Source organism: Ctenocephalides felis, unplaced genomic scaffold, assembly GCF_003426905.1.
Source record: "Ctenocephalides felis isolate EL2017-DRISC unplaced genomic scaffold, ASM342690v1 CF-g0.4_SCAFFOLD_03572, whole genome shotgun sequence".
NCBI lineage: Eukaryota > Metazoa > Arthropoda > Insecta > Siphonaptera > Pulicidae > Ctenocephalides > Ctenocephalides felis.
Genome location: NW_020539726.1, coordinates 27,315,890 through 27,387,978, shown reverse-complemented (window position 1 = coordinate 27,387,978; position 72,089 = coordinate 27,315,890). Strand labels below are relative to the sequence as shown.

Below are 72,089 nucleotides of genomic sequence, written 5' to 3'. Positions count from 1 at the left end.
GAGGTTAATCATGGATTAGGTCATAATTACACACTGCACGGAAAATAGAAAACGATGTAATCACGACGGACCGGCTACAAAAATCAGTTTATATTCATTCAATGCATCGATAATGTTTAATTGCATTATAATTATATACAGATGCTGAGAGATTTACATGTAATCGGGTGCAAAGTTCAAACTATATGTCCATGGGCATATTTTAATTCCACACGGGAAGGATCGGTTCCCAAAGTAGGAGACACAACATAATCTTTAGAACGCTCTAAACCGGAGTAAAAATTTACGTGAATCAATTTTTTTTCCAACAAGCTGTAATGAATTATCTAAGATGTATTTCTATAAATTAAACTTTATCATTAAATTTTGGTATTCACTTATTTATTCATTCATGCATGTATCATGCAGTCTTCATTGTCAAGGGTACTAGTATCGAATCCGGGTACTGTATACGATGATAAAGTAATGAATTGTAAAATTAATGTTTTGAGCCATTAAATTAGAATATTTATCATATGTGAAGACCAAAGACTCATAAGTGAAAACTTGATTGTTTTCATTGTATTGAATAATTGGATTATTATATTGAACATATATGAAAATGATAAAACTAAAAAACTAGTTGGTATTGGTATTTTAACGTCAAAAAAACTACTCATTTTCTCAAACTTAGATAAATTTTTAAAATTATTTTACTTGTCGTAAGGCCGTATTATTTCAGTAAGTTCTATAAGACCATGATATATATTGTGAAAAAAAGTTCCATAAAAATTGGGCTATATTTTTTTCAACAGTTAATTACAAGGAAACGGTTCGGTATATTTTCACCTAAAACTAATCAGTATCATTCCCAATTAATATCTTTCGAACAGTTTTCGATTTTTTAAAATCGATTCGGTAGTATGAGCTTTAAATGTAGACAAAAAGTTTAACACTTTTTTTAAAAATTACAAAGAAACGGCTTGACCGATCGTTGCTCAAAACTGAGAAACGATAATCCTCATCGAAATACATCGAATGGCTTTTAAATTTCTGAAATCGGTTCAGACGTTTTTGAGCAAACGTCGATGAAAGGTCTAATTTTGACAAATGCCAAAAAACGATACCAATTTTTGCGAACTTTGACGAATTTTTAAAGCTAAAAGAGTTGTCGTAGGGCAGTAATATTTTAGAATGATATAGAAGACTATGGTATCTACCGTCTTTATTTATGAGCTTTTTTTAAGACCACGAGAATTTTGTTAATTTGAATAAAATTCTCTAAAATGTATCATATTAGTTTTCTATTGAAGGGGAATCTAGATAAATTCACAGTGAACATTTATAAAAGTAAAAATAAAATAATATTTTCAATTAAATTATAAAAAACTATGAAAAATTTTGGCTTTACTGTAATAGTAGTATTGTAAACTTTAACTATTTTAAATCAATGAGATACAATACTACTATATAATAATTGTCAAATTGATTATATAAAAATTTATATTGTTAAACTGTTTAGGTCATCATAAAATTATATTCTCTATTTTTTAAAGAATTCTATTATGTCATTAAGATCACAGAAAATCATTGAGCATAAATAGTAATTATTAGTAAGGATTTCTTATATAGTAGACTACTTTGCCACTAATAACAAATATTATAAAAACAAATTTATTCACTTACATTTTTCCTTCTTTCACAGCATCCAAAAACCTGAATTCGCGACCTGAAAAAATAATCATAGTATTAGAAAAAGGTAAAAGATAATGAATACAATAAATTTCATAATAAAAGAAATATAAATATGTATTTTATGAAAAAGGTAAGTTATAATCACATACTAAATAAATCTGCCAAATTAAGTATTATATTCATTATAACTTCAATTTTTTGGAAACTATTACACATATTTCTCAATTTCTAAAAATATGAATATTACCCAACAAAATCCTTTAATTCCTTAATTTTCAGAAATAACTTGCATGTAAGTTTTTCTGTGTTAGAAAATTAAATAAGACGTAGCTAAACTATTAGTATATAGAAATTAGTAGTTTTGGCAAACAAAAAATCAGAAAAAAGAATAGTAATTTTATCTTGAATGTTGGTTCAATTTATATAAAACTTTTATAAATCGACCCTTATCCGACAATAAGGGACGAAACAGGTAAAAACTGATTATTATGGAGCGGGATTTAGTTATGTTTGAACCGCCAACAAGTACAGATTAAAAATATCAACACCCAATAATGTAAATTACAATTTAAAATAAAATCAATAAATCTTAAAAAGTGTTTGTTTTTGCATATCAAGAAGAGAACCAATAATTAATATCTCAGTGGCAGCTATATACGATACCTACACCGAAATCAATAATAAAATAATGAAAAAATGTGTCTGTGAAAACAAACTTCAAGTAGTGAATTCAAAATTAAGTGTTAATATATCAAAATTGTGGTGATAAAATTGGCGCGTTCCTAAATAATAAACAAAATAATAACTAATTATTCTACAAATATCAATCAATAACTAATAAATGTGATAAATAAAGACCAAAACTATGATAAAATAGTACTCTAGTATAAAATACAACAATAATAAAACAAATCATCAAATAAAACGAAAATAATGTGTTAAAACCGAGTAATTAAGTGCATTACCAAACTTTTATTAATATTATCTTTGAGAAATTAAACCAAAACTTGAAAAGTGATTCATCTACGCTAGTGGTAATTTTCTAAGAAGAAAAAATATGTGTGTGAAAACAAACTTCGAGTAGTGAATTCAAAATTAAGTGTTAATATATCAAAATTGTGGTGATAAAATTGGCGCGTTCCTAAATAATAAACAAAATAATAACTAGTTATTCTACAAATATCACTCAATAACTAATAACTGTAATAAATAAAAACCAAAACAATGATAAAATAGTACTCTAGTATAAAATAGAACAATAATAAAACAAATCATCAAATAAACGAAAATAATGTGTTAAAACCGAGTAGGTGCATTACTAAACTTTTATCAATATTATCTATGAGAAATTAAACCAAATCTTGAAAAGTGATTCATCTACGCTATTTTGAGACGCCGGACGAGCAGTGGTAATTTTCCAAAAAGGCATTTTTTGTGTATATTCAAGCCTAGCGGATAACCTGGACAAGGATTTATACCTAAGCAAGGACAAAGGACTATTAAATCACATTATGGAGAATACAATCGCTCATGATAATAAAAATAAATTAGATTTAAATTTAACTCTAGCTATAATTCCGAATTTTGAAGAAAATGAAACCAATGTACGTGCATTTATTGATGCATGTGACTCGTTACATGTAAATTTGTTACCGGAGGAAGCACATAAATTATTTTTAATAGTAAAAAGTAAGTTACCAAGTAAAGTATTAGCCAAAGTAATCCGTAATAAAATTGCAAATTATTCAGTATTAAAAACACATTTATGTAAAGAATATTATGACCAAACATCTTTTTCCACTTTATATTCCGAACTTGTCAATATTAAACAATTTCCAAATGAATCTGTTAAATCTTTTGGCGATAGAATTTTAGATATAGTTGATAAAATGCTTAACAAAGTCTACGATTCTCAAGGGCAAGAAATAGCGGAAAGATTACGAACTGTATATATGAAGACGGCTCTTAAGAGTTTTGTCGATGGTATCAAAATTCCATTAAAAAATTTAATTAAATCATGTAGATTCAATGACTTAAATGATGCTATCAATTTTGCAGTGACTGAAGATTTAACTTCATCACATATTAATGTAAATTGTGAATTATGTAAAAAAACAGGGCACACCGCTAATAATTGTTTTTTTAGAACAAAATATGATCCAAGTAAGTGTAGTTATTGTAAGAAAATAGGACATACAGTTAATGAATGTAGGCATCCCAATCGTAAAAGTTTTATTCAAACATCGAATAGACCAGTATCCTCAGCTTCAAAAATAAAAAAAGAATTTTGTTCATATTATCAAATAGTCACAAAATAAAATAAATGAAATAATCATAGAATAAGTGCATCAATAGTAATAATCATATAATTAGTGTAAATAGTAATGCTAGTTTACATTTCATAAATTGTTATTTAATAAAAAATTTTGATATGTAAATCTTTGATAAGTAACCATTATATCATTGTAAATGTTATGGTATTTTAATATTTTAATAAGTATGTAGATATATTTTATATATATATATATATATATATATATATATATATATATATATTAACGTATAGTAGAAAAACTACTTCTAGTAATTTAGTCGTTTGTAAATGATGACTTATTTAAAAGTTGGAATAACATGTTCAATAAAATTATTTTAATTTATATTTTTTTCTATAATTTTTATTATTTTTAGTATTTATTTTTTTCAGAATACAATTATTATGATTGAACTAAAATTTCAACTTGAGAATCGACGTACAAGTGCATTAATAGACGTTGCATTCTTAATCATTTTCGAACAAATAAAATGGCAAAGCAATTTAAATTTATTGTGCAGCTTGTAATTACAGGTGTTTCTCAATATCTCATATCTGATCTAATAAAACTATTAATTTATAATATGACAAATAATATAATAACGTTAGATATTGATAAATTGACCAACCTTATTGAAATATTGTTTGTCAACTAGTTATCATAAATTACTAGGTCATTTCCAATTATGACAATTTTTTTTAATTACTATAACATTCAACAATTAATAATATAGTTCTAAAAAGATGAATAATTTAATCCTAATAACGTTCACATATACTTATAGTATTTTTGGTTCGACAAATCCATTGACATATGAACCATACTTCATTTTATTACACGAGGGATTTACAAATAAGGATATTTAATCAATAAAATTTGTTAGAATAATTTATGAGATCCTTTAAAATTCTTGTTATATATGGCGAATGATATTACATGAATTTACAGCTGTATTAAATCCTTTTCCATCGATTTACTGTTAGTTGTAGAAATTGCTTGACGATAACATTAAATTAAAAGATTAAGTGATCGTAAACGTTTGTGAAGCATTTTGCTGTAGAAAGACAAACTTTCAAATTTTTCGAAAAGATTAAAAAAAATTTTAAGCTTATTTTTTTTTAATAATATTAAATTCAGTATTAATTAACAATATAATACGTTTGTGCATATAATAAAGATCATTTCTATTAGCAAAAAATCGATTTTTCAAAAAACTTTTGTATCTGTATCGACTGAATAAGTTTACAGATAAAAATAAGTTACATAAATTGAAATTGACTAGAAAAAGCTTAAAATCGGCCAGAGAAAGGTAGGTAGGTAAACAAATGGACAGATAGGCAGGTAAACAGGTAGATACGTAGGAGAAAAATCTATAAAAAAATCACATGCAATCAGTTTGAAAATTACACAGGTAGACATATAGTATGGTAGGCAGCTATATAGGTAGACAGGTAAACAGATAATTATATAGTAAAATAATGAAGTAGCTAAGGAGCGAGTAGGCAGATAAACTGGTAAACAATACACAAGTGAACAGACAGACTAGTAAAGAAGTTGACAGGTTGGCAAGTAGACAGGTGTAAAGGTTGGCAGGTAAACAGGTAACAAAGGAAATAATCAGCCAGTAAAAGGTAGGCAAATATACATGTAGAAAATTAGGTAGAAAAATAGAAAGGAATAAAAATTCACAGGTAAGCAGTTTGTAAGTGGCACAGGTAGGCACGTAGGCAGCAAGTTAGGTATACAGGTAAACAAGTAATTGGTAAATAGGTTTATTAAAACTATAAATAAAATATATGTGAAAAATATAAGCCCAAATTTTTTTTATTTTCTAAAATATATAAAATTATATAAAATTATAAAATTTAAAAAAAAATACTAAATTTAAAATGAACAATACAAATATAAAAAAATACATTAGCAAAAATCAGAAAATAGAATTCTGAGTTTAAAATTATATCATTTTATATATATTAAAGTTAATTAGCTGTGCCATAAGTTGTTGGGAGTAGGTAAAATTTTACTGATTTTATATTGAAGCTATTATAGAAGGCAACCCTGGGGTTTCCTTTCTCATTGTAATATAATCATGTTTAATTTGGTTTCTATTTTGAATTCGTAGAGCTTTTCAAAAAACTATTCATTTAAAATTATATTTAGATCTATCTATCTATTGTCACATGGAAACGTATATCATTACCGCTTGATATCAAGTTGACGAAAAAGGAAATTGAATCCAGAATATTAGAATTGAGCCACATATAATCTATAAACAAATGTACGAGAATAAAACAAAATTATAAACACGAAATAATATGAAATCAAAAATTAAAATTTTCAAAATACATTGATCCATAATTGATATGAAATTAATTATAATTTTTTTTACAAAATATTTTTTTAGGTATACTACTAAGTCAGATATAGTCAAATTCCATTATTCCAATATATATGTAAATTCCTTTCGAATAGGATATCGGTTTCAAAATCAACAAGTATTTCAACACAAAAATTTTTTAGAGCACTTACCAAAATAATCAATCATATAGAGAATTGTTTTTTAATTTATTCAACAACTAAAGTGCGGGAATGTAATAGCCAATAATTAATCTAAAATGAGATCCAGTTGATAAGATCGACACTACTAATCATTTTTTTCAACATCGTCGATTTTATGCTCCTAATTGTCTAGATCAGAGATAATCAACCTATTTATCGATCACCCACGATAGATAGAGAAATGAAAGAAAAATATCACTTTTAGTAATACACAATTAAAATAATGAAATCATTATGGTATTTTTATAAGAATGCTTCTTTATGGACCCATTATGCTTTGAAATAAATTGATACTATGACAAGGCTATGTTATGCTGCTTTTATCATATAAAATGGTACTAAAAACTATCCAAATGCTATGTGGTTGCTATGCAGTCTGGCGTTTTAGTTATAAAACTTAACCTGAAAGTCGCAGTTTCAGTACAATTTTATATGAAAAACACAGCCTAACCTAGACTTGCCATAACATTGGTGTATTTTGTGGCAGAATTAGCCAATTATCTAGCTAACTATCTTTTCAACATTTCTAATTAGGTATATAATTTGATAATACAAGTTACCAAATAAAAGAATAATTATTTCATTATTACTTTACTACAAATTTTTACGAATGACACAAGTATTATAAATCCGTTTCAATTATTATGAAATTGCTCAATAATAAATTCATATGTAAAAACAGAATACCGCAAATTTTAAATTAATATCATTTCTGGATTTAATTACTTCTGAAGATCATATTATAAATATCGATGGTAATTAGTCAACATTTGCAATACTCTTATGAGAATCTGCTTATAATACGACACATATCGTAATAATCGTATGACCACCCATGCTGTCTTTTAGACAGGGAGCTGAGGAATAAAATACATTGAATTTGTAAAATTATTTATCCGTTATTTATTTAAAACCTTTACACAAATTTATTATTGCTATAAAAAGCTTAAAACTTAAATTTGGAATCAAAAGTATTAATAGCAAATATAACATTTTTAGCATTGTAATATTTAAATATTTACCATTTCATTCTTACCATTAGAGTAATTAACTTAGTAATCGCAATAAAAAAAAAACGAAAATAAAAATTTTGATTTATCTTTACGTTTCAAAGTTTTCTGAACATTTTGGCATACTATAGAAGAAATGGATGTATATATGTGTATGTATGTGTGTATGATTTTATGAACACGGATCAACCAATTTGAATAATTCAAAAAACATTCGATTTGTATTGATAAGGAGACGTGCTGATTAGTTTTTGGCGAAGGCAGGTCTAGTAGTTTAGAAGATACGCGGCAAAAAGTGTCAAAAATGGTAATTTAGTTTTTGAGATTTGAATAATTCGAAAAACTTCAACCTTTTTATTAGCGATTGCTTCGAAAAAAATCACAAAGTTTCCAAAAAATATTTTAAAATATAAAAAAATATATAAAACTGCAAAAAAGTTAATTTTTTTGAAGTAAAACTTTCTTAGGCGCAACTACGGTGTAAATCCGTACAAATGCAACGGAAGTGCGTTACGGCAGAGTCGAGTGACAATGATTCGTCATTTGCTCTCGATGATATCATTTCTATACGAGTCAATTGTGATTAGTCGTCGCGTAAGTGAGTAGAGATCTGTCGTTGTATGCGTACCGGCATCAACGTTGTATGCGTTCTGATATCAACAAGGCAATCGGCATAGATAAACATTTTAAAGTTACATGGTAATACAAATATTGATTTAATGACAAATGTCTGAATCAGAAGAATATTTTACCCTGTTCCTTAAAAATATTAAAACAAATTAAACATTTGCGCCGTGTGCTAAACGTAAGTTCATTGATTAGAAATTATTTCCATATGATTCGTAGTTTCTATAAATCTTTAAAGTTATCTAAATGGAAAATATATTCTTTAGGCAAGACAGATATTGCAGCTGTTCAAAGAATGAGGTTATTTTACAGCAAAAAAGTAAAAAAATACAAGCGATCAATGAATGTATGTTATTTTATTCACATGAAGTTTTTCAAACACAATTATATGATGAGTGAAGTTGCGAAAACATTATTTGTTTAGGCGTTGTTTAACATAATCCACTGTGTGAACAAATATTATAGAATTTATTAATCAGCAATTACTTCATTTCTCTAATGAAGGTTTGTTTCTAAATGCTTATTACAATAACAAACCGATCATGTCATATTTGAAGTTTTTTTTAGTTTTAGTTTTTAAAGATTTTTTTATTTCATTTATATTAGATTATACATACATATTTCTATACAATTTAATAAACATGTATAACTATCCTAAGATATAAATACATAAACTTATATTTAATGCTAACTAATAAAAATTAACTTAACCTATAAATAATTTTTTAATCATGGTAAAAATAATCACTAAAAACCATATTTGAAGTATGACTTTAATTACATTATTGTTTTTAAATATAATACATATTTTTAATGCTATTATAAATATATAATTTATAATTTATCATTATATAAATGTGTACAATGGTAGACACTAATAAATGTGTGTATCACGAGTGTTACCATAACCATATTACTAATAAACATTATTCAAAATTGTTATATGATGTATTTATTTTTACTTAAATGCCTTATACAGTAGCAAATAAGTTTTACTTCAATCGCGTGTGAATCTTGCGCGCACTCTTTTTTCTATTTTCTTTTCACTACTAGATCATCTTTATACCGTTTAGAAGCTCCTTGCTTAATTTTGTAGCGTTCCATATAATATAGCACCTCATTTTGCTTTTGAGTACAAATGTTCACATTGTTGTATGCAATGTTCATTGCAATTAATATAATATTAATGTATCATTATTTTCCTTTTTTTCCACTAGCGCTCCGTCTTTTCCAACCTGTGACCCGACCGATGCTAACAAGCGGACTTAGTCTCTCATCCAATATGGAATGACCGACCGCAAGTAATTCCAATTTATTAATAACTTTCAGCCACAGCGTTATTAATATGCAAATGCTCTTTCTTATCGAAATCCAAATCGATCCATAAACGAAAGTATAAAAACAAAATGTTACGAAAACTGAATCAAGCAGATCGTTTAACAGGTGGATAAAAGTTGGTTAAAAAATAAATGAATGAGCAGTGATTTGATAAATGTATAAATAAAAATTCTATAAAATTTTTATAGAAATTATTTTTAATTTATATATACTAACAGGTGTATATTATATTCAAAAACAACTTAACGTAACAATTGAATTTCAAACTATTTACATCAGTTAGAATCAATGCTATTCTAGGTATTTACGATTTTTTACAAACAAAGAAAAATTGTCCAATTTATTTTAAGACAAATTTTACAAATTATATGGTCATATATAGGTTTAGGGTCTATGGGTTAATATCATATTTAGATGACAAATCAAATATTGAAAAAAAAAACAAATATTCAATTGCTTCTTAAATAAAAAATTCTCTCATTTACCCGGATATATATTTAATAAAATGAAGTACCGTACAATCTGTAGTATTTAATTTTTTTGCGTTGTTATTGATATAAAAATTAATTGCATTATGTTAAAAAAATTCCACGTGTTTTTAAAACATATTTTTACATAAAAAAATAATAAAATTATTTAAAATCGTCAACAAGTGGAAACTATTTATAGATATAAATGCAAAATCCAATAATTTGCATTCCTAAGTACCTATTACCCTAATAAATTATCGGAAAATTAAAATTCGCTGTAAATTAAATGAATATATATATATATATATATATATATATATATATAATAAATTAGAAAAATTCGATTTCTGTGAGGGTCATCCTCACAAAAGTTCTAAATAAATAAATGACAAGTTAATCCTCAATAATTGTAGTGGTACTCTATTTTTATTATTTTTAATCTGAAAACTATATTTCCAAATACTTAACCCATGAAAAAAAACATAGTTGGTAATTTTAATTTCAATTTTTAAAATACTATAAAGAAGCCAAAATTATCCAATTTAGACAAATGAGAAATTATCTGTTTTCATCATATTAGTATTCAGAAAGTAAGCTTTGAACATATTAGTTCGTTGTACGGTAAAACTAGTATAATTTTTATTTTACTAATTTTTATTTACAAAAAATATGTACAAAAAACAAGTAATATTTTCATATATTATTTATAGTAAAATTATATTAATTATGACAAATAGTTTATAGTACGAATGCGAGTCATTTGTATCAAATTATTGTTCACTTTTTAACAAACACTTTTATCTCAACATTTGTAAAGTTTGAACTATCGTTGCACTACATCACAATTTAAGTTTTTGCAAAATTTGCTAAATTATCAGGTTTTTTAATTTTTGAGAAATCAGATATATACTGTCTTTTACTCTATCCACTTGTGCCAAAACTGCTCCATAAGTTTCAAATTTGGATTCTTTGTTAATTGCATAGTTCAAAACAGCATTTCCCAGATTTAGACTACTTTTGGCTAAAGGTTGAAGAATTCGTGCAGTTTCAGTCAACAAATTGAGGGACTTATCTAACACTGAAAATACATTTTTCATATATTTTAATTTTGTGGACTCAAGTTAGAAAGAATATTCAATGATCATTAAAAGATCATATAAAAAAATACTTTAATTTAATGTTTGTAAAGTTTGAACTTTTATTGCTGTCTACGGCAATTTAATATATTTAGCTGATAAGCAACATATCACATTACAAAATTAAGAATTTTGGAGAAAATTATATTTTTGGTAGAATTTTTTTAAACTCATACGTACATTTAATTACTCATAAAATAGCATGAATTATATAATAATATATGTACATAAAACATTCTCTGATATATTTTAAGATGTATACAAGATACTTTTGGAACGAATCAATTTTTGTAAAACTTGGAATCACAAATTTGTTGATTTTAATTCAACCCTCTGCTTAGACTTTTAAAAAGGGAATGTTTTAACTAGAGATTAAACGCAAGTTTACGACAAATATATATTTTAAACTCTTTTAGGTATTAATTATCACATCTGCATAAAGAACAAAACAACATGTCATATAATTATATAATCTTTCAAAAAAAATTTTTTTCGAAAACTTAGATCAAATCATTGCTTAACTTTTAAATAATTGTAAGATTTAGAAATTGATGACTTAGATTAGCACAATTGAATATTATTTATTTAGCCTTTATAAGAACATTTTACGTAGTAAGGTATTTTAATAGAAATTATTTTGAAAACATGATTACATTTTATTAATATAATAGCCAATCAAAAATATATCACTGCTAATTACTTTAAACAATCCAGACAAATAAGCTTTAGGAAACTCAGACACAAATATAAAAAATATTTTTAATATCAAAAATATATTCGACCATATTTTAAAAAAATATGTTCAAAATATATACAATGAATAAAATACAAAAAAATATATTTATAGTAATTTACTAAAATTTTAGCTCCTTCACAGGACACTGCTCTACGAGCCAACAAGCCGCCCAAATGTATATTATATATATTAAGGTTTTACTTCAAATCAATAACAATATATTTATAACTCAATAATTACACTTCTAAGGACCAAAAATTTACAATCACAAATTGATATACATTAAAGCAATGGTCGACACACTGGATGTCGTCCATGGATGACACTCCGTACAAATAGGTCATCAAACTGCAAGGGTTAATATAATATATGACCGAAAATCAATAATATTTATTTACCATGAAAAGCGGTAGTTTTTGATGCCAGTATTTTTGTTACCATACTCCTAAAACCAATTTTACCTTGGACATTTAATTTTGTAAATTTCAACATTTTTCAAACCTATGTATAATATAATAATTAAAATTTAGAAGTTCTTTTACCACGTTTCACTTGTTTCGATTTCGATGTCGATCTGAGTTTTTTAGCCACCAAATCCGAAGAATCACTTTTATCAAATGCAGCATCTCCTATATTTTCATCATCAAAAATAAGATATGGTGTCGGAGGAACATAAGAATACACATTCGGGTTAGGAACATCATTTTTAATAATCTCTCTAACTTCATAACTCGGTGCAACATTTGATTCATCTTTATCCTTCCTAGGACTTTTCCTGTTTTCAGCTAAAAAGGCACCAGTGGCACTCTGATGTCCTTGCTTCCTTGGAACTCCTTTAGGAACCACTTTTCTGACGCCCTTTTGTGCATTTTTACGTGTAATTTGTTTAGCTTCTGTTGAAACCAAGGCAAAGATAGCCAGTACCAACACTAATATTATAAATTTCATATTTCTGGCTATTGGTTTATCTTTATCTGGTCACACAAATTTATGTACTAATAACCGACACCTTCTATTGTAGGACTTATATATGTAAAATTATGATTTGGTAGTAAATACCTAGAAAGCTTGTTTACGAATTTTACGAAGTATCTACGTCAAAAATCGATAACACAATTTTTCTATGAATTTTTATCATTGGAATTAATTATATGACGTTTTAATGTAAAAAACAGTGCAGTACTTTATCAGGAAAACAAATTTAATCAGTAAATTTAAAATGAACTTTAATAGTTTAATTTTGGAACATTGATTCTAGCCATGTAATGCATTTTTGGGTTTGTTTTTTTTACTAAGTACATATATCTATAGCTTATATAGAAGAATTTAAACGATACTATTGTTCCTAAAATAATACTAAATATTAATTTATTTATGTAATTAATAATAATTATTTTTGGCTTCTTTTCAGAATTTTACATCACGGTTTTTTAATTTAAAAATAAAGGTGTCTGGATTGATTTGCGAACAAAATGTGTATATTTGTAATCTTTTTACACAGTTATCGTTAATTTTTTGGGGTAATGGATGTATAAAATAATTATTTGTACAGCATAGATTAACTATAAATACGATATTTTAGTTAGTTGTAGAAAGTCCTTTATAAAGTACTAATATTTTTACCAAATAAAATTGTAAGAATTATTGCTTTTGGTGGATAATTAGAATTTTTTTTATTCATTTGTTGATTGTGCAATGTAAACTAATGTTTGTTTAGATTTTAATGGTACAGTTCATTCAAATATATTGAAATTCATTTATCAAATTCAAACTTTCATTTACATTTTAAAAGTAATTTTTAATAACAAAGACTCACTAAGAATCAAAACCAATTTTTAACTAACGATTTTTTTGGCACCAAAATTGAACACATAAAATATTTTTCTCTAGTACCTACTAAATGTTTTGTTTTTTAATTTTCATTTAAATTATCAGTTTTATTATCTTTGAACGTCAAATATTTATGATACTTGTTCAAAATATTTATCACAGAATAAGAATGCTTCTAAAATTATTTATTGTTCTGAGAAATATTAGAATGCAAAAATAGTTTTGAATTCCAATAATACTTTGATTTTTCATTTTGTTAAGAGATGTTTCAATTCGACTTATCAGTAAAAAGTCTAAAATTCATTATTGAAATTTTTATTATAAATGTAAAATATACTATATATTTATATTATATAAATAATTATAGTTTTTGGCTAAATTTCTGAATTAATTAGGTTCTGTTATAATTTTTATTAATTTTGCATAATTAATAAAATTACTGAGTACCAAATAGAAAAACAATTCAACACAGAAAAATTGTACTTATATAAATTATATCTTTAATTGATTTGGTCACAAATATTATCATTGCTATGAAATATTAAGAATATTTGAATGATTTATATATTTTAAATAGTATTTTGTGAATTTATTGATTAATATCTTTTTGCAAATCACGATGTTTGATACGATTTTTGCAAAAAAATTAAACGTTACTCCATTTTGTCAAAACAAATAATATGATTTTCAAATTGTTCAAATCGGACGCTTCGTTCTCTCAAAAACTGAATTATCATTTTTAGCTCATTTTGCCTCTAATCAGCACGTCTCCTTATCAATACAAATCAAATGTTTATTAAATTATTCAAATCGGTTGATCTATGTTACCGAAATCGTCGTCGAAAATTTGCATCCGTGTACTTACACACACATACATACATTTTTCTAAGGTATGCTAAAATGTTCAGAAACCTCTAAAACGTAATGATATATAAGATTTTCATTTTAGATTTTTTTGCGATTATAAAAAATATTTGCATGTATCAAATAAATTTGTGCATACCTGTAAGTTCTTTATATTGTTATACATCAAATAAATAATTTAAACTCCATTATTGACTACTGAAATAGTATAATTGAAACAACTTCCTTAACTGTAAAGTCGGTTCTTAGAAGGTAATCGACGTTGAATTATGCAAAAGGAATAACGTTAGTCGTTCGATTAATTTTATTACGATTGATCTATAAATCTCCTAAATATTGGAATTATATACCGGTGCAATTGAAGTGGATGTAATTGCACAAAAACTGGTCTGAAATAATAAGTAGAACGGTAATTGAACAATGCAATCCGAGTGGATCTTATTAGACAAAATTTCATTCGTCCAAATGATATTATTGGGTATCAATAGTGAACTTATGGAGATCAATTTGAGAAATAGACAGAGGGCTAATGGCATATGTGGAAAATAGAGTTTTGTATGCAATTTGCAGCAAAATTCTAACAATTGATTTTGAATATTTTTACTGCATTTCATATTCAAAAATTTTAGAAAAATTTAAAAAAATGGATTTAAATGTTTAACTTCCCGTAGGATAAGTTATAGCAATCGCAAAAAAATCGATGAAAAATTTTGAATGAAATGAAAATTTTTATATATCTTTACGTTTCAGATATTGAACATTTTTGCATATCTTAAAAAAATGCTTGTGTGTGCGTGTGTGTATTTGTGTATATGTGTGTGTGTGTGCGGATACAAATTCTTTTCGGCAATTTCATGAACATGAGTCAACAGATTTAAATAAATAAAAAAAACATTCGATTTGTATTGATGGGTAGACGTGCTCATTGGATTTTGCCAAAAGCAGGTCTAGTCGTTTCAAAAATACAATTAAAAATGCCAAAAATAGTAGTAACAATAGCCCGATTTGAATGATTCATAGAATATTTTGTTTATATCGAAATGAAAAACTGGATAAATTGTTATAAATCCGATTATCAATTTATTCTCTATTATTTATAAAAATATGCAACTTTGTAATACTTAATAGCTATGATGATCGAAAAACATGTAGAGTTCCTCTAAACTTCCAAAAGTGTCAGATATATATTTCTGAAAAAGATATATCTTCGGCATGATAGAATAAAGCTAATAATAATATTTCTTAATATCTATAAAAATGCAGAAAATTATTATGTTAAACAACGCCTAAATAAATATTGTTTTCACAATTTCACTTTTCATGTAATTGTGTTTGAAGAGCTTCATGTAATTAAAATTAACATACATTCATTGACTGCTTGTTTTTTTTACTATTTCGCTGGCGATACAGTCTCATTCTATGAGCAGCTGTAATAACTGTCTTGCCTATAAAAATAATTTTCAAATTTTAATAACCTCAAAAATATATAGTAACCACGAGTGATACAAATTACTTCAATAAACTTACGTTTCTTACACGTCAGATTTTATGTAAATGATATCATCGAGAGCAACGCTTTTTTCGTTGCATTTGTACGGATTTACATCCTAGTCGCGTCTAAAGAAGTTTAACTTCGAATATTCAAAATTTTCCAAAAATTTCAAAATATATTGAAAAAAAAAATTAAAAAATTCTCAAAAATCTAATCGTTTCAAAGTTTTCATATTTTGAAACTTTTTTGAAAATTTAAATTTTCGGTACGGAAAGTTCCAGCAATTAGCCTCAAGACACAATGCCACACACAATTTATCTATCAGCGCTATGTCTATTATTTTCTTCAACACAACGAACGCAAAATATTCCAATTACAATGTCTATGTTTCTGTAGATCTCGTTTATAGAAATAGATTAGTCTTCTTCACGATCCATCGGAAAACTAGGTGAACGTAATTCACCATTATTGAAAATTATTACAACAGTTACACGACTAACAAGGATAAAATAAAAATACAGTGACTTAGTTATAAGTTGAAGAAAAAAAATAAAATTATTAAATCTAACTAATATTTGATAAACTCATATTAACGAGCATTTGGATATGCAATATACTTTGTTGTCAGATTGCATAGTAGAGCGAAATAATTGTAGTAGCAGTAGTGTAGTAATTAACTAATAGTAGTAAAAAATATTGTAAAAAAATTGAAGATGAAAGAAATTTAAAAAATATTTAAATTTAAGGCTTATATAATGTAGAATGAAATATGTATAAATGATATGTAACTTATGGCAGGAACCCCTGTCTGACTGAAATAAGAAAATATTATGTCAATAAACGAAAAAGAAATTTCGTCATCTCGAAACAATAATGTGGAATAACATATAGGAATTTCATATCAAAATGCACGAATTTGAAAAATATTGATATGTACAAATTTACATCCTAATAGAATTAGTAGAGGCAAAGCATGGATCTTTGCCTTTTTATTTTTTCCAACTGATCTCTGGAAATCTCTAATACTATACAATGCACAATAAAGGTAAATTTATTCTGTCAAAATAATTTATATTACTCTTAACTGTACTAGAAGTTAGATTCACATCAAAAAGCACAGATCAATAAATTTAAATGATCGTGATCTTCTCGTTCCTTTCTCATTGACTTAGTTCTATATTATGAAGTCAAGGTCGATGTTTATATTTTAATAAAAATAAAATATAATGTAATTGAAAATAAATATAAAAGTACATTTAGATGCCAACTTTTGGATGAAATAGAAATTTATTGGTAAAGCTATGTTACGAATCTATTTTCATATGAGTTAGTAGTGAAGAACAATCAAAAAGCTATGTATTTGCTGTGCGATCAGACGTTTTCCATGAAAAACCTATCTTCACATATGTGTTATCAATAAGACTTCAGATAGTGGCAGTTATGATAAAATTGTTAGTTAGTGCGTTTTGTAGGTTAGATTTTATGTGTAAAACGCCTGATCGCACAGCAAATACATAGCTTTTTGACAGTTTGTTAATACATCTCATACCGAGAGAGACCCGTAATATAGCATTACCATATTTTATCCGAAAATTGAACCCTTAGTCTTAAATATGCCGTTTTCGAAAAATTGTCAATATCACAAATTATGTGATTTTAAAACCAGAAATTATAGTGGTTATTTACTTGCAAGTATGGCAAAAAATTACTTCTGATTATCTAATAAACTTGTAATAAAATTTCAAGAAAAATATCAACTACCAACAATTTAAAAAAATTATATGCAACTAGCAAACCGGGCGAACTCCGTTTCACCACCAGATGGTTTCATTTTATGTAACATTTTGTTTGGTGATTAAAGATAAAGAAAAAAATTGCCTGCTGTTGAAATTGAATAAAAATTCGCACAATACAGGTGATTGATTTGATTGAAATGTTAAGAAACGAATAACTTTTTTTTTACTTTTTTTGTACAATTTCACAGTGAACACAATGTCTGTTTGTCACATGAAATTAAGCAGAGAACAATTAGTAGCTATCAAACAAAAAATATTGGTTTGTAGTACATGCTAAGTATCTTAGATGACGCTGTATGTAAAAAAAGTGTTTTTCGCTTTTCTGTTGAAATCTTTCTTGAATTTTTTTTCCTATAAACCTCACGGAGTCTAAGACCTTTCCAACGAATGCAAAATCGTCGAAATCGGTTTGTGCGTTCTGGAGTTATATCGTCAGAAAGAAAAACCCGAGTTATTTTTATATAATAAACTAGCAAACCCGACGAACTCCGTTTCGCTACCAGATAGTTTCATGAGGAAGATGAAGAAATTTTTTGTTTGTTTTATATTTGAAAAGGAAAAATTTGATTTTATTATACAACAGTAATGAATTTATTTCGATTACAAAAATGAAGTGTTTTTTAGTTGAACTTCTCTAAGTAAATGAAAGTGAATGCGCAAATTATCTGTTTCATTGAAGTGCTCTTTGGTAAACCACATTTTTTGTTTTTTGGTCTGACGTTAACACAAACAAAGCGGATGGTTTTTCAACTCGTGAACAGACAACGTATAACTGCCCATGTGAAAAACAATGATTTTCTAAATAATCTATTTGGAATTTATCCCGCAAACACTAAGCAAGGCGAACTGGAAATTGCAATCGTTTGAAGTCAGTCGGAATCATTGGTATGTCACCAAATTTGATTGAATGGTGAAATTCAGGGCGTGTACATCATTATTCTTTGCGACAAGAGTTGCTCGTTGACTTAACCAAGCATAATTCTGATAATTCTCACTAATGTCATTATTCGAATTTTTAATTACAGTGCGTGAAATTCCAGCACCTTGCATTAAGGCACGAGATCATGCACAACTAATTTTCTTAGCTATAAACCTTGCGGAGCCCAAGACCTTTGCAACAAATGCAAAATTGTCGAAATCGGTTCGTGCGTTCTGGAGTTATTTCGTCAGGAAGAAAAGGAAGAAAAGACTTATTTTCATATATATAGAAGATAATTATTTAAAACAGTTATTGATTATTTTTATTACTCTTATTTGTAATTACGGTGCGTGAAGTTCCAGCAATTTGCATTAGGGCACGATGCCATGCACCACTAATTTTCTTAGCTATAAACCTTGCGGAGCCCGAGACCTTTCCAACGTTCGTACGTTCTGGAGTTATTTCGTCAGGGAGGAAAACCCTACTTATTTTTATATACATCGTATTTATTATTTTATTATACTCGTATATTTTTATATACTCGTATTTTATATAGAAGATAACGATTGAACAATTTCGTAGACCCAATTGTTGATTTTTTTATTTGTAGAAAAATATTTTTATTATTTGTTAATTATTTTGAATATCACATTAGTATAGATATTATTTATTTTTCATCTTTCTATTAAATGCAAAGATTTTATTTCAAAGTACTTAAGATAAAAATGGTTCTAAAATAGTATCATAATTAGTGTATTACTATCACATGATGAAATTTGAGAATACATACTTTCAAATTGAGTAACTAACAGTAATTCATATTTGTTTTTATAACTCTAAATCTAAATTTCTATAGCTCTTATTTAACAATTACATAACTAATTTTATTTGTTTTTAGCTTAACAAGTTTAAATTATCTCTGTTATTTTTTAACAAATTCTAATATTCTGATGAAATGTCGAAAATGAATTTTTTTTATATTTCTGAGCCTTGAAAAATTGAATTAATGTATCACTTATAGATAAAAGAATTTTTTAATTACTTTAAACTTTTACTCAAAACTATAAATGCTATCAAATTCAGAATTTTTTTAATTTTTCACAAAAAAAATCTATGTTAGACTAATTGGAATACAAATAGAAAAGTTCTAAAATAGTGTCACATAAGCTTTCTTATACACTAAATTCATGAAAATGATAATACATAGTTTCCAATAGAGTAATTGGCAGTAACTTATCTCAAAGAAATAAACAATGTGTTTCTGATTGGTAGAAAAAACAGAAAAAATGAAACTAATAAAGACCAACGACAGTGAATAAAGTTTGTTTGAAATATTATTCCATACAGAACATTGAGCTGGCTGCAATTAATTTATTTAAATAAAACATATCATAGTCATACTTTATTGAGAAGAAAATACAATAGAACAAAAAAGGTCAAGACAATTACAATATTAAGAGTGGAGAAGTATAATATTGCTATATATAAGCCTCCCAAGGTAATTTTTGCAAATCCAGAAATAAGTACGTCATAGAGTTCTTCCAGATCAAATCCAATCTTGAAGACAATTTTTCACAAAATTGGTTGTAAATGTTCTACAAGTTCCTTGTATAAGCTGTTTTTTCAACACACCAATTCCAGTAATTTTTATTGTGAAAAATTATTAATACTTTTGCAGTTAAAAAGTATACATAATAATGCTATGAAATGCAGTTTAATAATAAACAAAATTCTTAGTATATAACTTAATTTATACATATCCGAGTTTGAAAATAATATTTAAATTATTGCCATATCTTATCACTATTGTAAACATTATTATGCTTAATACAAAAATATTCCGTTTAAAAAACAATTTTGATCCAAGGCCAAAAATGCATTATGCAAAATATAGAAAAACAATGCAATTTAATTCTAAATCATTTAGTTACGGCCACGCTATTTTACCAAAGAAGTCAAAACAGTAAACATTAATCATTTATTACAACAAATTCCTCATATTTTTTTAAAATGAAGTGCATTTTTGTAATATTTTCACTATTCTTCGTTTTAACCGTTATCCAAGGCGTTCCTCTACATAAGAAACGATCTGAAAATTCCCATGACCAAGAAATCACTTCAATTACCGATGCAGGTAATATAAAATTTTTGAAAGTATCTAATTAATAATGAGATTAATAGCTGATGACCAATTTTGTAATTTAATGAGCAACAATTAATAATGAAATAAAGAATACTAATTGGTTGCGAAATTAATGGGTAATTATATCTGGTGATTGCTATGTAAAATAGGTGATCATAATATTAATTGTGGGAATTTTGTAATATAAAAATTCATTATTTTGCATGATATGAATTGCATGAATATCATGGTCTTATAGATCTTACTGAATAATTACGGCCTTAAGACAAGTAGTTTAATTCTAAAAATTCATCTAAGTTTGAAAAAATTAGTAGTTTTTGACGTCTGTTAAAATTAAAATTAGACGATTTACTTGGTATAACGATAGAGTACTTGGTCTTATTGAACATACTAAATCATTAAAAACCCAGGGAAACTGGTTCAATTATAAAAATGGTTGATTTTTGAAAATTTGCGTTTAGAAAATACTCCGAGTTAACATGTTCGTTCAATTTCAATTATGTGTGATAAATCCACTCGGAATACTTTTAATCACTCATAAATTAATTTATTTTTTTAAGGATTTAAATTGATTGATTCGACTTAATTAAGTCGAATTTTTACACATACCAGGAAGTTCATGTAACTTGCCTCACGGCAAAATGCCAATACTAACCAGTTTTGTATATAGTTTCCCAAGTTTTGATCTAATTATTTTATTTTATTATATCTTTACTGCATTTATTAATTTTAATATATACCATTTATATCGATCTATTTCGAACAAAAACTGATATGATTCATTTGAAAATTGTGAAAAGCGCGGAAGTACCAGCGTTCAAAGAAATTGATTTCACATCAATCAATCAGTTAATTTATGATTAATAAAACATGATTTTACAAAAAAAATAGCATATAATTTCATAACAAGATAGATCTAATATGGTAATCAATCTATAGATTTAACACACATTTCTCTCACTTTCATAGTGTTTTTGCAAATTGCCTGATAGAAAACTGAAAACGATTTCCATTTACATAAAATTCAAAACGATTTCCATTCGAGTTGTTAATTCTACACTTCCTGAAATTAGTTAGGATTTTTTATTACATGTATATTATTTTATCTTTTAAATAAGGTTTTTTTGTAGTCCTGTGGTAAGAACTATGAACTTGCGACCATAGGTTCTATACTCGCCACGGACAGCCTGATATCAAGTAGTAACTCCAGTCTTCACATTTATCAATTTAAAATTATGTTTGAAACTAGTGGTGCATGGCATCGTGCTTTAAGGCAAATTTATTTACTTTCTAATATTACTTTCCGTGTCAAAAATGTAAATTTTAAAAAAGATTCAGTTTTTTTTAGAACTTTGAAAAAAAATAGATTTTTGAGAATTTTTGTAAAAATTTGACCTTTTTGGAAATTTTGAACTATTTTTTTCATAGCAACCTGCCCAGAAACAAAATATTAGAATGCCTTTAATATTGATAATTTCATACACAGTCCTTTAAATCAATTTTTTTTTTTTATTTTAGCTAGAACTGCTCTCAAAGCCAACATCGAGATGATCTCTAAGGCCACGGACACTGTACCACCAGTTGCCATCGATGGGGTAGAATTAGGTCGTGACTTTTGGAAGAGAATTTCAGAAGGAGAAGCCAATTTAAAATCCGACATAGAATTATTAAACCGATTAAATGAATATGCAAAGGAAGTCACAGAAATTTCTTACGAATTATCGCCTTCTGTGAAGGAAGCTATTGAAGCTACTCAAAAATTATTGAAAACATTTGGTCACAATTAATGATGCACAAACAATGATAAAATATAATGTTATTGCATACTATTCACATAATTTTCATTTAATATGCACAAGTTTATAAAATGTAATATGTTTGGTTATGGTTTGAACATTGAATTATCCTAGCAAAAATATAATTGTTTTCTTAATATATAAGATGCACTATATTTAACATTCACAATCATTATAGAAAAAAATATACCATACTTCAACAAGAGTTGTCTCATAAATTATATATTTATTTTTAAATTAAGTTACAGACAACTATATTTTTATTTTTAAATTAAGTTAAAGACAAAGATGACACTGAAATTTTCCTTTTCGAAATGTACGACAAATACAGATTTCGTTTAAGAACATTTTTTCAATGCTAATAAATTTAAATTCTTTTAGTATACTTAGTATTTGTACTAAATTGTAATAAAAATGAATCAATCAATTGCTATGTTTTTCAAGTTAATATGTAACGTATGATTAATAGTGGCAAAAATTGTTTTCAAGAAGGTTCAATTATAAATGTGAAACTAATTTACAGGATATATAAAAACGTATTTGAATACATTGAATTTGTGCTTCTGTAACAACTGCAGCTTGATAAATTTTTTCCTTAAAATTAGCAAATTAGATTAAATTCATAGAGAACATTTATTTTTATTTTGCACCAATCATCTGATCATCAAAAAAATTATATTGTCCTAGCTATACTTTAAAACCCATTTTCAAGTATCATTCAAACATTCGACTACAAGAGACAGAAAAATCCGATTCGTTCGTTGTTCGATCATCTAATAAAACAATAATAAATCGAAAGATTTTAAAGAACGCACTTATCGAAATAAATGGGATAATAAAAGTAAAGCAATAACGAGTTACAAATTTTAGAACACCACCGTAACAATTAAAATAATTTAGTGGCCATAAAGGTTTATTGGTTTATTATTGCCTTGAATAATAAAGAGAACAATGAAAGCAAAACGTATGGAGCGAAATTTAAGTATAACATATGAGAAATGGTTATATATATGTACATACATATACAAAATATTGTTCTGACGAGGATATTAGAATTATTATTGGAATTGCATCGACAGATCAGCAGACCCATAAAATACAACCAATTCAGAAATTCATAAATAATTATTAATAATAATGCCATTCAAAACTAGATGCAAGTGGCATTTTGCCTTAAAGCATATTTGCCAAAAATTTTCGAAATATGTATAATTGTCTTAATCAATAAAAAATTAACTTTAAAATGCTGTAATTTAATTTTTTCATACTTACACCTTAAATTTTTTACAACCAATTTTTATTGGTTTATAATATTTCAGGATGTTTTATCAAGATCAAAAAAATATGACACTCATGATGTTTGTGAAGAAACGGCTTGGCCGATCATCGCACCAATATAGTTGACGCTAGAAGCACTTAAATTTCTAAAATCAGTGCAGACGTTTTTGAGGAAACATATTCATACTTTTGCAAATTTTTGTGTCAAACTGCTGATAACTATTTGAAGCTTTGAGAATTTCAACCCTTTTCACTCGCAAAAATTAAATATGTATTCTGTCGCCGGAGCGGCGGCATCCGAGTGGAAAGGCTTAATCAATATTTTAACTTTAAATACCTGCGCAAATATAATGTATGGTATATGGAATTGCATGAAAATAATATAAGTTAAATTATTGTATAAACTACAAAGAATATTGAAAACGCATAATCAGTAGAAAAGTGTTACAAAATTTCTTTAATATTCATACCTTACTAATCCTGTATAAAATTTTATAGATTTCAAATGATCATAGTTTGTATTGATTATAGGGATATAGGAGCTTCATAATTATATCATCATAATTTTATTAAAAATATTTTTACTTAACATTTAAATATTAATTGTCAAAGTTTGTACTCCCTATTTATAATTATATAATTAATGTATATAATATAATATAAAATGAAATTATTTATTACATAAAAATATTTTTTTGATTTTTTTCATAGCATGAACTACTTAATTATAATACATGTGGAGAACAGGTACAGAATTAATGTTTATTGGACTTCAGCAAAAAAATTTATTAATCATTATATTTTATATTTGACTTATTCTAATTCTAACATTTCAAGAATTTATTGTCGAAAAGAACCTTAAGTATGAAAAGATTTAAATATGTATTTATGAAATATGAAATGGATGTATAGAATTTGATTTTTGTGATTTTTACATAAAAAATAATATTTGAAGAAATCCGTGTGATTAACATTTTGTAAATTAAATTTCTTAAAATATATCTCTGAATAAATTACAGCATTTTGGCACCGAATTCCAATTATTATATTATAAAATCGCGTAGAATGTATATTTCCAAGCTTTAAAGTTCATGTAGGTTCTGTAAACTGGGGAAAAAAGTAAATGACTTTTCACGCCTAAAATTAAATTAATTATTTTCTATTAAATTACCCAATAACTATTATTAAATATGAACTAATACCGATTGCCATCGGTGTTGACCGATAATAGCCAAGCCAAGTTGTAACCTTCAAATGCATAAAAGTAAAAGTTATTTGCGTTTACTACAATAAGAAATGATTTGCTGTGAGTCATCTTTTTGCTCATTATATATCTGCCGTGTGTGTCTCATTAGATATATGAACATGTCAATATAGTTATTGCTGGTTATTGCATTGCAACTCCGTTAAACAAAAGGACTTGTCTGTCGATCTTAATTCGCAAGAAACATGCCAATAAGAAAGACATTAGCATTTGTATGTTTCATATATGTAGATGTACACATGTTAGAATCATAGTCTAATAATAATAATAATAGTAATAATGGATACCATATCTTGGAGTAAGACGACAAAACCTCGAATTTGTGAAGATTTCCATCAAAGGGGCAAAATGTCCAGTAAATTAGACCCGCAGAGCAAATACATAGCTTTTTGGCAGTTTTTACTACCAAGAAAGAAGCGGTGACATAGCGTTGCCATAACAACGGAGAAGCGGAGAATTGGTTCTTTAGTGTGAGATTTCACCGAAGGAATAGTTTACATTTAATATAAATATATAAATGTCTTTGATAGAAAATCTGATCTCTAATGTAACGTTTTTTAGACGATTCACGTCATTCTGAATCGAATGAGACCAAATTTGGAAAAAGTATGTTTGTATGTGTGGTTCGTGTGTGTATGTATACGTGTAACCCCATTTTTAACTTTTCGTGATTCTTGCTTATTAGATTTCGGAAAAGATTTGCCTAAAGGTTTCTCCTTAATTATTTGTCAATTTTTTTTGCCATTTAGATGAAACTTTGTATTACGACATACTACTTAGTGGTCTGAAATAATATACTGAATTATTGTGGACCAACAATAAGCATTTCAATCATAAAAAAAAATTAAATCTTGAAATCATGCCGGGCGCTTAAGCGATTCTAATCAGAATCTATCCCAAATATATGTACGTTCTTTGTTTTGTAGTGGGTACTGAACTACTGGTTGCAGTTAATATTCAAACTTAAATGAAATACATTATTAGAACAAGAAATAAATAAAATATTTTTTACGCAAATTAAATTAATTTATTATTTACAGATATAGTAAGTATGGTTGAAAAATAGTATTGATTTTTATTAACTTAGATATTTATTAGTAAAAGCGTAGATACTGTAGTATCATATTATAAATGTTATAGATTTAGTTAGTATTTAATACAAAACGTAGTTATAACACACACAAGCATATTAGTTCTCAGGAATACATCTGATCATTGAAAATAAAATCTTTTAACTATAACTTTAAACATTTATTTACAGAGACTGAACTAAAAGACGAGTAACCAGTTACATTTTTAAACAGAAGCAGGTAAAATATTATGAAATGAGCATAGATTTTAATGAAAATCATCGTTAAATAGGTTTATAGCCACTTCATATAAGCTTTAATAGAATATTTGGCTTTGGGCTTTCGAGCAATACATTTATGTCGTATCTTAATTAGTAGTTTGGAGCTAAACAAATACAACCGCATTTAAATTTAATAGTAGGAAAACTTTTCCGCAAATAAATTTTAATTAACTTCCCGTAGGATAAGTTATAGTAATCGGAAAAAAGTCGAAAATCAAAATTCTTGCATATCTTTACATTTCAAAGATTTCTAAACATTTTGACATACTGTACAAAAATTGATGTATATGTGTGTGTGTATGTTTAGATACAATTTTTCTACGATTTCGGTAGCACGGATCAACCAATTTGAATGATTCAAAAAACATTGCACTTGTATTGACAAGATGAAGAATTGAATAAATTTTTGGGATGTTGGCAGGTCCAGCGGTTTAGGTGATACAAAGAAAAAAGTAAAAAAATATATATTTGGCAGTCTAAAATAATTATTGGATATATGCACCTCAATTTTATTAATTTTAAGAATTATTGATAAATTTGTTAAAAATTTTTTGGGTTCCTTACAAAGAATTTTAATTTTTAAAGCTAAGTTATAAGTTTCGTACAAATTCAAAAATTTTCAGAATTTTGTTTTCAAACTATACTGGTTTTGAATTCATTTAAAATTTTTATCTATTATATAAAAATAAGTCAGGTTTTTCTTCCTGACGATATAACTCCAGAACGCACAAACCGATTTCGACGATTTTGCATTCATTGGAAATGGTCTCGGCCTCCGTGAGGTTTATAGCAAAGAAAAATTTCAACTGAAAAGCGGAAAAATCTTTTTTTACATACAGCATCATCTCTGATACTTAGCTACTCATTGTTCTCTTCTCAGTTAATTTCATGTGACAAAGAAAATAATGTGGCTTACCAAAGAGCACTTCAATGAAACGGATAATTTATGGACACGTATAACGCTTCGATTCAGTATTTACTTTAAATTCACTTTGAGAAGTTCAACTAAATGACATTTCATTTTTGTAATAAAAGTAAATTTATTACTGTTATAAAATGATATATTTTTTTTCCTTTTCAAATATATAACAAAACAAAAAACTTTTTCAACTTTTAATCACCAAACGAAATGTTACATAAAATGAAACCATCTGGTGGTGAAACGGAGTTCTCGCCGGATTTGCTAGTTTTTTATAAATTTCAATGCACTAGGATTAAAAGGCACATATACGTATATATGGCCCTTATCTATGCAATTGTTTAAATACAGTTTATATCTGATTGGCTTTTATAAAAATAAACAAATAAATCATAAAAAATACATATAAGCAAATCATTGACGTTATTTTGTAAAAAAAAAACTGCCGCTATTTTCCCAATGATGTTTAATCTAGTTATTAAAAAATAGAAGTAATAACATAATAAAATTTTATTTGAGTACGATATACATATTTTTACCTATAGCAAACAGACAGTGTCAAAAATTATGGTAAATGGGGTAAATTTGTCGAAGAAACTTTTAATGACTAAGAACAAAAGTGAGATGATAAAAAAAATTAGGACAGTGTTTTAATTTAAAATTATCAAATTTTGTAATGAAGATATGTGTTATCCCTACTGTTGCCAAAAGTGCTTGGTATTAAAATAGGCAAATTTCTTTTAGTCAAATATCTCTTTGCCTTTTTGTTTTATTTTTAAACAAGTATCAAAATAATTACCGTATTATTGTGCATTTCGTTTTTCCCATCGTGAAAGCAGTAGAAGCATAAATTGTCTATTTTTTGCCAATCTGTATCTTCGGAAAGCGAATAAATCTATTTCAAGACTGTTCTCATTATATTATCGTACTAATTCTCTAAAGTTGCTCTTTCAACCTCGAGCTTTCCTGATCTAGGTTTGCGATATGTTTTAATGATTTTTGCTCGTTGTTAAAATAAAGGGACATAATGAGTTCTCTCCAGCGTGTAATGAACAGTCGTATTTTGATTCTTATTACTAAAACTTGCTTAGTTACTTATACTAGATGCTATAAAATGCTATAAATACATGCTAGATTGTGTAATGTCATTTTAATGCCATGTACATTCACTATCCGAACCTCGTAATGAAACTTAAAAGCGATAAATTTAAATGATCGTAAATTACTACATGTATATCTTCTGCTCCAATTCCAACTCTCACTCAATATGTCTTCCAAACGATAATGTGTTTTAATGTGATAATAATTATATATATTAGAACCTCGTGCGGGATAGATTTGTGCCCGCAAACTTTTTTTTGAACATGCTAATGGTAAAAATATAGCAGATTAAGTCGGATTAAACGAGATCTCTGTTTAATAGATTTTATCTCGACTGGTTAATAGATTCAGAGTGTAGGAGTTGTATATAAATTGTCAGCAATTATTAGAAGTTCCGCGTTGGCAAAATTATTACCTTCAGTTCAATTTATTTAATAATTTCATTTTTCGTTTTTTGGATCGGATATAAATAAATTTTACTTAAAAGTTAAACGCACGTATCTGTTGCCAAAAACTTCGCAATTGATCTATATAAAATAATATATATATTTATTGCTCAATCAAAAAACTGCAAGAAGAGTTTGATCAAATCTTTCGAATTAATCAAAAACTGGTACATGGCCTTAAGAAAAAATGCTAAAACCCTCCGTAAGAAAATCAAATATTCAAAGAATAAAAGTAATCAGTAAACAACAAAAATTGATCAATGGTTAATATTAACTGATTTAAATGTTTTAAAATTAATTATTACTGTAAATTTTATTATTTGTATTTTATAAGTAAAATATAAGCGCATATAATTTAAGCCAACTTTCATTATAAATGTTTAAATGAAATACATAAATAAAATGTAATGAAGCTGAGTTAACAAGAAAAGCCTTATATGATATTTAATAATGCATTAGAGGACCTTATCTCATATTTTTGCAAATTATATAAACTGAATTGCAAAGTTAAAATTATATGTTTCAAAATAAATAAGTAAGCTTTTTAGAAATTTTAAAAATTAAGACTTTGTATATTTTTGAATATTAAAATGCAAACAATTTTTGACATTTAGAAAAAAATAAAAAAATTGAAATCAATGAAGCAATTATAATCAGATGCCACGTTTTCTCAAAATTTGCCATGTTTTGCATTTTTTATTCTGTATCCCAAAACTGGTGGACCTGCCTTTGCTAAAAACTAACTAGTCTTCATGTTGATACGAATTGAATGGTTTTTGAATCATTCAAATCAGTTGATCCGTGCTCACAAATACGTCGGAAAAAATTGTATCCGCACATACATACATATACACACACCTACATCCATTTTTTTCTAAGGTGTGCCAAAATGTTCAGAAAGCTTTGAAACGTAAAGATTTTTATTTTGAATTTTTGTGACTAGAAGAGACTAAGCATGGTTGTGTCAGGGTACGGTAGTGACAGTCGGCATAAAAGCTAAACTATACTGATTTTGATATACGGTCCGAAGAGGAAAGTTAAAGTATATTTGTTCGAGCAAGTTTCCATTATTCTATTGGGTCAGCGCTCTACATTAATATTATCTGTAGACCGCATTGCTTTTTACGAGTTAAAAATAAGTTTTTTTATTCAAATTCTGCTACTGTTACAAATAGATCACTTTATTATTTTGCTGTAAGTTGAACATTAAGAGTAAATTAGCAGAAATTAGTTTTGTTTGATGTGACACGTATTTCTTGTCCTTTTTGATCAAAGATTAAACTGATAAAAAAATGTAACTTAACTAAGACAAAATACGAAAGAGAAAGGGAAAAGAAAATGTATTACAAGAAAACAAAAGATTTCACAAAGTTTTTTTTTTAATTACAATATTTATTGTAACTGTTAAATAATTTAACTTTTAGTAATAAAAATGAACCATAACATAAATTTAAATAAAAAAAAGTATAAAATAAAAGCAAATAATAATAATAATAATAATAAAATTAAATAACAAAGATTTTGTTTTGTTTTTAAAATTGTTTAAAATTTAAGATTTTTGCTTTGTTCAAATGATTATTTTGTGGTATTTCACACATCCCTTATAATGAAAATTGTTATAAACCATTTTGGTGTTTATAGTCGTTCAACCTATGTTTATGCCTGCCACAACCATCTTGTGGATGTGAACGATTGTGACACTCGCCCTCTTCTTGTATGATTTGATTTTATGACTAAAGTATCGCATTTATAGGAACAGTTTTTCAATGTTCAAATTATCATTTAATTAGCCCAGCTAACTTTGGAAAATTAAAAAATTAATGCAAATAAAAAAAGTTGTGCAACCTCTATTATAACTTATCCTATGTGAAGTATAATTGAATATGATATCAGATTCTTTGTGGAAAATTGACTATTATATTAATAGTAAATAATCCAATTTAATTAGATATAATTATTTTACCATGATACTGCAAAGCATGTAGAATTAGAATGATAACATTTGTTTCTTCCTCACTCAATACCCAGTTAAATGTTAATAGATTCCGTAAGCACGACTTAAACAAGCGCCTACTTTAGAAGAAAACACAAAACATGGGCTCAACCACAACCACAACCACGAGAGACAGACGGACAGTGCAGATACCGTAAGAGATAAGATGTGATAGATTTCCTATTTGTTCATCCTCTTCGGTAATATTTAGGCTACTCGTGCGAAATGCTCGAGGGGGTCAATGCTAGGCGAAGGCACACGCTTGACCCGCGCACCGTCGGCCGACGGACCGACCTTTACATGTTCCCAGGGATTCTGTTCGACGATGATCGCTTTCGATATAAGATATACGAGTACACATATACTCGTGGTCATAGTTATATGTGATATGGATATGACCATCCGATGTATTATACAAATGTACTCCATGAACTGAACCCCTGCTTTGGGCAACCTGATATCATGCAGTAGTGATATCAAATTTCACTTGACTAGTAGAGTGCATGGCAAATTGCTGGAACTTCCCGTACCAAAAATTATTTTTTTTTAAAGATTAACATGTATGAAAAAATTTTTACTCTGAACAAATTAGATTTTTGAGAAACTATAAATTTTTGACAAAAATTTACTTTTTTTTAAAAGTAAAGACTTTTTGAAGAAAAATTTATTTTGAAATATTTTAGAAATTCTGAACTTTTTTTTTCAAAGCAATCGTACTGCTTTAACTGCATAGAAACAAAATATCGAAGCGCATAAGCGCCGCGTCGCCGTCTAACGGCTAAACATTGGTACGGAACCACTTGGTAAACAAAATTTATACTTATTAAAATCTCTATAAAATATCTGATAATTTGATGTGCATATGTCTAATGATCGTTTTTGACCGCCAAATGGTATTTTTTTTACTTTTTTTACTAAATCTCCGAAACCGCTCGACCTGCCTTCATAAAAATTTAATCAGTTCTTCATCTTGTTAATACAATTAAAACGTTTTTTGAATTATTCAAATCGGACGCTCCGTTCTCTTAAAAACTGAGTTAACCGTTTTTGGCACTTTTTGCCCCATATCTTCGGAACGGCTAGACCTGCCTAAACTAATCAGCACGTCTCCTTATCAATACAAATCGAATGTTTTTTTTAATTATTCAAATCGCTTCATCCGTGTTCCTGAAATTGTCGACGAAAATTTGTATCCAAACACACACACATACATTCATTTTTTCTAAGGTATGCCAAAATTTTCAGAAGGTTTTGAAACGTAAAGATATATAAACATTTTCATTTTCGATTTTTTGCGATTACTATAACTTTCCCTATGGGAAGTTAACTAGTGGAGGGCATAGCATCGTGCCTCAAGGCAAATTGCTTGGAACTTGCACTTGTCCGTACCGTAAACATTCGAGAAATGAAAATAATAATTGTTTTAATAAATTATTTTTTATAAATATATACTGTAAACTAGTAAGTGCTTTTTAAATTAGGCATCGTGCGTATTCTACAAACAACTTTGTTTATAAGAGTTTTTTTCATTTTTTTTTTTTTTGATGACTTAGAATTTTTTAAAAATTTTTTAGAATTTTGAATTTTCTTAGAATTTAAAAAAAGCTTTTTTTATTTTTTTTTAGAATTTGGAAATTTTTGATACGATTCGATTTTTTTGAAAATTTCAAAATGTTTTTATTTAATATTTTTGAAATTTTTCAAAATTTAGTATTTTTTAAAATTGATGAAATATTTCTAAAATTTGAGTTTTTTGAAATTTTAATTTTTTTTGAAAAAAATTTTTTTTTGTTTATTTATTTTTGACTGTTTTTGCTACGTATCTTCAAAACGGCTAGACCTGCTAGACATGTTTTTTAAATTACTCAAATGTCGAAAATGTCGAGGACATTTGTTTGAGTCACATACGTAAATTTTAAAATTAAAAATCTTGGTATAGAACCCCAAAAAAAATTACACAAAACGTGTACACATTATAAAAATCTCTATAAAATATCTAATAATTTGATGTACATATGTCCAATGATCATTTTTGACCGCCAAATGACAATTTGCAATTGTATTAAAATGAATAAAAACCAGCATTTTAAGTGGTAATATATTTATTACAAATTGCTCATATCTTTATTTGTGGATTTTATATTTGTGAAAAATTCTACAAAATAAATAGGAATCAAAAATTTTACGTGGTTTTCGTTTACTTTTAGAGATGCCAATTACCAGCTGATGCACCAGCATAATTAAAGCCTGCGCCGTAGCCATCTTTATCACCAAAATAATCTATACCTGCTCCATAACCACAGTGCTAGCCTACATATTCACCTCCTGCGCTAGGACGTTCTTCTGTACCTGGATAATCAGTGCTTGCACCATTAGTATCTTGAGAACCTGCATTATCAGGACCTGCGTCAGTACCACCTTGGGAACCTGCATAATCACCACCTGCGCCATAAGGTCCTTGGAACCCCGCATAATCACCACCTGCGCCATAACCACCTTGTGATCCTGCATAATCACCACCTGCGCCATAAGGTCCTTGGGAACCTGCATAATCACCACCAGCGCCATAAGGTCCTTGAGAACCTGCATAATCACCACCTGCGCCATAACCTCCTTGTGAACCTGCATAATCACCACCTGCGCCATAACCTCCTTGGAACCTGCATAATCAGCTCCTGCGCCGTAACCACTTTCGGAACCTGCGCCATATCCACCTTTACACACAACACAATTTCTGCCTTTTTGTTTTCCATTGCGTTGCTGATGACTCAATCCTTTTTTGTTGACATTAAAATATTTTTTAGTATTCACATTTTTCGATAGTCTTCGTTTTCGTGCTCTTGATCTGCTAGGACTACAGCAGTGATCGTCAAAACTAAAACTATAATTGCAATCTTCATGTTGGGTTAATATTGACGGACGTCAGGTGGTAATGTAATGTTGTATCAGCAAATGCTTTCGTTTTATACAGGTGCAAAAAGAACCATTTACAAGTATAATTTTGTTTTAAAAATGCAAAACTTCGTCAAATAGTTAAATGGAAGGATTACCTAGAAAATTTATTAATTCAAAGAATTTCAGCTGTACGTATAATTATCTATTTCACTTGAACGCATACTTTAGACACATTAATTTTAACTATTTGACTCATATATTAAGAAAATGTATGCGAACAAAGTTGGAAGTGTTATGTACACATATTTATTGAAATATATGTCTTTATTATTTTATTAACTTCCCGTAGGGTAAGTTATTTTAATCGTCCAAAAATCGTAATTGAAATGTTTTTTCATTTCTTCGCGTTTTAAAGATTTTTGAACATTTTGACATACCTCAGAAAAAATGGATGTGTTTGTGTATGTATGTATGGATACAATTTTTCGTCTACGTTTTGAAGCGCACAGATCAACCGATTTGAAACATTCGATTCCTATTGATAGGGAGATGTGGGAGAATTGGTGATTAGTTTTTGGCAAAGGCAGGTCCAGCGGCTTCGGAGATACAGAGCTAAATGTGCAAAAAAGTGCAGTTTTTGAGAAAACTTAGCGTCTGATTTGAATGATTCCAAGAACTTTCTGCTTGTTTTAACAAAATAATTGCTTTCGGGAAAAAAAACAAATTTTTTTTTTTCAATTTTTTTTCAGAAAATATTTTTTTTGTATATCGAAAATAATTCAGATTTTAATTGTAATTCTGACTTAAGTTCTAATATACTTTAAACAAATATTTTTAACTTTGCAATTCAGTTTATATAATTCTTATAAATAATAGGCAATGTTACAGTATTTATTTATAATAATCTATTTGAAAACATTTAATATTCCTCGAGCATTTCGTTACGGTATGAGAAGTTCCAGCAATTTGCCTTAAAGCACGATGCCATACACACCACTAGTTTTATTAGAAATTGTATAAAAAAGCTTGCTTTGGCGATGCTCGCTTTCGATATAATATATATGAATATGTACATATTGTTATATATGATATTATACAACAATACTCTATAAAATAATAAATAACTAGTAGTGCATGGCAATGTGTTCTAGGTAAAATTGCTGGTACTCCTCGTACTAAAATTCAACACTTTTAAAAAAATTAAATTTTTGAGAAAGCGTTGAAAAAATAGATTTTTGAGAAATTTGAATTTTTTTAAAGAAACGGACTTTTGACGCTGCGTAACTGTTTTAGAGACAAAATATCGAAGCGCGTAAGCGCCGCGTTGCAGCCTAACGTATAAAACTTAGTACGAAACCCAGTGTACAAAATTTGTACTTATTATTAAAATTTCTATAAAATATCTGAAACTTCGATGTACATATGCTTAATGATCATTTTTAACCGCTAAATGGCATGCGTTGTTTTTTTTATCAAATCTCCGATACTGCTAGACCTGCCTTAATAAAAATTTTCATTTTTGTTTTTTTATCGAGTACTATATAACTTACCCTACGCGAAGTTAATCAAAAAATAGGCTGTCATATGAAGTTCTTTGAAAACGCAACTCCTTATAATGGATTTTCTTTAAGAAGCTGTTTCAAATCCGGCTCGAAGGACCAAAATACTAACTTTCAGTGCCGCAACTGTACTATACTTAACACTGACATTTATTTTTTAAACCCTTTATTTTTTAAACACCATCAGATATGAATATTATTGTTAATTATGCTTTATTAGACGTTCACAGATAATTAATTGAAATAATGATTTTGAATATGCATTTTTTTAACAACTACGTTTGTTAAGTTTATAAGATATTAATCTTAACAGCTCATGGAACCCATAAGTTCTGATCGCTGTTCAAATATTATAAAAAAAAATTAAATAATTTACTATAAAGCTAAAAGCAAAACAATTTTTTGTGTTTATCGTAAGTTTATAATTGCATCGAGTCTAGAATGTTCAGTTCTATTTTATTATCTAATATTATAATAATTTCAAATTATTAAAACTCAACATTTTAAATGAGGTGAATATATATTAATTACAAAATGTTTACATATTTAATTATACATTTCACAATTTGTATTTATGTGCACGTATAATCAGGCTGCATAAACATACAATCAAATTTAAATCAGTATTGAAAATCAGGATAATTTAATTTTTTTTTTAATTTTTTGCCTTAAAAATGAATCTTTGAAAAGGTATCGGAGGATTTGCATTATATTGTTTTCTTTTATGGTGGCCAATTACCTGCTGGAGCACCAGCATAATCAGAGCCTGTGCCGTAATCACCTTGCGCACCAGAATTATCACCACCAGCGCCATATCCACCATGCGAACCAGAATAATCTGTACCTGCTCCATAACCACCTACAGATCCTGCGTAATTACCACCTGTGCCGTAACCACCAATGGGAGCACCATAGTCCCCACCTGCGCCGTAACCACCAGCGGGAGCAACATAATCACCTCCTGCGCCGTAACCACCAGCGGGAGCACCATAATCACCACCTGCACCGTAACCACCAGCGGGAGCACCATAATCACCACCTGCGCCGTAACCACCAGCGAGAGCACCATAATCACCACCTGTGCCGTAACCTCCTGCGGCACCTGAATAGTCACCACCTGTGCCGTAACCTCCTGCGGCACCTGCATGGTCACCACCTGCTCCATAAGGTCCCTCAGAACCTGCATAATCACCGCCTGCGCCATAGCCTCCTAAAGAACCTGAATAATCACCGCCTGCACCATAACCTCCTTCAGAACCTGCGCCATAGCCTCCTTCCCAACCAGCTCCATATCCACCTTTCTGTTTACCATTGCGTCGTGGATGGCCTAATAATTTTTTATTATGATTGGCATGAAGATTTTCCTTTCTTTCACCTTTAGTGTTCCCATTTTTCATCAATTTTCGCTTCCTTGGTTGTTGATCTGCTAGAACAATAGCAGTGATGGCCAATACCAAAATTACAATTGCAATCTTCATGTTCCTTAATTTTGTTGGAAGTCTGGCGGCAATGTAATGCTGCACCAATACAGGTCTTCGTTTTATACTGGTGCAAAAACATGCATTAACATGTATAATCTTGTTTTTTCAATGCAAAACTACGTCAAACAGTAAGATTAACTTCAAAATTTATGAAGTCAAAGAATTTCTGTTACCTTTACGCATAACTTAGACATATTAAGATTTAAATATTTTACTCATATATCAAAAATATGTGTATATACGTATACTGGTGAATATAAACAAAAGGCAAAACAGTGTCAAAATACCAGACGAAGAGGTTTAATATAATTTGAAACTAGGTTAGAAATTTGTCAATATTAAATGTTTAATATGATTTAGTAGAATCGTCAATTTTATTGTTACTTAAAATAACATGTTTTGCTAAATCGTTATTTTTCATTTCTAAAAGATATTTTAGTAACCACAGTAAATGTGTGTATCAAGTACTACAAATGTGTATGTTCTGTCGTTTTACAAAGCAAAGTGTGTTAACGTAAATTTTGAAAAATAATTGGTATGATTTTCTCAGCTCTGTAGTATTAATTAACTTCCCGTAGGGTAAGTTATTGTAATCGTCCAAATATCGAAATTGAAATTTTGTACATTTCTTCACGTTTTGAAGGTTTCTGAACATTTTGGCATACTTTATTTGTACTTTATTTTATACTTATTGTATGTGAGTATGGATACAATTTTTCGGCCACGTTTTCGGGCGCATGAATCAAACGATTTAAATGGTTCAAAAAACATTCGATTCCTATTGATAGGGAGATGTGCTGATTAGTTTTTGGCAAAGGCAGGTCCAGCCGTTTCAAAGATACGAAGCAAAGCATGCAGAAAAATCGAGTTTTTGAGAGATCGGAGCATCGGATTTGAATGATCTAAAAATCCATCCATTTTTAATGATGGGGAGAAGTGGTGATTAGTTTTTGGCAAAGACAGGTCCAGTCATTTCGAAGATACCGAGCTAAATGTACGACAAATAGCAGTTTTTGAGAGAACTAAGCATCCGATTCGAATGATTCAAAAAATTACTACGTGTTAACGAAACAAGCTTTTGGAAAAAAAAATTACAATTTTTTTGTATATCGAAAATAATTCAGATTTTAATTTTAATTCTTGCTAAAGTTTTAGATCTCACTTAAATACTTTAAATAATTTTAACATTGCAATTCAGTTTATATAATTTTTATAAATATTAGACAATGTTACAGTATTTATAATAATCTAAAGCATTTAATTTTCTTCGAACATTTCGCTACTGTACGGGAAGTTCCAGCAATTTGCCTTAAGGCACGATGTTATTGCAAGAATCTATATGTAAGGCACATTTTTCTTTCAAAAGCTTCCTGATATGTGTATAATCGACATAATTAGTATGAATTGGGATGTCAATTTTTAAAGTAACCACAATAGAATTTTGAAATGTTGATACAAGCCATTAATCAAAACTCTGAGAAATTCTCATAAATAAACTTTTTTTGTATGGCCTATAATATCGTAAAGGTCGCTCTGTTAAGTTTTATTAAAAACGTAAAAAATAATTTTCATAGTTAAATGAAGACAATTTGCATAAACATTACATTTAACAGAACAAATAAATTAAATTCATGTTCAAATTGATATTACCAATGATATAATAAACTTCATATAATATAAATAATAAATCATTAGAAATTCATCACTGGATATTACAATTTATAATAGTTCATTATTATTATTTGCAGATTGGTCCATCGCTCTTCATGATGCTCAAATGTGTAAATTCTTCATCATTTGATAGATCAAGTTTTCTCGATTTGTCAACATGTTTGGAAGAAAGTTCAAAGGTAGGTATAAATAATTTTTTGAGACCTTTTGCAGTTCGTGCAATAAGTTCGAGAACTTTGTCCTTTACTGAAATAATGAGAAAAGCAATGATCCAAATGATTAAACAATTTGTTAACAATTTGTATATAGAAGTTAACACCGATTTTACAAAAAAATAGTCCTTATTATTGATTTAATAAATAATTATGCTATAATTATGCTATAATTAAAGTCTTAATATCAACAAAATAAATCTAAAAATATAGAATCATATACGAGGTGTGTTCAAAAAGTACCCGGAATTACTAATAATTAAATTTCGCGGGTCTGGAGTGTCTGATTGTCAAAATTTTTTTTTATTGTGTTGGTATACATGCCCCTAAAGTATGATGAAATTTTCAGCTATATTCACTGTTTACTTTGTCTGTGGTAGTCGCTAAGGTTCGACGTGTTTTTCTGAGCTCGGCGATTTTTACAATGGAAGAATTGAAAAGTCAAAGAATTTGTATTAAATTTTGCGTAAAAAATGAAATAAAGTGTTGCAAAGTGCAAAAATTCACCAGATATGGCTCCGTGTGACTTTTTCCTATTCCCAAAGTTGAAGAGACCCATGAAAGGACGGCGGTTTTCCTCGATTGAAGAAAATCGCTGAGAGTGCTCAAGGACATATCAAAAAGTGAATATCAAGGGTGCTTCGAAAATTGGAAAAAACGCTGGCATAAGTGTATTATATCTGGGGGGGACTACTTTGAAGGGGACCACATTAATGTAGACGAATAAATAAATATTTTTTTGAAAAAACGAAAATTCCGGGTACTTTTTGAACAGACCTCGTATAACGGAAATTCGCGATCATTAGTAAAAAAACATAACTTAAATACACATTTAGTAATAGTAAATTAAATTATATTATGTTATTGTTTTTTTTTTAACTTCAAGATAAAAAAGCTAAAAATCAATAAGAATTATTTATATTTCTATATTTTATGTTCTACTAAATTATATATTCTAAATTGATATTCATAAGGTGGAGTAATTTTAAGCAATAAATAATTCAGGAAATTTAGGTAAATATATTCAGGTATCTTTAAATAAATTGGTATTTAATTGTTTCAACCATTTTTAATTATTTGCATTTTGTAGAAAAATGATAAATATTTCAGTAATTTATGCTAGTAAACAAAGTAGTAAAATTTGCACACTTGGAGCAAGAATTATAAGGTCATTTTATACTGTAATATATTTTCTTGTATGTAGTAAGAGGACACTGTACGAAAATGTCGAAATTTGAACTTTAGATGATAATATTAATACTTTGTGATGAATTGAACTTGTCTAGTCAAATTTAAGGGTAGCCTAAATTGAGACAAAATTCAGACAAAATAATAAATTTGCCAAAAGTGGCTGAAGATTTTCAAAAATATTAAAATAAGCACCATTCTTAGTAGTTTAATTTAAAGTGTATAATTAAACCTGAGCTTTGCAAGACGATATAACAAAATCATCAATGTTTTACAATGAAGAATAAATTTAACATATGTTTAACTAATTTTATTAACGGTGAGTATTTGTACGAAATCTGGTGACAAAAATACTTTGCTCAATACCTGGCTTGCTCAATACCAAATTTTAGCTTATAATTTTTGATAATATTAGTTTTGGGAATAATAGTACTTTCAACCCAGAGCCATGTTTTATTAATAACCCAAATCAGAATATGTTCACGATCTAAAAACTTTATTGCTCTTAAATCAAAAATACAATAAAACTTAAAATATATGGTATAAAGTGCACACTGCTCCTCCACAATCGTACTAAAATTCTTGAAAATTTGTTTTTGTCTGTGCAAATTTTCCTGTCCATTTTGTTCAGTGCTTATATGTACTAAATTTTCCGTTGACCTATTTTCCAATTTAATTATTATGCAGATATAAGTTTGCTAACAGTTCTCAGTAGTTTCAATTCTTCTGATGTTGCATCATCAAGAGATACTTTTCAACAATCGGTTCAGGTGTGGTTTTGGATGATTTGAGGATCGTTTAGATTTTCTTGAATTTGGGCCTTGATTCAAAATGGATTTTGCAAGCTCTATGGATTCACTGCCAACTGGTTTTAAGACTTTTTGAGCCCGATTGACGGGAATAGTTGCCTTGTTCAATAATTTCTTTGCTATAATAAAGGATGCTAATTTTTTCAAATGTTTACAATGTTATTCACTAACGAAACTTATCTTTCTTGAATTTTTCTGTTTTAAGTTCACGAAGGTTCTGGTATCATTCAATTGTACGAATTTTTAGATACTTTTTATTTTTTTAAAAAAAGGCGTATTGGATGTTCAAAACATTTGATCTCATTCACAGCATGAGAAATTTTGTTTTTGAAACAATCTATTCAATTTTGATGCTGATTTTGAGCAAAAAAAAAATGCGATGTTTTTAGTGAATTAAAAGAACATTCTGAAACAAAAATTAAAATCCTACTTACAATTTTTGAGATTAGGAATAGGGTTTGCCGGATTTCAAAAACCGGTTTTTAGCAAAAATTATGGAATTTAAAAACCGGTTTTTTAGTGAATAAAGTCGGTTTTCACTGTATAAATGAAAAATGACAAATATAGCCAAATATAAAAGATAGATGAAAGCGTTTAGATTTTTGAAATCATATCCGTTCAATAGCATTTGATATATTATCAGTCTGCAATGGTTCCCAGAAAGGTATTGTATATATTAATTTAGATTTTTATACCAGTGTATATATTAATTTAAATCAGTGTGACTTCTTCTTGAAGAAGTAACTTCCTCTACTCAAACTAAAAATAGGGATTTGAACCCTAGAAGCCACAAATTAAAAAAAATTAAAAATTTAAATTATTATATCAGGCTTTAAAAACAATTAAGCATGATTTGGTCGCAAGTGTAAGAGTATTTTCTATTTCAGGAATTTTTGTGAGTAAACAAAGGACACGTCTAAGTAGCAATTCGATAGATGTTCTCAGTTTCTTGAAAACATATTTTATTAAACAAAAAAACATTTATGTTAAAAATTAATTAATTAAAATCGCTCGGAACAGACAATACTCGAGTTTAGCTATTTGTTTTTAAAACTAAAGTTGATATTAACTAGTATGTGTCAACATGTATCAATTTTTTTTTAATCTAATTTTTTTTTATTTAAAAATGTGTTATTTTTGTTTATTCGAAAATTTTCCTTTCACTATCATAAAAATATTTTCATTCTTATATGTGAAAATGATGCATGAATAACGAATAATTATTTTCAAAGTTATTTAATCAATATAAACTATTATTTTTTAGTTCAACTAATTAAAATTAAAATAATTTTGTTTACTATTTATAAAATTAAGCAATAAATAAATTCAGTCAAATACTGCTTTAAATTACACTAAAATTGCGGATAAATTACAGAATATTCGAGCAAAAATTTATTTTCTATATAAAATTTGAAAACCGGTTAAAACCGGCTTTTTAGTAAAATTGAAATTTGAAAACCGGTTTTTGTATAAACCCTAATTATTCATAATATAGATAAGAGTTAGTGTAATCTAATTGAAACTCTCAGATTTAAATCTAATTTAAAATTTCGTATAAAAACCTACGAAAAGTTATAAATAAGCAATTTTAGAATAAAATCAACAGCGAAAACAAGATAAACAGTTTTTCTTGTAAATACTATACGTTTTAGGGTCAAAAGGTAAATTTAATGTCAAATCAATGGATAATGTAAAAAATATTTTTTTCTCAAAAATTAACCGTAAAAGAATTATTTACCTGTACCAGAAGCTGCGGGTGTATCATTATTTTCATTTGCAGCTAGTTCTGTAGCCGCTTCATTATTTGCATTTGCAGCTAGTTCTGTAGCCGCTTCATTATTTGCATTTGCAGCTAATTCTGTAGCCGCTTCATTATTTGCATTTGCAGCTAGTTCTGTAGCCTCTTCATTATTAGCATTTGCAGCTAGTTCTGCAGCAGCTTCATTATTTGCATTTGCAGTTAGTTCTGTAGCCTCTTCATTATTTGCATTTGCAGTTAGTTCTGCAGCAGCTTCATTATTTGCATTTGCAGTTAGTTCTGCAGCAGCTTCATTATTTTCATTTGCATTTAGTGCTGCAGCTTCTTCATTATTTTTATCTGCCGTTATTGATGTGTCTTCTTCATTATTTGTATTTTCCGTTGATGCACCCCATTTATTACGGCTGGACCGATTTTTAGCTAAGAATTTAGCAGATGCACTTTGGTGATTCAGTTTTTTCGCAGCTCCTTTATTAATTGAATTTTTATTGGATCTTTGCACATGTTTTCGTTGATTTTGCTTAGTTTCAGCAGCAAAAGCCACAGCGACTATAGCCAAAACCAATAATAATACAGCAATCTTCATTTTGTCAAAAGTCAAATACTATTATGTCAAAAGTCAAATACTGAATGTCGACTGCCATTTATATTCGAAAAGTGAAATAGATATGATTATTTTTAATTTTCAAGTAATACGTCAAAAGTAATGATTCGTAATCAGTCAAAATTTCATTTTACTAATTATACTAGTTATCATGATTGCATTAATTTGCATTACATTTATTATTCTTTTACGTGTGTATTTATTCAATATTTTGTCAAAATAAAGCAATTTTGTAATAAACAAACATGCGTTTGGAAATGCCGTAAATGGTATTATAATAATTATTTTACCTCAAATATATATGTTATCAAATTACTTATTCAAATTTTGAAAATCTGAATTATTTTAGATATTAAAAAAAATTTTTTTGGAAATAAATGAGAAGAAAGTTTTTTGAATAATCCGAATCGAATGCTAATTTTCCTCAAACTAAATTGCAAAATTTAAATTATTTATTTAAACTTCAGTCAGAATTAAAATTCAAATCTGAATTATTTTCAATATACAAAAAAAAATTATTTTTGAAAAAAAATATTTGAAAAAAAATTGAAACAAATTTTTTTTCCAAAATCAATTGTTTTGTTGAAACAAGCAGAAAGTTGTTTGAATCATTCAAATCGGACGCTTAGTTCTCTCAAAAACTGCCATTTTTTGTTCATTTAGTTCTATATTTTTGAAATGGCTGAACCAGCCTTTGCCAAAAACTAATCAGCACATCTCCCTATCAATAGCAATGGAATGTTTTTTGAAACATTCAAATCGGTTGATCCGTGCGCCTGAAAACGTAGACGAAAAATTGCGAACATACAAAACACACACAAACAAATCTAATTTTTATGAGGTATGCTAAAATATTCAGAAATCTTCAAAACGTTGAGAAATGCTTAAATTTTCATTTTCGATTTTTGGCCCATCACTATAACTACCCTACGAGAAGTTAACAAATATTTTGCTATCAAATTCTGAATTTCATAAGGTATAATAAAGCTGATGTCTCAATATTATCTACATTGCAGAAAGAAAATCGTCTTCTTGTATATTCATAAATTAAAAAATTGATTTAAAATATTTGCAGAATATTAGGTACGCTAACGACAAACATTAAAGACCATGAATACTAGTTGATACTTTCTCAAAACTTGAACACAAATATTGTTCATCAAGCATATATTTTATACAATTAACGCAATTAAACTTTCATTCAAGAAAAACAAATTAAATAGAAATAATTATAATTGCTTTCCAATTTTCATCGATTCATTCGAGTGTAATGTCGTCATAAACACAAATGACGATTTTGATATTTTTTCAAAACTAGCAAGTGCGTACAGACATTGTAATATGAAAAATACGAAAAGTTATTAAAAATTACTAATTATATTTTATCAAAAAAATATTTGCATTTTTGAAGCAAAACATATAAAATTTGTCATTAACTTAAAATCAGCACACAAGTACATTGCACATATGACAGGCATCAATTACGTAAAATTATAAGTAAAAAGCAACAATTTACGTTAATTGTAAATAAGTGAGATTTAGGTATAACGTAAAATTTCTAAAGTCTATTACACAAAAATATTCAAATGATAGTTTACAACATTTCACTTGATTGATTTACAAGAAACTTGAGTGGTAAAAACCTCAATCTTGTAACCACAAAATTCTAGATTTCGTACTCACTTTGGCCAGCCTGATATCAAGCAATAGAAATATCTGCTCTTAGTTGAAAATACATCCAAAATATGTTACAGTGAAAATAACCCAGCATTGGTGCATCAAATACTATCATCAGTATTAGAAAAATTTTAGTGACAAAAATACTTCAAACAAAATAGTCAACCATTGGGTTGCCTTTCAAGAAGAGACGCTTATAGGGAAAAGCTAAATCACAAGAGCTAACAGAACTGTTAAGTTATGATTGTTGTTCAAATATAAGAAAAAAATCGATTAAATAACAATTGTACAATCGAGTTCTAACATTATTCTGCTACAATGTAAATTTGTCATAAAATGTAAGAATATAAACAACCTATTTAATTTTTTTTTTGAAAATTTTAGATATTTTGCCAGATTATTTCTGATTTATGATGTCTAGTAGACCATGTTAATCTTATTAACTTCCCGTAGGGTAGTTATAGAAATGGACCAAAAATCGAAAATGAAATTTTTTGCATTTCTCAACATTTTGAAGGTTTCTGAACATTTTGGCATACCTCGGATGTGTGTGTGTGTGTTTTGTATGTCCGCATTTTTTCGTCCACGTTTTCGGCCGCACGGATCAACCGATTTGAATGGTTCAATAAACATTCAACACCTATTGAAAGGGAGATGTGCTGATTAGTTTTTCTAAGGCAGGTCTAGCCGTTACGGAGATACGGAGCAAAGAATGCAGAAAATACTAATCGAGTTTTTGAAAGAACGGAGGATCCGATTTGAATGATCTAACAAACATTCAATTTGTAATAATTGGGAGAAGAGGTGATTAGTTTTTAGCAAAGGCAGGTCCAACCATTTCGAAGATACAAAGCTAAATGTGCAGAGCTAAGCGTCCGATTTGAATTATTCAACAAACTTTCTGCTTGTTGGGAAAAATTTTGGAAAAACAATTTTTGTTTCTATTTTTTTTTTCAAAAAAATTGTTTTTATCAAGAAATTTTTTTTTGTATATCGAAAATAATTCCGATTTTAATTTTAATTCTGTCGTAATATAATTTAAACAAATAATTTCAACTGTGCAATTAAGGTTATATAATTGTTATAAATATAAGACAATGTTACAATATTTATAAAAATCTATATGCATTTAATACTCGATAGACTCGATCATTTTGTTACGGTGCACGATGCCATGCACCACTAGTTTAAAATTATATTTAATATTGCTCATAAGCTTGCAATTTATTCTTTGCTTTAAAAGAAGAATATTTTTTTAAGAAAGATGTTGCACATGTATGTTAATACCGTTTTTTTATATAAGTTTTTGCACTTCAGTAAAAAAAAAATGACAAGAACCTGAAATGATATTTATTATTATTGATCACGGCTTGCTTATGAATAAAATAAGAAAAAAAAGAATTTAGAAACACTTGTCATAAAAAAGGGGATCAGTAAAGTCTTAAAGTAGTTGGTAATTTATATGTAAAATTGTATAACTACATTGTATGTAAACAATTGTTTAAATTTTGTTTCTTAATTTTTGCTATATGTATATCATGTTTCACTTAAGTAAATGTTCAAAAAGTTACTTAAACAGTGAAACTAAATCTTGTAAAAAAAAATTATAGAAAATTCCAAAATTTTAAAGATATTACATTTTTTTAAATCGAGTATGGTATTCAAATTAAATATAAATCAATTCTATTTTAGAAAAGAGTCAGAGTAGAAGAGTAAAACCAAGTTTTTTTTTTGAATAAATATCATAATTCATAAGTAAAAATGATACTGTTTCTTGAAATTGATTATGTAACGTATGTAGAAGTATTTATTTAGACTTCTTTAAAATTTCCGATACTTTTACAATATTACAGTAGAGTTTTCTTACGCCAAGTTTAGATAAAATTTATGATTCATAACAGTTTTATGCAAAATTTCTAATTAGATATCCACTAAACAATTATATTGCTATATCATTTGTAATGACAGATACAAATAATCATAAAGATCTCAAAGTTTCAGTTTCTCATATGTAATATCCAATATACATATGTGATTACTGTAAAGTTATAAACATTTGAGTAAACAAGACAAATACACAAAATATGTTGATAGCAAAAGTCTTTATTAAAAGTACATCAATATTATTTAACACATTAATTTACAAGTGCATTAATATTGGCATTGCTCATCCAGGGTAGTGCTCATTCTCTTGAAATAAATTTTATTTACATCAAAATTATTTTCCGTAGTGTTTTCTTCAGTCCTATATGTACCAATTGGCAATCATTCATTATTATTACATCCAAAATAGCGTCTTGTGTTGGATACAACTTACACTGGTATAAATTTGCTGAATGATTTGAATAATTTCGATGCCTCTGCCACTGCCTCATTGGCAATTGGAGCAAGTTTTTTGGAGGCATTGTCTACACTTTTTTGCAATTTGTTCATGTGTGCTGTGACATTGTTTGTTGATCTTTTGGATTTTCCAGAACTTACATGGTTCAAAACTGCACGTCCTAAGCTCAAGGTTTCTTCGCCAACTGGTTCCAAAGCTTTACGAGCTTGTTTGAAGAGGGCAATGGCTTTGTTCAGAGCTTTTTTTGCTGTAATATTTTGTTAAATATAATTTTTTGTAATATAATTACTAATAGTTCTATATATTTTATTATAATTAGCGTTTTAAAACTTCCCATCTCAATTGGTCATTGATATCATGTGGCGACAGAAAACTCTCATATTTCTCAAAAATATCTCACATTTTACCACCAAACCACCAACATTTATTTTAATTGGTAAGAAAAATGAATTAAAGCTATAGAATGCTAGGAAAAATTAAATGTTGTATTTTTTAACTGTTTTTTTTTTTCACATTTTTAATATCAGCAAATAATTTATGGGCCAAGTCTAAATGTGTTAGAAAGTTATTGTCCTAACTTGGAATAAATTCATATGAAGATGGTTCATTGAATTTTAATAGTTATTAGCAAATGCGGATATGAGTTAATAATAATATAAAGTTTAATTTGAATCACAACGTCATAGTAAAATATTTTAGATTTCAATCTGATGAATTTATGGAAGGCTCTATCAACCAGTTAAATGTGATCGACGAATATACTCGTATATGGAGAACTCGTCATGAATTTAGAAAATATAGTGTGGTTCTTAATGTGGACATTTTCGAATTTCCTTGCTCCCAGGGGCTCAAATGGTTCCAAATTGATAAAAAACGAGTCTCTGAAAGTTTTAGCTCTTAATATTGTCTTTTAGATAGAGCGAAATTCAATCAAAGATTTGTATGGAAATAGCATGAAAAATTTTCAAAAATTTGCAGAGCGTCGAATTTTCACTTTTAATTCATTTGTCGCCAAGTTAAAAATTTTTTTTTTTAATTTTAAAAATTTTTTTCATGCTATTTCCATACGAAGTTTGATTGAATTGCGCACTATCTAAAAGTTAATATTAAGAGCTAAAACTTTAAGAGAATTATTTTTTATCAATTTGGAACCATTTGAGCCCTTGGGAGCAAGAAAATTCGAAAATGTCCATATTAAGGACCACCCTATCTACTAATGAAGGGCCACCCTACCTACTATCTACTTGTAAAGCAATTGGACAAGTAAATAAATAAGAATATTAAATTCGAAATGTAAAATAAATGTGACAAAATTTGTAGTTAGGAACAAGTCAAACAAAATAATTATTTAGATGTACCTCGAGAATTGGGTAAGTACGTAGATATTCAATTATTGCTCAAAATACATCTTCATACATTTTTTAAACATGGGGTTTCAGTTTTTTATATTGCAACCCATACAGTTGACCAATTTGTATATTATATGAAAAATTTATTATTTCTGTAATATTGATGAATTATTGTTGCAGCAATGCCGAGTGAGGTCTATTTTCACGTTGTTAATCACGTTTTCAATTGAAATCGATGTCACTATTTTGATTCAACAACTAATTCTTGGAAAAATCATTTAATATTTTTTAAAACAAATATTTACCTGCTTCAATAGCATCATTCGTACTTTCTGCGTTGTAAGTACTATAATCATTATTTGTAGAATATCCGTCGACACCAGATTCATGATCTTCTACATCACCATCAATGACTACTTCATGATCGGGATCTTCTACAGGTTCAGCACCTCCTTCATGTTCTGGTTCACGATCTATATCATGAACAGCCTCATTTGCTGTTGCCTCTTCATTTCGATTGGCTCGTCGATTCCTGGACAAAAATTTGGCTGATGCACTATGATTATTTTGCTTCCTTGCAGCTCCTTTGTGACCAGCATTTTGAAGAGACCTCTGTCCATGTTTACGCTGATTTTGCTTTGCTTCACCAGCTAAAGCCAAGGCAACTACTGCCAAAACCAAAAATACAATCGCCAATTTCATCTTGATGTCTTTTGCTTCTACGTGTTTATTACAAGAAGTCAAGTACTAATGATAATGAAAATTTGTCCAAAAGCTTTTATATGCAACAAGGAAATAATATTTCTATTACCACCGACGTGTAACGAATACGTCAAATATTGATAACAGATAGATTTGCATGATAATTTATTCACTAAATTTTCTAATAATTATTTAGAATCATAATTTATTAATTTACATAATCGCGTTTACTTTTTTGATTGTTTACTCGTTAAACTATTTTTTTTTCAATGCATAATCTATTACGGACATTCCGTAAATAATAAGTTTAAAATTACTTGTAATCATGTTTTCATTGAAATAGTTCAAATAATAAATATATTATTCATACGAAAAATATTATTTGCAAAAAACCCAAAATAATTCTATTTAATTTATCGTAATTTGTTTTAATCAGGATTAGATAAGGCTGTTTTTAATTAGATAAGGCTGATGGTTTTAATTCACGTGCGTAATTTCGAAGCATTTAATATTAATAGATAAAAATAATTAATAATTTATTTGCTGAATATTTTATTACTAATATGAAAAATTTGAATGACGCAAAAGAGTAATATATTTCTTGTGTAATGTACATTAAAAATTATAAATTATTAATGGATATTAGGGCGGGTCAAATTGTATGACTCCGAAAAATGCACATGGATCTATGTGTCATTTCAAGACAATTTGCTGTAAGAAGCCTTAGCACGTAAGTAAATTTTTATTTAAAAAATTTAGTTAATTTTTTTTTGCGTATATTTGAAAGACTAGAGATTAAGGTTTATTCATCTACAAATTTGATAGAAGTTTGCAAGAGTTTACTCATTTAAACCGTATAAATTTTAGGCGTATGAGAAAAAATGTTATTGGCTCGGTCTAATTAACAGATACAATTAATATTTTTTTCAGTATATTTTAATATTTCAGTTTTTTTCTGAAAATAATCCTTATATAATATATTTGAAATGTCAAATCAATGCTTTTAGAAGTTGTTTCTGCACACAATCGACTCAGTCCTTTTTCATAAACTATTATATTTTCTGATTTAAATATTTCATATTTAATCAGAAATAAACTGTAACAAAACCTTCAAAACAATCACATCAGTTAATTTTTTTTTATTAAATAATATGTTCAATGTCAATATCTTTTAAATAAATTTCTTCAATCAGCAATAAACAATACTTATTTGTCAAAATTCCTAATTTAATTTTTTATTTTTTTATTATTTTTGTGTCCCAATATGACCCGCATGGACCAGTCTTATATTCAGCGATATTGATAGATAACAGATTGATAGATTTCCACTTGAAAAAAAATCTAAATGTATTGCCAATTGACTATATCCCTTCCCTGATATTGATTGATTGAAGCACTGAAGGAAAGAGTTCTAATAATTAAGAAAAATAGTAAATATAAAAAAAAGAGTGCGCGTACGGTTGACACGCGATTGAAGTAAGACTTATTTGCTTCTGTACAAGATGGCATTTAAGTAAAAATAAATACATAACAATTTTTAATAATGTTTATTAGTAATATGGTAACACTCGTGATGCACACATTTAAAGGTGTCAACCATTATACACATTTATATAATGATAAATTATAAATTATATATAATATTATAATAGCATTAGAAATATGTATAATATTTAAAAACAATAATGTAATTAAAGTCATACTTCAAATATGACATGATCGGTTTGTCATTATAATTAATAATGAATTTTTAATAGATAAATAAAGTAATTGCTGATTAATGAATTCTATAATATTCGTTCACACAGTTATGTTGAACAACGCTTAAACAAATATTGTTTTCGCAACTTCACTCATGTAATTGTGATTGAAGAACTTCATTTAACTAAAATTAACATACATTCATTGACTGCTTGCTTAACTGTAATATCTGCCGTAAAAAATATTTTCCATTTTAATAACTTCAAAAAATTATAGAAACTACGACTATTATAGAAATAATTTCTAATCAATAAACTTACATTTAGTACAGTTTAGTACAGGGCACAAATGTTTAATAGGTTTTATTATTTTCAAGGTACAGGGTAAAATATTTTTTTGATTCAGGAATTTTTTATTAACTCAAGATTTGTACTACAATTTAACTTTAAAATGTTTATCTATGCCGATTGTTGATATCGGTACGCATACAACGTTAATGCCGGTGCGCATATAAAAACAGATCTTTATTCACATACACGACGACTAATCACAATCGACCCGTATAGAAATGATCTCAACGAGAGCGAATGACGAACAGTTCAGACGTAACGGACTTCCGTTGCATTTGTACGGATTTACATCCTAGTCGCGCCTAAAAATGTTTTACTTCAAAAGTCATCTAGAAGGCGATAGTGTTAAGAAGTTTTATCACAACAAGTAATATCTTAATAACATGATTCGTAAAAAAATAATTTTCAAACACCGTATCTAAAGATGCATTTTGAAATCGTAGTTAGCTACCTAACGCTTTTTTAATATAGCCCAAAAATCTTCTAACCAATAACTTCTTCAAAAAATTCCTTTAATCGTTAATACCCCATATCTCATTTCTTATTTCGTATCCCATCTCTCCTCGTAATATCAATCTTTCGCTTAGGAATTGATGTCATAATAACTGTATTGATAGCAAAGTATGCACCTTGTATGGGATTATTGTAATATATCTATTCCAATAGGATTGTTCATAATTTATCATGTTCATGAATAATGAATAACCCGGTGAGTTGGATATACGATCGTACTTCGACTATGACTATGGTCGAGAGAGTCGGTCGTGCTTGTTGTTAATCTTATTGTTGGACGGCAACTGAAGGAGTTGCAAATGGAATTGATAACAACAACAAGAATACTTGCGAAATTGAAGCTGGTCGGAGATGGAAGGTAAAATTTATATTTATATACCTATCATCGATATGGTACTATTTGAATCATACTACTTCTTTTTTATTTTCACAACATTTTTCATAAAAAATAACAATCTATGAGTTATGTAGTTCAAATATAACCACTCACTCACACATTTATGATCAAATGTGTGACTTCAATGAGTGAGTCTCCAATTCGCTTTCTAACGGTTAAACGTTAGAAGTTTTGATACGGAACTCATAGAAATGTAAACAAACCTATTTTTAAAATTTTTATAAAATATCTGATAATTTGATTGATGTGCACACGCCTAAGGATCAGTTTTGACCGCCAAATGCCTTTTTTAACTTCCCCGAAGAAGAAGTTTACATTTTCATAAAAAAATCCTATTTGCAAGTTTTATATTTTCTGGTCGTTTCAAGTAGTTCTGAATCGAATGAGACTAAATTTGGAAAACAATGTGTGTGTGAACAGATTTTTATTTATTCGTTAACGTTTTCTCAAAAACAGGTGGGCTGATTTCAAAAATTTAAAAGCCATTCGATGTAGCTTGATATTCTTAATAACCACTTGCTTTAGTTAGATTTTTGATATGATTTCTTTGTAAATAGCAGAAAAGAAAAAAAAATCCATCGACGCCCAAAAATTCTGAATCGATTTTAAAAATTCAAAAACTATTCGAAAGATATTAGTTGGGAGTCGTGCTGATTAAATTTGGATAGAGATCGGCCATGCCGTTTTTTTTTTTTCGAAATTATACGTTGTAAAATTTATATCCATACATTTTTCATTTTGTTCGCTATTATGGACCTAAAGAACATACTAAAATCTTACGGCTCCACGGCAAGTAGTTTCAAGTTTCAAAAATATAGCTAGTCAAAATTTGTATCAAATAATCATATAATAAACTACAATTTTAGGACATGTAAGCACATGTCTGTGTAATATAATTGATATAGTTACAGAAAATTTAAATGGGTTTAAAAAAATTCAATTGGAAATCGCAATGTACAGATTTAATTAAAAGTGAAAACTTTATTTTCAAAATAAACATTTGAAAATTTTCTCTATATATTTAAATCTCAATTTAGGTTGATTAAGTCAATTATTACACATTTCGGTAAGGTGCGTTTACTAGCATTAAATCAATTACTGTTATTATATATTTTAATAAAAAATTAAATTTTGATTCGTTTTTATTGAAATCAAAAACTTTACTTTCTAAATAAAAGGTTGAAAATTTTGAAACTATTAGGAAAGATTTTGCCACGCACCTCAAGACAAAAGGCCATTTACCCCTAGTTTATTAACTTCTCGTAGGGTAGTTATAGTAATAGGCTGAAAATCGAACATGAAATTTTTTGCATTTCTCGACGTTTCGAAGGTTTCTGAACATTTTGTCATACAATTTTTCGGTCACGTTTTCGGGCGCACGAATCAACCGATTTGAATGGTTCAAGAAACATTCGTTTCCTATTCATAGGGAGATGTATTGATTAGTTTTTGGCAAAAACAGGTCCTGCCGTCACGGAGATACGGCGCAATGAGTGTAGAAAATACAAATAGAGTCTTTGAGAGAACGGAGAATCCGATTTGAATGATCTAAAAACATTCAATTTGATTGGGAGAAGAGGTGAATAGTTTTTCGCAAAGGCAGGTCCAGCCATTTTAAAGATACAGAGCTGAATGTGCAAAAAATTGCAGTTTTTGAGAGATCTAAGCGTTCGATTTGAATTGAATTTGAATTCAAAAAACTATCTGCTTGTTTCAACAAAATAATTGCTCTTGGATAATTTTTTTTTGTTTCAATTTTTTTACATTTTTTTTTTGTTTTTCGAAAATAATTCTGATTTAATTCTAATTTTGACTAAAGTTCTAAATATACTTTGAACAAGTAATTTCAACTTCAGTTTATGTAATTATTATAAATATTAGACAATGTTACAATATTTATAATAATCTATTTGAAAACACTTAATATTTCTCGAACATTTCGTTACGGTACGGAAAGTTCCAGCAATTTGCCTTAAGGCACGATGCCATACACAACTAGTTTATTATTATTTTTCATTAATTTTTAATGTTTTTTTATTTTTAAGCATCTCGATCATATTTAACACTGTTTGTGTTTCTACATCTACTTTCCGCAATGTTTTGTCAAAACTACTGTATAGATTTAGATCATTTAAAACACATTCGATTCAATTAGATTATGTGGCAATACATTAAAAGAGCTTACAATATAGTCATTATATAAAATTTATATTTCAGAAAAAGGCATCGAAGCAAAAAATAATGTTTTTGCTTTGATTTTAAAGATTGGACTGCTGATCGGTCTGTCCAACCCAATTAATTCTGCAGTATTCGATGTATAATTTCGAAATTCGTACAAATGATATCGATTAATAAACAGTCTGCGGTATAATTAACGAATTCAAAATGTTGTCAATTAGTACTTAACAGTACCATAAATATCATTCGCCTTCGGTTCATTTATTTTGGCAAATTCAAAATATTCAGAACACGTATTGTGAATTTTCGCCAGCTCTTTTCTTATATATAATTCACAATCGGAGAAACGTGCAATAAATAACGAAAGTAAACGGAGCGATTACACAGAGACCCCATAAAGGCGGTGCAAGTTCAAATTACAAGAGACAACACCCAGAGCAACGACTCTAAATGCAATAAAGAACAATTATTTTACGATACTCGGATATCACACTCGGATTTTTAATATAATATAATAACCCTAATATATTGCAGAATCCGTGAGCCCCGTCCCAATTTCGCGGATATTTATTAACAAGATACTGACAACAGAAATTACGGAATTATTACCTAATATATTACCGAACGCATCCAATGCTATATCAAGTTCGATTTAAATTTTTTTTCAAGTTTTTGTTGATAATTATATAAGCAATTATTTTGTGGTTGTTCAGGTTATTGCATTAAAGATGTTTTGGGAGAATTATTGACCCGGTGATGTGAAATACACGGGCTTATCGATCTTGAAATCTTTGACGATCCCATATAACACTTGCAAAATCTTTGCAAGTGATTTGTATGATTTATTTGTGCATTTTATTATTCTGGATTAAAATCAGGCTGCTCGAAAGGCGTTGAAAGGTTAAAAAACATTTATATAATGCATTAGAGTCCCTACTTGATTTTTCTAATCTATTTATCTAATATTTCTATACGGCTAAAACCAAATGCACTTTTTCTGCGACAATTGTACCAATACCAGGTGTAAGTAATATTTCGCTTGAGAAAGTTGCAATAAGTTTCAAAAATGTGGAAATAATTGACCTAATCAATAAATTGATTGTATTTGATCAACCTGTCCAACAGTTAACTTGTTTACCTGCCTACTTATGTACCTTCTCACCTACCTACCTGCCAACTCGTTTACCTATAAACTTTTGTCAATCTATTTATCTGCCTACTAGTGACTTGCATCCTTAACTACTCAAGCTTTGTACACATTTTCATGTCTACATGTCATTCTGTCAATCTGTCCACCTATCAATCTGTCTATCTTTTTATTTGTCTACTTGTATACCTGTCTACCTGTCTACTTATTTAACTATCAACTTGTCCACCGATTTACTTGCTTACCTGTCTACTAGTCGACTTGTCTACTTTTCTACTTTTCAACCTGTTCACCAGTCTACCTGTCTACAAGTCATTATGTCTACATGTCAATCTGTCAACCTGTCAACGTATCTATCGTTCTATCTTCCTATTTGTATACTTGTATGCCTGTCTACCTGTCCACTTCTTTAAATATCAACTTGTCTATCTTTTTACCTGTTAACCTGCTTACTAGACAACCTGCCTAATAGTCGACTTGCCTACATATCTACTTTTCAACCTGTTCACCTGTCTATCTGTCAAACTGTCAACCTGTCAATCAATCTATCTGTCTATCTTCCAATGTGTATATCAGTAAACCTGTCAACCTCTCCACTCGTTTAACCACGTATTTGTCAATCTGCTTATCAATTGACTTGCTTACTTATCTATTTTTCAACCTTTTTACCTCTCTACTTGTCAATCTCTCAATCTGTCCACCTCTCGATCTGTCTATCTTACCATTTGTCTACTTACACACCTGTCTACCTGTCCACTCGTTTAAATCTCAACTTGTCTATCTATTAACCTGTTTACCTGCCTACCAGTTAACACGCCTATTTATTTCCTTTTCAATCTTTTTACCTGTCAACATACTTTATATTTAACTGTTAATCTGTTTGTCTACCTATCTATTTGTCTATTTTCCTATTTGTCTACTTGTATACCTGTCAATCAGTCCACTCGTTTAACTATCAACTTGTCTACCTATTCATCTGTTTACCTGCCTACTAAACAACCTGCCTAGATAACTAGTCGACTTGCCTACTTATCTATTATTCAACCTGTTCACCTTGTATATCAGTCTACATGCCTACTAAAAATATGTGTATCAAAATTTTTCTACTTGTATATAAATTAATAACAATAATCAATTTAATAAACATAAAATAAATTTTGTAAAATAATTCCTGCAACTCCCAAACGGCTGGGTCTGCCTTCGCAAAAATGTAATCAATTTTTCCTTCATCAATACAAATAACATGTGGTTTGAATCATTCTAATCGGATGTTCCGTTCTTTCAAAAACTACTATTTATTCACTTTGTATTGCATCCGCAAAACTGGTGGACCTGCCTTTGCCAAAAACTAATCAGCACGTCTTTCAGTCAATAGTAATCCATTCTATTAAATTGTTGAACATCATTTATTATATTTTATATGTAAGTATTATCATATTTGTATATAAATAAATACTATGTATTCTGTATCTTTAATTTTTTTTATTAATATGATCACGAACTAATAAATTTATGCTATATCCGTTCTTCGCCCACGTGTAAAAATTTGCATATAAGTAACTCTATTTCAAAACCACAAAAAAATAAATTTAGTAGGTTTTTTTTTTTCTTATAAAATACGGTAGACTCAGACATTCTATTTACCTGTCACTTTCTATTTCCGTTAATGTGAATTTATCGTATAATTTCTTCATGACAAAATCTGATAAAAGAACGATACTGAATAACTCAATAAATTCTCAAAATAAAATCGTCATATGAAAGAGATTACATAATTGATTTCTTAAGAACTCTGTATTTCTTGAAAATTGGAATTGAATTTGGAAGAATTACAGATGTATAAAGGTATCAAAATTGTTATACTTTACTCCTGTTTTTACTCTCCCAGTTTTTGCAATTTACTAATTTTCAACACAGATATATACCTAGATTCTACAATATATTGACTTCCCAAAAACATGATTTTTTTATAAGATATACGAAACGCTAATAAATCCAAACCTGTATCAATAAATCAGTACCACATTTGGCAAAATAATGAAAGGGTTCGTATTGCGATTTCTCCTGAAATCGCAAAAGCTTTTCGGAATTTCGGATCACGTCATAGTATTGTAAGCAAAATAAAAATATTTTAGCAATTTCGCAACGCCTTTTGCTTTTATTATTGCCCAGATTGATTGATGGCCCTACATGGACATAATTTTAAACTTTTATTTCAGGTGAACTCGGAGTGTGATATTTAACGATTGGCGCCAACAATGTGTAATGCAAGTAACATTAAAGAACGATCGTAAATTTATATTGAGCAGACGAACAAGTGCTGTTGTTAGCTGTAACATTTTTCAGAAATAAATTTCAAATTGTTTCAATCGTGATTTATTGATTTTTTGACATTCAAACTGAGAAATCATGGTCTATGACTTTGGGTTGCATCCTTGGTAATCATTATCTGACATTGGCATGAAAATTGGTGTTAGAATCATCTATTCTTGAGAAAAACTAAAACATACAAAGAAACGAACATAAGTCTCTACCGAAATAAAAATACCAGATGAGCTTATATTAGTTCTTACGACTTTGCACACCATATAATTCATATAAATATAAATAAATTCCTATAAATTTTGGATAACCAGATTTGTTTGCCAGATTTGAAAATAAAATCAAGATTTCAACACCAAGATAGTTTCAAGATTGTAGACCAAGAGAGTTGATAAGTCGCAGAAGAAGAGTTGAACATCAGCCCAACTTTTTGTCAAAAACAGTATTTTCAAAAATACAATCAACTCTACTTAAAAAGGCATGATTACCAGTCAGGACATTCACGATTATTGCCTAATAATATTTACTTCCAGTTTTGTTTTAATTACGATTATTTATTTTATTTATATAATCTATTTTATTATTCTATAACATTTTGTTTCCTTCACAAAGAAGGAAGGAAGAAGAAATTATCAACTTATAGAAAATTAGTTAGTGAACATTCTTAGGACCACTTCCAATAATACATAAATACAAATAAAATAAATAACTTAATAATGCCAATGTTTTCTTAAATGAGGTCTGATATTTGTTAATTAGCACTACCACGACTATTGTGTACTATTGTGTAAGTGATAATAATTTAAATAAAAAAAAGTGCGCGTAGGTTCACACTGCGATTGAAGTAAAACTTATTTGCTATTGTACAGATGCCATTTAAGTAAAAATAATTACATCATATAACAATTTTGAATAATGTTTATCAGTAATATGGTAACACCATCACACACATTTATTTGTGTCAACTATTATACACATTTATAAAATGATAAATTATAAATTATATATTTATAATAGTATTAAAATATGTATAATATTCAAAAACAATAATGTAATTAAAGTCATACTTCAAATGACATGATCGGTTTGTCATTGTAATTAGCATTTAGAAATGAACCTTTATTAGAGAAATAAAGTAATTGCTGATTAATAAATTCTATAATATTCGTTCACACAGTGTATTGTGTTAAACAACGCATAAACAAATATTGTTTTCGCAACTTCACTCATCATGTAATTGTGTTTAAAGAATTTCATGTAATTAAAATTAGCATACATTCATTGACTGCTTGTATTTTCTTTACTTTTTTGCTAGCGATATAATCTCATTCTTTGAACAGCTGTAATATCTGTCTTGACTAAAAAATATTTTCCATTTTAATAACTTCAAAGATTTATAGAAACCTACGAATAATATAGAAATAATATCTAATCCATAAACTTACGTTTAGTACACGGCACAAATTTTTAATTAGTTTTGTTATTTTTAAGGAACAGGATAAAATATTCTTCTGATTCAGGCATTTTTCATTGAATCAAGATTTGTACTATGATGTAATTCTAAAATGTTTATTTATCTTTGCCGATTGCGTTGTTGATATCGGTACGCATACAACGTTGATGCCGTTACGCATACAACGACAGATCTCTATTCACATACACGACGACTAATCACAATCGACCCGTATAGAAAAGATATCATCGAGAGCGAATGACGAAACACTGGCACTCGACACGGCCGTAACGCACTTCCATTGCATTTGTACGGACTTACACTGTAGTCGCGCCTAAAGAAGTTTTACTTCAATACAGAAAAAGAAAGAATTTTGATATTTTATCATAACTGAAGTATTTTCTATTATCTATAGACTTTCCTTATTGAAGACGTTTTTGGTACCTTATGTATTGAAAACCTTCAAAAACTTGTATATTTCAATAACTTCAAAGGGCAATGTACAGTAATCGCAAAAAAAAAAAAAACTTTTTAATGCTAATAAATGCTTAATAACTTAAAAATTTTTTTTGCATATTTTTATTCTAGAGGTTTTTGCACATTTTCACACACCTTAGAAAAAATGAATGTATGGTCGATAGAATTTCTCGTCCACGATTTCAAGAGCACGGATCAACCGTAGATAAAATTCATGTTTGATATTTCTAGAACAATAACTTTCTCTAATTTGGAAACAAACAATATAGATACAAATAGCAGTAAATGCAAGCAGCAAATTATATTTCTCTAATATTTCATGGTTCACACATGATATCAATTTATCTATTGATCGGATATAACGATAATTATGAATCGTTAAAGTAATTTTTTTTTGTCTAGAAATAAAAGGAGACCACAAGTTGATTACAAAGATTTGACCGCAGTTTATAGCCCTATCATGTCAAAACACCAGTGTTACACTGTGAGAATTTAATATGGATATTCATATAGACACAGAGTTTAAGAAAAATCTTCTAATCAAGATTATCAACAGAATCTGATAAATTTCTTCTAATAAATTAATTTCAATATTGTCCAGTTTTATTTTATCATTTTCTGTTTTATAGGGATTGTTAATGGAATAAATGATTTTCATGTATCTACACTATGCTCTTCTCAATATAAACTCTCCAATTGCATAAAATCTTCCTTGTTAAATAGTAATTAAAAATTCAGCCTTTTGTTACTGTGTTAAGTTTCATATAAAAATCCTAAAAAATTAAATTATATGTATAAACTTTATGAATGTATACGATGTATTAAAACTATCATTTTTAGCTATCCCAAATTTTTAGATCGAAAAAAAAAACAACTACCCCACGAATATTACAATCATATTCTCCAAGAATTTCAAAAAATTTGGATTGCGCCATTAAAATATTTATACATTTATCTTCAATATTTTCACATATTTTTTGATAAATTTAAAAGCTCCTGATATGTGAAACATTATAGATTTTTCCATGCTAGTGATTTTTCAAAAGACAATAAATTGAGTAAATTACCTCTCAGCTCTTCGTCTACATGCATAGTGTCGTTTATAAAAACGATTTCTCATCAAAATCGGAGCTTCTGAAATGCTTTTACTAAAACCACAAACAAAAATATGACCGATCGTATAATATGATTTACAACCTCAGTAATAAGAAATACTATGAATGGAAATAAAATATATTGGATGCTTCATGACCATGAATTATTCTCCCAATGAATATTTAATATATAATTTGATATAAATTTAGCTTAATTGATGATAACTGAATCTTTGGAAAAACTTTATTAATGATGGTATTATTATTAAATTTGCAGTTTTTAATTGTCTGTTGAATTTTTCTATAAAACCACATCTATTAGACAAAAATTAGTTTCTTGAAGTCAAAATATTTTTTTTTAAATTATAGATATATTCCCAAGTGTAAATAGCCCTTCCAGACATTGGCGCAATATTTAAAACATCTTTACAACATTTAAAAAAAATGGTGCAAAATTTAAAACATAATACATTTAAACAAAGGATATAAAAATAGAGTAGAACAACGACTGGACTGTATTTTATTATTATTAATGAAAATGTATCTCAAAAAAATATTTTCAGCAAAACTTTATTATGAAATGCCAATTGTGACTGCTGTGCCAAAAATAAAATATCTTCACAAGTGTCGAAGCAATAAAACAGTGTGAAAATATTTATGTTTTGAGTGATATGTAATGTTAGCATAAATTATTCAAAAAGACAAATTTGTAATTATACATAAACATTTTACGATGGCTGTAATTCATGTGGTGACACAAAATTTGAGAACCATTACAACATTACATGATACAGGGAAGCTCATGCAAGTAAATTGATAATCAATATAAGGAAAATAAATTTATTATATAAAAAAATATTTTCCACTTCGAAATATGCGTATTGTTAAAAATTTAAATATATAAGACGATTTTAATTTTTCCAATAAAGTTCAGTATATTTGTAAAAATTCACTATTTGAATTGTTAATAAATTAATAAACATTAAACGTGAAGCTTAAGGTGTCAACTAGATACATTAATTTCAAAATTTATATATTTGATTGTCTGACATAAACCTTTACTCAAGAATGTAACATTCAATCGGTGATATTATATATTTTAATATATATTTTCACGTTAAATTTGGCAATTGGAAATGAGTTTAATAACTTGTCAAATTAATAATTTTAGGTGAAGATGGACTTTATGGTAAAAATTTACTGGTTTAGTTGCAATATTATGACCTAAGCTGCATCCAATTGGATTACATTTTCGTAAATTTCTAAAATTATGTCCTTATTTCAAGACGTAATAAAAAAGCAAAAATATAATCAGAATAAAAGAACATACTTTTAGGATTATATTTTTTCCCTCGAATCTTTTTATTTTGAATCTATCAAGTATTTTACCATTGCAAAATCCTGATGGAAACTTTGATGAAACTTGCAAAAACTCTTTAGTGTTTTTTCACATATTTCCCAAAGCTCTAATTACGCTCAAAAGCTCAATTTTCAAACTACAAGTAAATATTATTTTTTGTTTTTTTTTGTGATAATTATGATCAATGAATACGATCAAATGAGTTCTTATTCTTTTACTTGAATCGTTTTATTAAGAATCTATCAAGTATTTCACCATTTTACAATCCTGATAGGAACTTTGATGAAACTTGCCAAAACATTGCTTTTTTTTTCAAAAAAAAGATAAACCTATTAAAGTCGATCAATTTAGAAAATAACAATAATGTAAAATATGGTTACAGTTTTCCCAAAGCCCTAATAGCGCTTAAAAGCTTATCAATGAGCTTTTGAAATAAAAGCATAAATTAAAATTAAAGAGCCAAATTATAATTTCCAAACTACAAGTAAAAATTATTTTCTGTTTTTTTGTGATAGTTATGATCAATAAATATGATCAAATAATTTACATATTTTAAAGTTTTTTTTACTTGAATCTTTTATTGTGAATCTATCAATCATTTTACAATCCTGACGGAAACTTTGATAAAACTTGCCAACACACATTAGTGCTTCTTTTAAAAGATAATCCTATTTAAGGGGGTTGTTCTTTTTTTTTTTTTTTTTGTTTCGGTTTTGAGATTTTTTGATATTATGAAAGCTAAAAACCTTAGAATTATTTTAAAAAAAAATCATCTGAATATCTATATTTTTGACGAAGTTATAGATATATATATACGTATGATCCTCTAAAAGCGTTTTTTTATCGCTCCGCGAGCTATTGTATGCCAGCTACCTCTTCTTCTTTATAATACCTCATGCACATTACCTTTTTAATGTGTCAGCATCTTTGAACACCATGGTGTAATTCGTACATTAAATTAAATGGTGTATTTAGTACATTATATTAAAAACTTTAAATACTGGATTCGAAGGGGGACTGGATTCAAACTTCTTCTTCAACGTAGTTTTTTTTTTTTGTTTCGGGCGATGCGCAACGGATTTATCTGTGGCACCGCAAAAGAGATCGATTTTGCAAGACCGACTTTGGAGCCCCCTGGTTAAAAAATGACGACGCAAAAATAAAAGATAAAAATTACGTAATATTCTATGATTTTGTAATTTTTGTTTAAAAAAAAACCGCATGTCTCTATGATAAATACATTTCGAGAAAAAGCAAAAACAAATACCTTGCTTTTTGTGTAAAAAAAAAGAACAATCCCCTTAAGTCGACCAATTTAGAAATTATCAATATGCTACAAATAATCAGTTTTCACAAAGTTCTGATTGTGCTTAAAAGCTACAAGTAATTTTTTGTGATAGTTTATGATCAATACCATCACCCCATTTGGGCTTGACGTTGAGTTCTGAGATGAAATGAGTTTAATAACTTGTCAAATAAGCAATCTAAATAGCAACGGCTGGAAAAGCTATTTTCATTTGATATCATTTAGATCTAAGTGAAAACCTATGACACTACTGCTTGATATCAAGCTGTTTAAGGCATGGGTATAAGACTCAGAAAATATGTGTTTGCACTGCTAAAGCTCTTACGAGGGAGCCACGACTCTTGATATAGTCTTGATCTATTATGACACTACTGCCGCTTGATATTAAGCTGTCCAAGACACGAGAAAAATACTTAGAAAATATGTGTTTGCACTGCTAAAGCTCTTACGAGGGAGCCACAAATACTGATATAGTCTTGACCTATTAGGACACTACTGCCGCTTGATATCAAGCTATCCAAGACATGGGAATAAGACTCAGAAAATATATGTTTGCACTGCCAAAGCTCTTACGAGGGAGCCACGACTCTTGATATAGTCTTGATCTATTAAAAAATTAGACATCATACTGCTAAAGCTCTTACGAGGGAGCCACGACTCTTGATATAGTCTTGATTTAAAAATTAGATTTCATAATGAAAGGTATGAAAGTGTAATAACATAATTTATAATATATTAAATAAAAGCATTCCACTAATTTGTGGATCATCTTTACTACATCACCAGCTCTCAGTCTCCCGGAATGGGGCATAAACTTTTCTGTGTAACTGTAACATATGTTTAAATTTACATAAAAAATCGATGAAAATAATATTGAATATATTAACGTAGAATACCATATATTACAAACGGAACGTATCTGGTGTATATGGTTCATAATAAGAATCGAAACATTGATTGGAATCTTTATGAGAATTCGTTATTTTTTATTACTAATAATGTCACAAGAAGAAGGCACGTTGTATATATATATATATATATATATATATATATATATATATAGTGAACTGATTCGGTCGTCGATATTGTAACGCAAATGTAAAGTAAGGAAATATTTGGAGTTTTGGTCCGAATAACGAAATTTACAGTTGACAGTAAAACAATATTAAGTTTTATTAATTTGACAGGTTTATGTGTTTTTTATAATGTTGAACTGTTTATTAGAGATAAAAAACGTGGATTTATATTATTATTTAATTGATGGCTGTAGTTGGAAAATTTGTCCATAAAAATTATATAGTAGATACCATAATATATCAAGTAAGATTTTAATTTTGCTAAACAGTTCAAAATATTGGAGACGATTCATATGATTTTTGTTTTGACAGTAGATACCATAGTCTTATAGATCATACTAAAATATTTTGGCTCTACGGCAACTCGCTTATCATTAAAAATGCGTCAAAGTTTGCAAGAATTAGTATCTATTTTTTGGCATTTGTCAAAATTAGACTTTTCATCGACGTTTGCTCAAAAACGCCTGAACCGAATTCAGAAATTTTAAAGCCATTTGATGTATTTCGATCTCGATTATCGTTTCTCAGTTTTGTGCGACGATCGGCCAAGCAGTTCTTTTGTAATTTAGAAAAAAAGTGGCAAGCTTTCCGTCCACATTTAAGCTCATACCACCAAATGGATTTTAAAAAAACAAAAACTGTTCGAAAGACGAATGACACGGATTAGTTTTAGAAGAAAATCTACCGAGCCGCTTTCTTGTAATTAACTGTTGAAAAAATATATAAGCCATTTTTTTGGAACTTTTTTTGGCGATATATATCATGGTCTTATAGAACTTACTGAAATAAGACGGCCTTACGACAAGTAGTTTAATTTTAAAAATTCATCAAAGTTTGAGTAATTGAGTAGTTTTTTTGACGTTTGTTAAAATTAAAATTATTCGTTCGTTTCAATTATATGATAAATTATATCATACATTAATTTATTTTTTATTAAGTCGTTTATTTACACATATCGGGAAGTTCATATAACTTGCCTCAAGGCAAAATACTAATACCAACTGGTTTATTTTTTATTTTTAACTATCTGTACGGTAAGTTATAGTCACAGCAAAAAAACGAAAATGAAAATTTGTTCCTATCTACTTTTTAAAGGATTCTGAACATTTTGGTTAACCTTAGAAAAAATTTATGTACGTGTCTCTTCAAACATTAATTTCAAATTTACAATTCAGTTTAAAATTTTATATATTTCATTTGTAGTTTCTAGTTTTATATATTTCATTAGTAGATTCATTCGGCATCTCTTCTTAATGTAAACACTTTTGAGTGACTTGAGCTCTCTATCTATAAGTCTCTTTATATTATATGAACGGATAAATATATAGTAACTAGCTGTAAGTGGAATTCTGTCTTAGGCAATTAGGGCATCGTGCCTTAAGGCAAATTGCTGGAACTTCCCGTACCAAAAATTATTATTTTTTTAAAAACGATTAACATTTTTGAAAAAATTTTACTTTGCAAGAATAAGATTTTTGAGAAACTATAAATTGGACAAAGAATTACTTTTTCTTGAAAAAAAAATTTTTTTTTTAAAAAAAAATCTAAAAAAAAATTTTAAATTTTTTTTTTTCTGAAAAAAAATGTTTTTTTAATTTTGACATATTTTGGAAGATCTGAACTTTTTTCAAAGCAATCGTACTGCCGCAACTGCATAGAAACAAAATATAAAGCGCGTAAGCGCCGCGTCGCTGTCTAACGGATAAACATTGGTACGGAACCCATAGGAATGTAAACAAAATTCATACTTATTGTTAAAATCTCTATAAAATATCTGATAATTTGATGTGCATATGTCTAATGATCATTTTTGACCGCGAAATGGCATTTTTTTTTACTTTTTTCGTTAGATCTCCGAAACCGCTAGACCTGCCTTCATTAAAATTTGATCAATTCTTCACCATGTCAATACAAGTAAAATGTTTTTTGAATTATTAAAATCGGACGCTCCGTTCTTTTAAAAACTGAGTTACCGTTTTCGGCACTTTTTGCCCCGTATCTTCGGAACGGCTAGACTTGCCTTCGCCAAAAACTAATCAGCACGTCTCCTTATCAATACGAATCGAATGCTTTTTGAATTATTCAAATCGGTTGATCCGTGTTCCCGAAATCGTCGACGAAAATTTGTATCCGCACATACATACACACACATACATACACACACACACACACACACACACACACATACATCCATTTTTTCTAAGGTATGCCAAAATGTTCAGAAACCTCTGAAACGTAAAGATATATAAAAATTTTCATTTTCGATTTTTTTGCGATTACTATAACTTACCCTACGGGAAGTTAATTATAATTATCTCTTTGAAAATATTCAAAAACATTGTTACTAATCATTGATCAATTTTTATTGATTACTGATTTATTTTCATCGAGTATTTAATGTTGGTACGGGAAGTTCCAGCAATTTGCCTTAAGGTGCACCAGTAGGTTATAAAATAAGTATTAAAAATATAAAATTTTTGTGACATTTGATGTCACATATGTCATATTTGTATTACCTAAACCAATCCCCTAAAGCAGAAATAAGTATTTGGATATTGACATAAATTTATAATGTGAGCCAAATATTTTGTCAAAAATCACAATTTATATAAATTCTCAGAATTAAAATAGCAAAAAGATTGCACGGGAAATTTCTAACAATAACATCTAAACACAAACAAAAGTATTGGATATTAACATAAAATCATACATTGAGTCAAAAAATTATCAAAAATCACAATTTTCTACGTATTCTTGAAACTCAAAACGGTAAATAGATTATACGGGATAACCTTACATCTTACATCAACTTCTAATCTAATTTATTGTTACTAGTGAACATATCACCTACATTCTAAAAAAAATCTACCGACACACGTCAACACGTGTTGAATCTGAGATATAAACACAATTTGGTATTAACTGGTTCGAGATGGTATGTGAATTCGTTATGAATTATTTATTCGGAGACCGCGGGCTATTAAATGAATCAAATATTTCTAGATGTTTGGGAACACTATTTTCTATGTTACAATTCTACGAATTAAATCACGCACATTATGGCCTTACGAAAGTGTCACAAATATTCGGTGTGAATTATTTTTATTAGTGGAAAATTTTGGAATGAAATGCCCTTATTAAAATTAATACGACGCCTGACTGTTCAACATTTTTGAAGTAAAACTTCTTTAGGCTCGACTAGGATGTAAATCCGTACAAATGCAACGGAAGTGCGTCACGGCAGATAAGAGTCGATAAGATGAGAGTCGAGTGCCAATGATTCGTGATTCGCTCTCGATGATATCATTTCTATACGGGTCGATTGTGATTAGTCGTCGTGTATGTGAATAGAATACCAACAAAGAAATCGGCATAGATAAGTGAACATTTTAAAGTAACATGGTAGTACTAATCTTGAAAAAATGTCTAAATCAGAAGAATATTTTACCCTGTTTCTTGAAAATAATAAATCAAATTAAACATTTCTTCCGTAAACTCGTAGTTTCTATAAATGATTTCTATAAAGTTATTAAAATGGAAAATATTTTTATAGGCAAGACAGATATTACAACTATTCAAAGAATGAGATTGTATCGCCAGCGAAAAAGTGAAAAAAATACAAGCAGTCAATGAACGTATGTTAATTTTAATTACGTGAAGTTCTTCAAACACAATTACATGATGAGTTAAATTATAAAAACAATATTTGTCTGGGCGTTGTTTAACATAATCCACTGTGTGAACAAATATTGAAGAATGTATTAATCAGCAATTACTTCATTTCTCTAATGAGGGTTCATTTTTAAATGCTAATTACAATGACAAACCGATCATGTCATATTTGAAGTATGACTCTAATTACATTATTGTATTTAAATACTATACATATTTTCAACACTTTGTACAGTAGCAAATAAGTTTTACATCAAACGCGTGTGACCCTTACGCGCACTTTTTTTTTTAAAGTTAAATTTTGTATGTGCATAATTATGTTGTTAATACTTTCTTGGATTATTATATTGCTACTAGCTGGCCTGGCAAACTTTTAGCCGTAATAAATATTCAGTGTAAAAATAACTGATTGTGAATGTAGAAATGGTTTATAAGTAAAAGAGGCAGCTAACACAAATCAAACGGATGGTTTACCATCCGTTACCCATTGCAACGCATGCATCATATAAATTATCCTAGCTAATATGCCAACCTAATCTGAAACTGACTGCATTAAAATTGAATTGGCATATTTAGTATTTAAGGTTTTTATATATCATTGCCACTTTTTTTATTAATACAATATTTATTTAATTGCGAAATCCAACATTCATTTTTTGAATTATGTTAAGACATGCCTAGCCAATCGAGTGATATTTTAAATTTTTGTTTATTGATCACAATACAGATGTGCATCTTGAATTAGTAATATTTAAAGTTTATAGAGCAATTGCAATGTTTAAATTTGTTAAGACCGTAAATAAACCAATATAGGTGGAAACATTAAACATTTCTTTTTTTTTATAACAAACATAAATCTTAGATGCAACTTGCAACAGATAAAAAAATATAGACGACGCTTTGTCTGGCTTTAACAAAATAAGTTTACAACCTTATATATATATATATATATATATATATATATATCCAACTATTAAAACCAAGTCACCGCTATCGGAGATCTTCTATTATAGATAATTTATTGTTTCTTCGAACAAATGAGATGATACAGACCTTACAAGGCTATTTTTTCGTCATAAAACTCTACATGTGCCTACAGATGTTTTGGTGCCTAATGAGACCCATATCTTTCTTTAGTATCAAGCCAAAAAAAACTACAGTAAAAATGCTATATATGTGTGTAATAAAAATAATCAAATCAAGACTTCAAAATAATAAATTTAATTTAGAAACGTATCTGGGTTTGTGATTTTGAATAATACATTGAATCCATCGTTTGTTTTCCAACGTGATAGATAAATGTTAATCTGTATGAGAATAATGTGAAAAAAAGTTTTTTGATACATTTAAAAATCATGTAGTATCGTTCCGGCTCAAAGGACCATTTATGGTGAAGATTAATAAATTATTTAGCGGACTGTATAAGAATAATCTCGTCACCTTAAAAAAATACATTTAATCCGGTTACATGCTTTTTCTCATTTTTTGCAAGGTTCTACCAATATATAATTACAGGTATGAATATGCACATCCCCTACCCCGAAGAATCTCGGGTTAATTGCAAAAAGCCCTGGTGAAATCTTACCAAGTATAAAATAATATAATCTTTGAATTTTCAAATAATTCAAAAGTTACAACGTTTTTGTTAATTCGGTCATAAATTAGATACGTCCAATTCGTTTCGGTTTAATATTAAGTCAGTTTACGTTAAACGTGATCGCGATTGGTGACCCCACACGTCTAAGAACATATCGAATTAGGAATGTTATCGGTTCGGACGCATTATCTTAATTTAGTCTCAGAAATAAACCTATTTGCATGAAATTGACGTTATAGACATAGATCTAATATAAAACTTATTCAAGATAATAGACCGTTTCGTACAACCTGGTAATAGTAGTAATGCACCTTGAAATGTAGATCATCAAGTAGCCCGTCTCGTCAATGCTACACTATGTTAAAAATATTATAAAATTGACTATCAGGTATAAAATTCAAAAAACAATAATTTAATTAAAGTCATACTTGAAATATGACATGATCGGTTTGTCATTGTAATTAGCATTTAGAAATGAAAATTCATTGAAGTTAGCATTTAGAAATGAAGTAATTGCTTATTAATAAATTCTATAGTATTCAATCACAGTGGATTGTGTTAAACAACTCCTAAACAAATATTGTTTTTGCAACTTCACTCATCATGTAATTGTGTTTGAAGAACTTCATGTAATTAAAATTAACATACATTCATTGACTTCTTGTATTTTTTTACTTTTTCGCTGGCGATATAATCTCATTCTTTGAACAGCTGTAATATTTGTCTTGCATAAAAAATATTTTCCATTTTTATAACTTCAAAGATTTATGGAAACTACGAATAATATAGAAATAATTTCTAATCAATGAACTTACGTTTAGTTCGCGGCGCAAATGTTTAACTTGCTTTATTATTTCCAATTATTGAAAAACAGTGTCTAAATATACCAACAAAATTATATTACCAAGCTTGAAAAATGTATTATTAGCTCGACTTCTAAATCCGAGGTGAGGCATCGATGACGTGATGCTATTATTTCCCAAAAGTGTCCAAATTTATGGTGCGACATAACTGTGTCACTAAAAAACGATGACATTTGCATACAAAGTGCTTTTGAATATATTTCATCTGCAGAGTACATGCAGAATACAGTTTTATTAGATTTTTTTGCGCTTTATATGTAATAATTTGTGTATATGAGTCAATTTAGATATTTGTTAACATAAGTTTGAGTAAACTGATAAACGAAGAGTGCCCAATGATACAAGCTGGAGCAAATTTTCACAATTTTTAGGTTAAATTGCTTCACCGATTTTAAATTGAGAGGTTTACGAAAAATTTCAGTTCTTTTCTTTATTGGATTGCTTTTATGTTACATAAGGATCATCTTTCCACATTTTAGTAATAGCTGCAATAAATAGTAAAAATGTAGGAATATACAAAAATTATATTTGTAAAGACTATTCGACTGCATTTTTTATTGTAATAAATAACGTTAAAATAAAAAATCAGTTCCTATTCTCTAACTAAAGAATTAAAATTGTAGCAAAAATAGAAATGTGAGTCTTTACATAATAAGAACTTGCTTAAAAAGCTCATCGGCATTCAAGCATAAAAAAAGTTTCATACAAGAAAAGAAAGTTCTAATTACTATAATGTAGTAATTAAGATTTGTCGGTTTTCAAAAGCCGGTTTTAACAACCGGCTTACTGGTGGAAATTATGAAATTCGATTTTTAGTGGAAAAAATGGTTTTCACTGTATAAATGCAAATTGACAAATCGAAAGACGTCCTCAGTCTATTTAAATCATATTTTATTAAATAAAAAAGTAATTAGAAGAATTGAAATTAATTAAGATTTCTCAGAATAGAAAACAATGAGGTTTTGTCTAATAAGTTTTAAAACTGAATTTGACTTTAACAAGTATATGACAATACCGAATATTAGAGCAAAAATGTATTTCTTATATAATTTTTTTTTTGAAAATTTCAAGCCATATTCATACTGGCATGGTGAGGGCATTTTTAGAATTAAATAAGTAAACTTTAAACATTATAAATCTTGATACGGAACCCACAGAAACAGTATATATGTAATATATATGTAAAATATGTGTAAAATATCCAACAATTTGATGATTTTTTCAACTATTTTCTCTAGATCTCCGAAACCAAAAATAATCAATTCTTCACAAGTAAAATGTT

General features: G+C 28.1%; 3 protein-coding genes across 3 annotated transcripts; 1 reads left to right on the top strand and 2 right to left on the bottom strand.

Moving 5' to 3' along the window:
* Positions 1-20,705: 20,705 nt before the first annotated feature.
* Positions 20,706-22,709, top strand: LOC113388003. The gene is made up of 2 exons (XM_026625415.1): positions 20,706-20,897; positions 22,425-22,709. The coding sequence occupies exons 1-2, from the start codon at positions 20,774-20,776 to the stop codon at positions 22,691-22,693; spliced, it is 393 nt and encodes a 130-aa protein (XP_026481200.1). The 5' UTR covers positions 20,706-20,773; the 3' UTR covers positions 22,694-22,709.
* A 17,928-nt stretch (positions 22,710-40,637) lies between these two features.
* Positions 40,638-43,240, bottom strand: LOC113388001 (uncharacterized protein DDB_G0288805-like). The gene is made up of 2 exons (XM_026625413.1): positions 42,608-43,240; positions 40,638-40,988 (listed from the first exon to the last, which is right to left on the bottom strand). Exons 1-2 carry the CDS (start codon positions 43,212-43,214, stop codon positions 40,801-40,803), a joined length of 795 nt encoding a protein of 264 aa, XP_026481198.1. The 5' UTR covers positions 43,215-43,240; the 3' UTR covers positions 40,638-40,800.
* A 3,834-nt stretch (positions 43,241-47,074) lies between these two features.
* LOC113388002 lies at positions 47,075-49,336 on the bottom strand. Its single transcript, XM_026625414.1, has 2 exons — positions 48,905-49,336; positions 47,075-47,497 (listed from the first exon to the last, which is right to left on the bottom strand). Exons 1-2 carry the CDS (start codon positions 49,299-49,301, stop codon positions 47,223-47,225), a joined length of 672 nt encoding a protein of 223 aa, XP_026481199.1. The 5' UTR covers positions 49,302-49,336; the 3' UTR covers positions 47,075-47,222.
* Between the last annotated feature and the right edge of the window lie 22,753 nt (positions 49,337-72,089).

Coding starts and splice junctions, on each gene's coding strand:
- LOC113388001 (XM_026625413.1), bottom strand. CDS start 43,214: ATGAAGATTGCTGTATTATTATTGGTTTTGGCTATAGTCGCTGTGGCT. Junction 40,989..42,607: donor ACCCGCAGCTTCTGGTACAG/GTAAATAATTCT, acceptor CCTTTATTATAG/CAAAGAAATTATTGAACAAG.
- LOC113388003 (XM_026625415.1), top strand. CDS start 20,774: ATGAAGTGCATTTTTGTAATATTTTCACTATTCTTCGTTTTAACCGTT. Junction 20,898..22,424: donor CACTTCAATTACCGATGCAG/GTAATATAAAAT, acceptor TTTTTATTTTAG/CTAGAACTGCTCTCAAAGCC.
- LOC113388002 (XM_026625414.1), bottom strand. CDS start 49,301: ATGAAATTGGCGATTGTATTTTTGGTTTTGGCAGTAGTTGCCTTGGCT. Junction 47,498..48,904: donor GAATGATGCTATTGAAGCAG/GTAAATATTTGT, acceptor AAAATATTACAG/CAAAAAAAGCTCTGAACAAA.